This window comes from Coregonus clupeaformis, unplaced genomic scaffold, assembly GCF_020615455.1.
Source record: "Coregonus clupeaformis isolate EN_2021a unplaced genomic scaffold, ASM2061545v1 scaf0448, whole genome shotgun sequence".
In the NCBI taxonomy this organism is placed as follows: domain Eukaryota; kingdom Metazoa; phylum Chordata; class Actinopteri; order Salmoniformes; family Salmonidae; genus Coregonus; species Coregonus clupeaformis.
In genome coordinates, this window is record NW_025533903.1 from 13,852 (window position 1) to 85,940 (window position 72,089).

General features: G+C 46.0%; 1 protein-coding gene and 1 pseudogene across 1 annotated transcript; both read right to left on the minus strand.

The window, feature by feature from the left end:
• Window positions 1-21,511: 21,511 nt before the first annotated feature.
• On the minus strand, window positions 21,512-25,252 carry LOC121582538 (G2/mitotic-specific cyclin-B1-like). Its single transcript, XM_041898411.2, has 9 exons — window positions 25,142-25,252; window positions 24,744-24,878; window positions 24,534-24,653; window positions 24,189-24,371; window positions 23,923-24,081; window positions 22,483-22,719; window positions 22,262-22,402; window positions 21,971-22,081; window positions 21,512-21,841 (listed from the first exon to the last, which is right to left on the minus strand). The coding sequence occupies exons 1-9, from the start codon at window positions 25,160-25,162 to the stop codon at window positions 21,737-21,739; spliced, it is 1,212 nt and encodes a 403-aa protein (XP_041754345.2). The 5' UTR covers window positions 25,163-25,252; the 3' UTR covers window positions 21,512-21,736.
• A 13,083-nt stretch (window positions 25,253-38,335) lies between these two features.
• Window positions 38,336-51,733, minus strand: LOC121583485 (annotated as a pseudogene).
• Window positions 51,734-72,089: the final 20,356 nt, after the last annotated feature.

Below are 72,089 nucleotides of genomic sequence, written 5' to 3' on the forward strand. Positions count from 1 at the left end.
GCACGGCTGAAACACGGTCAATCTCCATCTCCACCCCTGACGCGGACAACCGGTGTCCCAGGAAGGAGATGGACTCCTGGAAGAACAGACATTTCTCCGCCTTTGCATACAGGTCATGCTCCAACAGTCTACCAAGCACCCGACGAACCAGGGACAAATGCTCTGCGCGGGTAGCGGAGTATATTAGAATGTCATCAATATACACCACTACACCCTGTCCATGTAAGTCCTGGAAAATCTCATCCACAAACGATTGGAAGACTGAAGGAGCATTCATTAACCCGTATGGCATGACGAGGTACTCATAGTGGCCCGAGGTGGTACTGAATGCTGTCTTCCACTCATCTCCCTCCCTAATGTGCACCAGGTTGTACGCGCTCCTGAGATCCAATTTTGTGAAGAATCGCGCCCCGTGTAATGACTCCGTCATACTAGCAATCAGAGGGAGAGGATAGCTATATTTGATGGTGATCTGATTGAGACCACGGTAGTCAATACACGGGCGTAAACCCCCATCTTTCTTCTTCACAAAAAATAAATTCGAGGACGGAGGGGAAGTGGACGGCCGTATGTATCCCTGTCTCAGCGATTCGGCGACATATGTTTCCATAGCCGCCGTCTCCGCCTGAGACAGAGGATACACATGGCTACGTGGAAGCGCAGCGCCTACTTGGAGGTTTATCGCACAATCCCCCTGTCGATGGGGTGGTAATTGAGTCGCCGTCATTTTACAGAAGGCGAGAGCCAAATCGGCATATTCAGGTGGAATGTGCATGGTGGGAACTTGGTTCGGACTTTCCACCGTCGTGGCCCCTACGGAAACACCCACACACCTCCCGACACACTGATCAGACTATCCCTTGAGAGCCCTCTGTTGCCATGAAATGTTGGGGTCATGAGACGTCAACCAGGGAAGCCCCAACACCACGGGAAACGCAGGAGAGTCAATCAAATACAACCAAATGATCTCCTCATGGCCCTCCTGCGTTTTCATCCTGAGCGGCGCCGTGACCTCCCTAATCAACCCAGACCCCAAAGGGCGACTATCTAGGGCATGGATAGGGAAGGGCACATCCACTGGAACTATAGGAATCCCTAACTTATGGGTGAAATGGCGATCGATAAAATTCCCAGCTGCGCCTGAATCGACTAGCGCCTTATGCTGGGAATGAGGAGAAACCTCGGGAAACACAACTTTAATACACATATGCGCAACAGGGAGCTCTGGGTGAGTTGGGCGCCTACTCACCTGGAATGACTCATCAGTGCGCGGCCTACTGCCTCGATTCCGAGGAGACCCTCCCCAGCACCGACCAGCAGTGTGTCCTCTGCGGCCACAGTTGGTACATCCATCGGGGTCGGCTCGGAAGTGCTGGGGGATGGAATGGACGGCCCCGAGTCCGGACGTCCGCGGGCAGCCAACAGGGTGTCCAGGCGAATCGACATGTCCACCAGTTGATCGAAGTTTAGGTTGGTATCCCTGCAGGCCAATTCCCGACGCACGTCCTCCCTCAAGCTACATCTGTAGTGGTCGATGAGGACCCTCTCATTCCATCCCGCGTTGGCAGCCAGTGTCCGGAAGTCCAGTGCGAACTCCTGCGCGCTCCTCCTCCCCTGTCGAAGGTGGAATAGATGTTCACCCGCCGCCTTACCCTCTGGTGGATGATCGAATACTGCCCTGAAGCGGCGGGTGAACTCTGCATAGTTGACTGTAGCGGCGTCTATTCCCCCCCACTCGGCGTTGGCCCACTCCAGCGCCTTGCCGTACAGACAGGAGATGAGGGCGGACACGCTCTCGTATCCCGAGGGCGCCGGGTGGATGGTTGCCAAGTAGAGTTCCACCTGGAGCAGGAAACCCTGACACCCGGCAGCTGTGCCATCATAAGCCTACGGGAGTGAGAGCCGAATCCCACTGGACCCCGGAGATGAAGCGATGGGCATAGATGATGGTGGTGGTATCGTCGGAGGAGGTGTAGACCAACTTCTTCTTTCCCATCGCTCCACGGTTTTCACCACCTGTTCCATGGCGGTGCCGAGAGCCTGGATCATAGCCGCTTGTTGTTCTACGCGCTCTTCTATTGATCCAGCTGGCACCGCCGCTTCTGCTGACTCCATGTCTAAAGGTGCGTAATTCTGTCACAGCGACGTGTATGCGGTAGGCGAAGTCAAGAGCAGGACACCGAGCTACTGGCAGAAACTTTACTGGATGCAGTGCAAAATACAAAGTACACAGGCAACCTCAAACAGCGAGGAAATAATAAGACCCGCACACATGGGCAACTGCCACAAAGACCAAAACAATTATGCACAATACACAATGAGAAACAGAGGGTATTAAAGGGAACACAATAAAACATAATGGGAAACAGGTGTAAACAATAAAGACCAAACAAGACAAACAGCGAAACATCGATCGGCAGCAGCTAGTACTCCGGGGACGACGAACGCCGAAGCCTGCCCGAGCAAGGAGGAGGAGCAGCCTCGGCTGAATCCGTGACACTATAATTTTAATGGTAGGTTTATTTGAACAGTGAGAGACAGAATAACAACAAAAAAATCCAGAAAAATGCATGTAAAAAATGTTATTAAATTGATTTGCATTTTAATGCATGACTTAGTACTTGGTGGCAAAACCGTTTTTGCAATCACAGAGGTCAGACGTTTCTTGTAGTTGGCCACCAGGTTTGCACACATCTCAGGAGGGATTTTGTCCCACTCCTCTTTGCAGATCTTCTCCAAGTCATTAAGGTTTCGAGGCTGACGTTTGGCAACTCGAACCTTCAGTTCCCTCCACAGATTTTCTATGGGATTAAGGTCTGGAGACTGGCTAGGCCACTCCAGGACCTTAATGTGCTTCTTCTTGAGTCACTCCTTTGTTGCCTTGGCCGTGTGTTTTGGGTCATTGTCATGCTGGAATACCCATCCATTACCCATTTTCAATGCCCTGGCTGAGGGAAGGAGGTTCTCACCCAAGATTTGACGGTACATGGCCCCGTCCATCGTCCCTTTGATGCGGTGAAGTTGTCCTGTCCCATTAGCAGAAAAACATCCCCAAAGCATAATGTTTTCACCTCCATGTTTGACGGTGGGGATGGTGTTCTTGGGGTCATAGGCAGCATTCCTCCTCCTCCAAACACGGCGAGTTGAGTTGATGCCAAAGAGCTCCATTTTGGTCTCATCTGACCACAACACTTTCACCCAGTTCTCCTCTGAATCATTCAGATGTTCATTGGCAAACTTCAGACAGGCATGTATATGTGCTTTCTTGAGCAGGGGGACCTTGCGGGCGCTGCAGGATTTCAGTCCTTCACGGCATAGTGTGTTACTATGGTCCCAGCTGCCTTGAGATCATTGACAAGATCCTCCCGTGTAGTTCTGGGCTGATTCCTCACCGTTCTCATGATCATTGCCACTCCACGAGGTGAGATCTTGCATGGGGCCCCAGGCCGAGGGAGATTGACAGTTATTTTGTGTTTCTTCCATTTGCGAATAATCGCACCAACTGTTGTCACCTTCTCACCAAGCTGCTTGCCGATGGTCTTGTAGCCCATTCCAGCCTTGTGTAGGTCTACAATCTTGTCCCTGACATCCTTGGAGAGCTCTTTGGTCTTGGCCATGGTGGAGAGTTTGGAATCTGATTGATTGATTGCTTCTGTGGACAGGTGTCTTTAATACAGGTAACAAGCTGAGATTAGGAGCACTCCCTTTAAGATTGTGTTCCTAATCTCAGCTCGTTACCTGTATAAAAGACACCTGGCAGCCAGAAATCTTTCTGATTGATGGGGGGTCAAATACTTATTATCCTCATTAAAATGCGAATCAATTTATAACATTTTTGACATGCGTTTTTCTGGATTTTTTTGTTGTTATTCTGTCTCTCACTGTTCAAATAAACCTACCATTAAAATTATAGACTGATCATTTCTTTGTCAGTGGGCAACCGTACAAAATCAGCAGGGGATCAAATTCTTTTTTCCCTCTATATATATATATATATATATATATACAGTGGGGAGAACAAGTATTTGATACACTGCCAATTTTGCAGGTTTTCCTACTTACAAAGCATGTAGAGGTCTGTAATTTTTATCATATGTACACTTCAACTGTGAGAGACGGAATCTAAAACAAAAATCCAGAAAATCACATTGTATGATTTTTAAGTAATTAAGTTGCATTTTATTGCATGACACAAGTATTTGATCACCTACCAACCAGTAAGAATTCGGCTCTCACAGACCTGTTAGTTTTTCTTTAAGAAGCCCTCCTGTTCTCCACTCATTACCTGTATTAACTGCACCTGTTTGAACTCGTTACCTGTATAAAAGACACCTGTCCACACACTCAATCAAACAGACTCCAACCTCTCCACAATGGCCAAGACCAGAGAGCTGTGTAAGGACATCAGGGATACAATTGTAGACCTGCACAAGGCTGGGATGGGCTACAGGACAATAGGCAAGCAGCTTGGTGAGAAGGCAACAACTGTTGGCTAATTATTAGAAAATGGAAGAAGTTCAAGATGACGGTCAATCACCCTTGGTCTGGGGCTCCATGCAAGATCTCACCTCGTGGGGCATCAATGATCATGAGGAAGGTGAGGGATCAGCCCAGAACTACACGGCAGGACCTGGTCAATGACATGAAGAGAGCTGGGACCACAGTCTCAAAGAAAACCATTAGTAACACACTATGCCGTCATGGATTAAAATCCTGCAGCGCACGCAAGGTCTCCCCTGCTCAAGCCAGCGCATGTCCAGGCCCGTCTGAAGTTTGCCAATGACCATCTGGATGATCCAGAGGAGGAATGGGAGAAGGTCATGTCGTCTGATGAGACAAAAATAGAGCTTTTTGGTCTAAACTCCACTCGCCGTGTTTGGAGGAAGAAGAAGGATGAGTACAACCCCAAGAACACCATCCCAACCGTGAAGCATGGAGGTGGAAACATCATTCTTTGGGGATGCTTTTCTGCAAAGGGGGACAGGACGACTGCACCGTATTGAGGGGAGGATGGATGGGGCCATGTATTGCGAGATCTTGGCCAACAACCTCCTTCCTCAGTAAGAGCATTGAAGATGGGTCGTGGCTGGAGTCTTCCAGCATGACAACGACCCGAAACACACAGCCAGGGCAACTAAGGAGTGGCTCCGTAAGAAGCATCTCAAGGTCCTGGAGTGGCCTAGCCAGTCTCCAGACCTGAACCCAATAGAAAATATTTGGAGGGAGCTGAAAGTCCGTATTGCCCAGCGACAGCCCCGAAACCTGAAGGATCTGGAGAAGGTCTGTATGGAGGAGTGGGCCAAAAATCCCTGCTGCAGTGTGTGCAAACCTGGTCAAGACCTACAGGAAACGTATGATCTCTGTAATTGCAAACAAAGGTTTCTGTACCAAATATTAAGTTCTGCTTTTCTGATGTATCAAATACTTATGTCATGCAATAAAATGCAAATTATTTACTTAAAAATCATACAATGTGATTTTCTGGATTTTTGTTTTAGATTCCGTCTCTCACAGTTGAAGTGTACATATGATAAAAATTACAGACCTCTACATGCTTTGTAAGTAGGAAAACCTGCAAAATCGGCAGTGTATCAAATACTTGTTCTCCCCACTGTATATACAGTACCAGTCAAAAGGTTGGACACACCTACTCATTCAAGGGTTTTTCTTTATTTTTACTATTTTCTACATTGTAGAATAATAGTGAAGACATCAAAACTATGAAATAACACATATGGAATCATGTAGTAACCAAAAAAGTGTTAAACTAATCAAAATATATTTTATATTTGAGATTCTTCAAAGTAGCCACTCTTTGCCTTGATGACAGCTTTGCACACTCTTGGCATTCTCTCAATCAGCTTCATGAGGTAGTCACCTGGAATGCATTTCAATTAACAGGTGTGCCTTGTTAAAAGTTAATTTGTGGAATTCCTTTCCTTCTTAATGCGTTTGAGACAATCAGTTGTGTTGTGATAAGAAACCACCTGTTCTGAACTTTGGGGGGGACATGTCCCCCCATCCCCCGTGGCAATTCCACCTATGGGTGAATTAGTTTCCCATATTCTGTTGTATTCCAATGAGCAAAACAAACAGCTAATAAATGATTTGTGTTGATTCACTCAGAGTCATATACCATTCATGTCCTGGTCAGAGCGAAGAGCCATCTGTGACAATATTCACACACAACTTCCTCATGGAAAGGGGATGAGCTATTCCTACAAGGTTAAGTACCTTTATATTATACTGAACGACTCAAACTGAAAGAGTCTTTGAGAGAATTGTTTATTAATGAAGGAGATCATATTGGCATATAAACTCAAGGTAATTTCTGAGAGAATGATGACAGATGAAGAATGTAGAAAATCTCAAGAGCTTAATCATGTTGATAGTAATGGATTATCTTTTGTAGGGAATTACCTACTTTTCTTGTAAGGTGAAAGAAAAAGAAAAATGAGGGTCCCTCCCATTCCAATTTGTGGAAGTGCTTACTCAGCAGTGTGTCTACACAGCGTTTTGGTGAGCTTTGGGGTAGAAATTAACTACACAAACACACTGGTTGTAGGTTAGGAGCTTTTGTGAAAGAGCACAGTTAGAAAGATATGGCATATAGAAGCAAACCAGATGGACATCATGAAAATGATCGGAGAGGTTGAGAGTAGAAGAAGTTCAGGAGAAAATACAAACAAAATATAATTATTGTAAAATTGACTGTGTCCATAAAATGTATATAGTAAGTATAAGCTGGAAGTAGAGGCCTAAGCATTGTTGTTCACTAGTTTACTCAAATTAGGGAAAGGGTGGTGGGGTTGGAAAGTAATAAAGGGGATACAAAATTAAATAAAAAAACAAAAAAAACACACTGCTCTTATAACAATGTAATCCCAGATGATGCTAGTAAACTTTCACTGAAATAATTTTACGAGGACATATTCATCAATTTAATTCTCCAACATGTAATGTAAGGAAACGGGTAATGGATTGTGTTGTCTCATTCGGGTCAATTCAAAGTCATGATAAAATTATGATGATGCATGGACAGCTGTTCTCTTAAGAATGGATTTTGGTTGGTGAGCAAACTCACAGAAACATTGTCCAGGTGCAATGGCCTTCTCAGCGAATCCACTGCCACACACATTCACAACAACATCAGAGATGGTCAAGTGACCCCAGAAGTAGATTTACATTGTGTCAGCATCAGCCTCCCCCTCCTCCCGACATGCCCTAAAGATTTATAACATGACTGGAGAAGTGTTAGCTTGGCTGACTGATTCACCAAGGTCAAATTACAGCATCTTGCAGCCTGCTCTCGCAACATGATGAAAGAGCAATCATGCAGAATCTTTACATCACTCCCCATAGACTTCCGGCTACATCTGGGGCCTTTTAAACCATGGTTTCAATATGTGGTAGAATTGAAATCCTACGAAGTCAGAGCCAACAGCTCATTCACATTGTGGTGTATGTGTCAAAGCCAGTCTGGAATATAGATATTCAGATGAGAAAATTCATAAATCATGTATAGGGATTGGGGTGGAAATATGGTTTTGGGAATGAAGAGTGGATCTATCTTGAGCATAGATTATATGGTGGTGATAGACTGATAGTATAGAAAGATATGTTTTGGAATCTGCCATTTCCCGTCAGATTCTGCACTTGATTTAAACCTTCTGCTTGATAAGAGGGTTCATTCCAGGTTCAAGGCCAGTTTGCAGAAAACCCCCAGCTGGAATTGTCATGAAGTGATCAATATTGTACAAGCGTAAGACATACACAAACAATAGCTATAGTCCCGGCTGATAAAAATCTTGTTGTAAACTGTTTTCCATTAAAGGTTTCTTGATGTAGTCATATTGCAAAAGCCAGTGGTTCCAAGAATGAAGAAAAACATTTGTTGGTTTTAAAAGCACCAAGTAAAACAAGAGTTACAGGCAATCTTGGTCTCATTATTTAATATATAGTCAAATCAAAACATAAACAAAGTACATTGGCATTAATCCCCAAAAATTTGACAATTACTAAGTAACGGTATGATTCGACTCACAATAGTAAGGGAGTGATAGTGTCAGAGCCGGCTGATGTGGATGTGGTGGAGGAGTCACACACAGGACACAGAAGCTCAGACTAACCAACTTTACTGATCACAAAATAAACAGATCCTGGCCTCAACAACATAGGAGGCGGACTATGCGCAACAGTGCGCAAAACACAGGATATCCAAGGCGCACGAAAACAAATACAGTGCGACGACCGGAATATAACAAAATACAAAATGACGAGCCGCACCAGTAGACAGGCGAACAATAACACACAACACATGACTAACAAAGCGAGAACTTATAGGAGACATAATCAACCAAAAAAGGAAACAGGTGTACACAATCAGACAAAACCAAACAAACATCGAAAACATCAAACAGTGATAGCTAGTACTCCGGGGACGACGACCGCCGAAGCCTGCCCGAGCAAGGAGGACGCGCGGTACCAGCCGTGCGCCGACCCCGGCCTCAGGGACGACCAGGAGGATGCGGAGCAGGGCGCGTAGGTTGTCCACGGTGGAACTCCGTCAGGAGGGACGGGTCTAGGATGTCTCTCCTCGGCACCCAGCACCGTTCCTCCGGACTGCACCCCTCCCACTCCACGAGATATTGGAGACCCCCATCCGACGTCTCGAATCCAAGATGGACCGAACTGTGTACGCCGGAGCCCCCTCGATGTCCAGTGGGGGCGGAGGAGTCTCTCTTATCTCATCGTCCTGGAGTGGACCAACTACCACCGGCCTGAGAAGAGACACATGGAACGAGGGGTTAATACGATAATCATCAGGCAGTTGTAACCTGTAAGACACCTCGTTTCGTTCAATCTTCTCAGGACTTTAAAAGGCCCCACAAACCGCCCGACCCAGTTTCCGTGCAGGGCAGGTGGAGGGGCAGGTTTCTGGTAGAGAGCCAGACTCGATCACCAGGTGCGTACACCGCCCTCACTGTGGTGGAGATCGGCGCTCACTTTCTGACGACGGATGGCCCGCTGCAAGTGGACGTGTGCAGTGTTCCACGTCTCCTCCGAGCGCCGCACCCACTCATCCACCGCAGGAGCCTCGATCTGTCTCTGCTGCCACGGTGCCAGAACCGGCTGGTAACCTAACACACATTGGAAAGGGGTTAGATTGGTTGAGGAGTGGCGGGAGAGAGTTCTGGGCCATCTCGGCCCAGGGGACATACCTCGCCCACTCTCCGGCCGGCCCTGGCAATACGATCTAAGAAACCTACCCACATCCTGGTTCACACGTTCCACCTGCCCATTACTCTCCGGGTGGTAACCCGAGGTCAGGCTCACCGAGACCCCCAAACGCTCCATAAACGCCCTCCAGACTCTGGAGGTAAACTGGGGACCTCGATCAGACACTATATCCTCGGGTACCCCGTAGTGCCGGAAAACGTGGGTGAATAGTGCTTCGCGGTCTGTAGGGCAGTAGGAAGACCCGGCATTGGGAGCAGACGGCAGGCCTTAGAGAACCGATCCACAACGACCAGTATAGTAGTATTCCCCTGCGAGGGGGGAAGGTCTGTGACGAAATCCACCGAGTGGTGAGACCATGGTCGTTGTGGAACGGGCAGGGGTTGTAACTTTCCCCTGGGCAGGTGTCTAGGCGCCTTACACTGGGCGCACACCGAGCAGGAGGAGATATAAACCCTCACATCCCTGGCTAACGTTGGCCACCAGTACTTAGCGCTAAGGCAGTGCACAGTCCGGCCAATACCAGGATGTCCAGAGGAGGGTGACGTGTGAGCCCAATATATCAGTCGATCCCGAACCTCGAGCGGAACGACGTCCGACCCACCGGGCACTGTGGAGGACTAGGGTCGGTACGCAACGCCCCCTCGATTTCAGCATCGACCTCCCACACTACCGGTGCCACCAGACAAGACTCCGGCAGTATGGGAGTGGGCTCAACGGACCTCTCCTCTGTGTCATACCGCCGAGACAGTGCGTCTGCCTTACCGTTCTGGGACCCAGGGATGTACGTGATCTGCAATACGAACCGGGCTAAAAACATGTTCCACCGCGCCTGGCAAGGGGTTCAATCTCCTAGCTGCCCGGATGTACTCCAGGTTACGGTGGTCAGTCAAAATGAGAAAAGGGTGTTGAGCCCCCTCAAGCCAATGCCTCCACACCTTTAGGGCCTGTACCACGGCTAACAGCTCCCTGTCCCCTACGTCATAATTTCGCTCCCACGGGCTGAGCTTTTGGAGTAAAAGCACAGGGGCGGAGTTTAGGTGGCGTGCTGGACCGTTGCAAAGTACGGCCCCAATACCGGCCTCTGACGCGTCAACCTCTACCTGAAATGGTAAAGCGGGATCCGGATGCGCCAGCACCGGAGCCGAAGTAAACAGGTCCTTCAGTCTCCCCAAAAGCCCTGTCCGCCTCGGCTGACCACTGCAAACGCACCAGACCCCCTTCAACAGAGACGTTATGGGAGCTGCCACCTGTCCAAAACCCCGGATAAACCTCCGGTAGTAATTTGCAAACCCCCAAAAACTGCTGCACCTCTTTAACAGTGGTTGGAGTTTGCCAATTATGCACGGCTGACACTCGGTCAACCTCCATCTTCACCCCTGACGCAGACAACTGATAACCCAAAAAGGAGATCGACTCCTGGAAAAACAGACATTTCTCTGCCTTGACATACAGGTCGTGCTCCAACAGCCTCCTCAACACTCGGCGCACCAGGGCTACATGCTCGGCTCGGGTAGATGAGTACACAAGAATGTCATCTATGTACACGACCACACCCTGCCCCTGCATCTCCCTGAAGATCTCATCCACGAAGGATTGGAAGACTGAAGGAGCGTTCATCAACCCGTATGGCATGACGAGATACTCGTAATGACCTGAGGTGGTACTAAATGCTGTCTTCCATTCATCGCCCCCTCTAATGCGCACCAAGTTGTATGCGCTCCTGAGATCTAGTTTTGTGAAGAAACGCGCCCGTGCAATGACTCCGTCATAGTCGCAATCAGAGGGAGTGGATAACTGTATTTCACCGTGATCTGATTGAGACTACGGTAATCAATGCACGGGTGCAAACCTCCATCCTTCTTCTTCACAAAAAGAAGCTTGGAGGACGCAGGGGGAAGTGGATGGCCGTATGTATCCTTGTCTCAGAGATTCGGCTATGTAAGTCTCCATAGCTCTCTTCTCCTCTTGAGACAGAGGATACACATGGCTCCGTGGAAGCGCTGCTCCTGCCTGGAGATCTATCGCACAATCCCCCTGCCTAGGAGGAGGCAACTGCGTCGCCCTCGATTTACTGAACACGATTGCCAAATCCTCATACTCAGGGGGAATGCGCAGTGCGGGCACCTGGTTTGGACTCTCCACCGAGGTCGCCCCCACGGAAACACCTAGACATCGCCCCACACACTGGGCAGACCACTCCTTAAGAGCCCTCTGTTGCCACGAAATAGAAGGATTATGGGTAATCAACCAGGGAAGCCCCAACACCACCGGATACGCAGGAGAGTCAATCAGATATAGCTGAATAGTTTCCTCATGACCCCCCGCGCCCTCATCCTAAGTGGCGCGGTGACTTCCCTAATCAACCCCGATCCCAATGGACGGCTGTCTAAAGCATGGACAGGAAATGGGGCGTCGACAGGAAGAAGGGGAATTCCTAGTTTTAAACAAAATGTTGATCAACAAAATTCCCAGCTGCGCCTGAATCTACTAGCGCCTTATGCTGGGAATGAGGTGCAACCTGTGGAAAATGTACAGGTAAACAGACGTGCACAACAGAGAGCTAGGGTAAGTGGGACGCCTACCACCTGGAATGACTCAGTCGTTGCCTGTGTCCTCTCCCCTAGGAGACCCTCCCAGCACCTAGCCACAGTGTGCCCTCCACGGCCACAGTTGGTGCAGGGGACAGCCCCCTCGGGCTCCTCCTCCTCCTCTCTCTAGCGCCAGCACCTCCGAGCTCCATAGGGCTCGGCTCGGAGGTGCTGGAGGGTGGAATGGACGACCCCCACTCGGAACGTCCCGCTGGTTGCCAGCAGGGTGTCAAGCCGGATGGACATGTCCACCAGCTGGTCGAAGGTGAGGTGGGCATCCCTGCAGGCCAACTCCTCGACGGACGTCCTCCCGTAGACAACATCGATAGTGGTCGATGAGGGCCCGCTCATTCCACCCTGCATCCGCCGCTAGAGTCTGGAACTCCAGGGCGAACTCCTGTGCGCTCCTCTTCCCCCGTCGGAGGTAGAATAGACGCTCCCCCGCCGCTTTCCCCTCAGGTGGATGGTCGAACACGGCCCTGAAGCGGCGGGAGAACTCTGCGTAGGTGATGGTAGCAGCGTCTATCCTCCTCCATTCGGGCGTTGGCCCACTCCAACGCCTTGCCGGTGAGACAGGAGATGAGGGCGGAGATGCTCGTGTCCCGAGGGCACCGGCAGGAGGAACCCCTGACACCCGGCAGCAGTGCCATCATACGCCCTCGGGAGCGAGAGCCGAATCCCACTGGGTTCCGAACACCGATGGGAGGACTGACCGATGGTGATGGTAGGGTAGGCGGAGGCGTGGGTACCCCTCTGATCTCCCATCGGTGCAGAGTGTTAATTACGTCCTGCAGGGCAGTCCCGAGTTGATGGATCCGATCGTCCTGCCCGCGGACGCGCTCCTCCAAAGACTTGGGTGCTGCTGCTGCTCCTGCTGACTCCATATGGTGTGTTATTCTATCAGAGCCGGCTGATGTGGATGTGGTGGAGGAGTCACACGCAGGACACAGAAGCTCAGACTAACCAACTTTACTGATCACAAAATAAACAGATCCTGGCCTCAACAACATAGGAGGCGGACTATGCGCAACAGTGCGCAAAACACAGGATATCCAAGGCGCACGAAAACAAATACAGTGCGACGACCGGAATATAACAAAATACAAAATGACGAGCCGCACCAGTAGACAGGCGAACAATAACACACAACACATGACTAACAAAGCGAGAACTTATAGGAGACATAATCAACCAAAAAAGGAAACAGGTGTACACAATCAGACAAAACCAAACAAACATCGAAAACATCAAACAGTGATAGCTAGTACTCCGGGGACGACGACCGCCGAAGCCTGCCCGAGCAAGGAGGACGCGCGGTACCAGCCGTGCGCCGACCCCGGCCTCAGGGACGACCAGGAGGATGCGGAGCAGGGCGCGTAGGTTGTCCACGGTGGAACTCCGTCAGGAGGGACGGGTCTAGGATATCTCTCCTCGGCACCCAGCACCGTTCCTCCGGACCGTACCCCTCCCACTCCACGAGATATTGGAGACCCCCCATCCGACGTCTCGAATCCAAGATGGACCGAACTGTGTACGCCGGAGCCCCCTCGATGTCCAGTGGGGGCGGAGGAGTCTCTCTTATCTCATCGTCCTGGAGTGGACCAACTACCACCGGCCTGAGAAGAGACACATGGAACGAGGGGTTAATACGATAATCATCAGGCAGTTGTAACCTGTAAGACACCTCGTTTCGTTCAATCTTCTCAGGACTTTAAAAGGCCCCACAAACCGCCGACCCAGTTTCCGGCAGGGCAGGTGGAGGGGCAGGTTTCTGGTAGAGAGCCAGACTCGATCACCAGGTGCGTACACCGGCCCCTCACTGTGGTGGAGATCGGCGCTCACTTTCTGACGACGGATGGCCCGCTGCAAGTGGACGTGTGCAGTGTTCCACGTCTCCTCCGAGCGCCGCACCCACTCATCCACCGCAGGAGCCTCGATCTGTCTCTGCTGCCACGGTGCCAGAACCGGCTGGTAACCTAACACACATTGGAAAGGGGTTAGATTGGTTGAGGAGTGGCGGAGAGAGTTCTGGGCCATCTCGGCCCAGGGGACATACCTCGCCCACTCCTCCGGCCGGCCCTGGCAATACGATCTAAGAAACCTACCCACATCCTGGTTCACACGTTCCACCTGCCCATTACTCTCCGGGTGGTAACCCGAGGTCAGGCTCACCGAGACCCCCAAACGCTCCATAAACGCCCTCCAGACTCTGGAGGTAAACTGGGGACCTCGATCAGACACTATATCCTCGGGTACCCCGTAGTGCCGGAAAACGTGGGTGAATAGTGCTTCGGCGGTCTGTAGGGCAGTAGGAAGACCCGGCATTGGGAGCAGACGGCAGGCCTTAGAGAACCGATCCACAACGACCAGTATAGTAGTATTCCCCTGCGAGGGGGGAAGGTCTGTGACGAAATCCACCGAGTGGTGAGACCATGGTCGTTGTGGAACGGGCAGGGGTTGTAACTTTCCCCTGGGCAGGTGTCTAGGCGCCTTACACTGGGCGCACACCGAGCAGGAGGAGATATAAACCCTCACATCCCTGGCTAACGTTGGCCACCAGTACTTAGCGCTAAGGCAGTGCACAGTCCGGCCAATACCAGGATGTCCAGAGGAGGGTGACGTGTGAGCCCAATATATCAGTCGATCCCGAACCTCGAGCGGAACGTGACGTCCGACCCACCGGGCACTGTGGAGGACTAGGGTCGGTGCACGCAACGCCCCCTCGATTTCAGCATCGACCTCCCACACTACCGGTGCCACCAGACAAGACTCCGGCAGTATGGGAGTGGGCTCAACGGACCTCTCCCTCTGTGTCATACCGCCGAGACAGTGCGTCTGCCTTACCGTTCTGGGACCCAGGGATGTACGTGATCTTAAATACGAACCCGGGCTAAAAAACATGTTCCACCGCGCCTGGCAAGGGTTCAATCTCCTAGCTGCCCGGATGTACTCCAGGTTACGGTGGTCAGTCAAAATGAGAAAAAGGGTGTTGAGCCCCCTCAAGCCAATGCCTCCACACCTTTAGGGCCTGTACCACGGCTAACAGCTCCCTGTCCCCTACGTCATAATTTCGCTCCGCCGGGCTGAGCTTTTTGGAGTAAAAAGCACAGGGGCGGAGTTTAGGTGGCGTGCTGGACCGTTGCGAAAGTACGGCCCCAATACCGGCCTCTGACGCGTCAACCTCTACCTGAAATGGTAAAGCGGGATCCGGATGCGCCAGCACCGGAGCCGAAGTAAACAGGTCCTTCAGTCTCCCAAAAGCCCTGTCCGCCTCGGCTGACCACTGCAAACGCACCAGACCCCCCTTCAACAGAGACGTTATGGGAGCTGCCACCTGTCCAAAACCCCGGATAAACCTCCGGTAGTAATTTGCAAACCCCAAAAACTGCTGCACCTCTTTAACAGTGGTTGGAGTTTGCCAATTATGCACGGCTGACACTCGGTCAACCTCCATCTTCACCCCTGACGCAGACAACTGATAACCCAAAAAGGAGATCGACTCCTGGAAAAACAGACATTTCTCTGCCTTGACATACAGGTCGTGCTCCAACAGCCTCCTCAACACTCGGCGCACCAGGGCTACATGCTCGGCTCGGGTAGATGAGTACACAAGAATGTCATCTATGTACACGACCACACCCTGCCCCTGCATCTCCCTGAAGATCTCATCCACGAAGGATTGGAAGACTGAAGGAGCGTTCATCAACCCGTATGGCATGACGAGATACTCGTAATGACCTGAGGTGGTACTAAATGCTGTCTTCCATTCATCGCCCCCTCTAATGCGCACCAAGTTGTATGCGCTCCTGAGATCTAGTTTTGTGAAGAAACGCGCCCCGTGCAATGACTCCGTCATAGTCGCAATCAGAGGGAGTGGATAACTGTATTTCACCGTGATCTGATTGAGACTACGGTAATCAATGCACGGGTGCAAACCTCCATCCTTCTTCTTCACAAAAAAGAAGCTTGAGGACGCAGGGGAAGTGGATGGCCGTATGTATCCTTGTCTCAGAGATTCGGCTATGTAAGTCTCCATAGCTCTCTTCTCCTCTTGAGACAGAGGATACACATGGCTCCGTGGAAGCGCTGCTCCTGCCTGGAGATCTATCGCACAATCCCCCTGCCTAGGAGGAGGCAACTGCGTCGCCCTCGATTTACTGAACACGATTGCCAAATCCTCATACTCAGGGGGAATGCGCAGTGCGGGCACCTGGTTTGGACTCTCCACCGAGGTCGCCCCCACGGAAACACCTAGACATCGCCCCACACACTGGGCAGACCACTCCTTAAGAGCCCTCTGTTGCCACGAAATAGAAGGATTATGGGTAATCAACCAGGGAAGCCCCAACACCACCGGATACGCAGGAGAGTCAATCAGATATAGCTGAATAGTTTCCTCATGACCCCCCTGCGTCCTCATCCTAAGTGGCGCGGTGACTTCCCTAATCAACCCCGATCCCAATGGACGGCTGTCTAAAGCATGGACAGGAAATGGGGCGTCGACAGGAAGAAGGGGAATTCCTAGTTTTAAACAAAAATGTTGATCAACAAAATTCCCAGCTGCGCCTGAATCTACTAGCGCCTTATGCTGGGAATGAGGTGCAACCTGTGGAAAATGTACAGGTAAACAGACGTGCACAACAGAGAGCTAGGGTAAGTGGGACGCCTACTCACCTGGAATGACTCCCCAGTGCGTTGCCTGTTGTCCTCTCCCCTAGGAGACCCTCCCCAGCACCTAGCCACAGTGTGCCCTCCACGGCCACAGTTGGTGCAGGGGACAGCCCCCCTCGGGCTCCTCCTCCTCCTCTCTCTAGCGCCAGCACCTCCGAGCTCCATAGGGCTCGGCTCGGAGGTGCTGGAGGGTGGAATGGACGACCCCCACTCGGAACGTCCGCTGGTTGCCAGCAGGGTGTCAAGCCGGATGGACATGTCCACCAGCTGGTCGAAGGTGAGGTGGGCATCCCTGCAGGCCAACTCTCGACGGACGTCCTCCCGTAGACAACATCGATAGTGGTCGATGAGGGCCCGCTCATTCCACCCTGCATCCGCCGCTAGAGTCTGGAACTCCAGGGCGAACTCCTGTGCGCTCCTCTTCCCCCGTCGGAGGTAGAATAGACGCTCCCCCGCCGCTTTCCCCTCAGGTGGATGGTCGAACACGGCCCTGAAGCGGCGGGAGAACTCTGCGTAGGTGATGGTAGCAGCGTCTATCCTCCTCCATTCGGCGTTGGCCCACTCCAACGCCTTGCCGGTGAGACAGGAGATGAGGGCGGAGATGCTCTCGTGTCCCGAGGGCACCGGCAGGAGGAACCCCTGACACCCGGCAGCAGTGCCATCATACGCCCTCGGGAGCGAGAGCCGAATCCCACTGGGTTCCGGAACACCGATGGGAGGACTGACCGATGGTGATGGTAGGGTAGGCGGAGGCGTGGGTACCCCTCTGATCTCCCATCGGTGCAGAGTGTTAATTACGTCCTGCAGGGCAGTCCCGAGTTGATGGATCCGATCGTCCTGCCCGCGGACGCGCTCCTCCAAAGACTTGGGTGCTGCTGCTGCTCCTGCTGACTCCATATGGTGTGTTATTCTATCAGAGCCGGCTGATGTGGATGTGGTGGAGGAGTCACACGCAGGACACAGAAGGTCAGACTAACCAACTTTACTGATCACAAAATAAACAGATCCTGGCCTCAACAACATAGGAGGCGGACTATGCGCAACAGTGCGCAAAACACAGGATATCCAAGGCGCACGAAAACAAATACAGTGCGACGACCGGAATATAACAAAATACAAAATGACGAGCCGCACCAGTAGACAGGCGAACAATAACACACAACACATGACTAACAAAGCGAGAACTTATAGGAGACATAATCAACCAAAAAAGGAAACAGGTGTACACAATCAGACAAAACCAATCAAACATCGAAAACATCAAACGGTGATAGCTAGTACTCCGGGGACGACGACCGCCGAAGCCTGCCCGAGCAAGGAGGAGGAGCAGCCTCGGCCGAAACCGTGACAGATAGGCTGCATCTACACAGGCAGCCAGCCCAATTCTGATATTTTTTCCATTAATTGGTCTTTTGACCAATCACATCAGATCTTTTCACAGCAGATCTTTTTCAGAGCTGATCTGATTGGTAAAAATACCAATTAGTGAAAAAATTGCCTTTGTAAACGCAGCCATGTTAACTTGCAAAACAGGCATTAGCACAATTGCAACACAGTGCCAATGTATCACATTTTTATGGATAGAAATTGAGAAACAAAGCATATTACAATTGATCTGATTTGACTGATCAATTATAAAGTTCATGGCACTATCATCAACTTTATACAATGATAACAGCGTAGCCATTTTTCACAAGATAATAACTATGTAAATACTTTGTTACCAATTTATCTGTTGTGTTACAAAGTCAGATGAGTTGGGAAGTTCTCAGTTCTTAGAGCAAATGCAACAAACAAACAGTGGGTTTGGTTTAGTCAGAAAATGTGCAGTATAAGGATAAATGTTGTACAATTTATTCAACAAATGTGACGGTATGAACATGGTTGGGTAAAGAGGGTGAAAGAGCTGTTGCCGTTCAATTCTAACACAGAGAGGTTACGTGGTCAGAGGAAAGTTCTGCTCAGTAAATTGGAATGAACCAAGGACTGATGCCTTTTCACACCTGGTTGAAACAGACCAATGTTCAGGCCACAATAGGAGCCTTTCTTTCCTTCACATGCCATTGAGCAGCAAAGGTCGGTAAAGTTCAGGAAGTACACAGATTTTTTTTTAAATCTATAAATTGTGAAAATGAATGTATTTATTTGTGCTTCACTTTCAGGCCCAGAAACTTCAGTCCGGTTGCCAGCTGCGTACCTATTAGCACCCCACAGAAACGCTAACATCACCTCTGTGGGGCTGTGTTTGTTTGACTTTGTCATTATTGAATTGAGACACATGCACAGTGGATGTGAATTGAGAATGTATATTGACTCATTTTGAAGGGTGCACTGACCATCCCGGATAATGTTTAGACTGAGAAACACTTCCAAACTTTCGACTCTGGTCTTGGACAATTCAACTTTGGGGGAGTTTATCTCAGAAATCTGAAAGGGGTTTCTGAGGCCAAGTTTTCCATTCTTTCTGGACCTCAATCCTGACTCTTGAATTCATTTATTGAGGAGGGCTTGAATAAAAATAGAATATGACATTAGTTTTTGTGCCTTAGTGTTGATTGAATATGTTTGAAAAAGGATTATCCCAAAAGTGTCTTTAAGATCTCATCAGAGTGTGTAATTTGATGTAATTCTGGGGCATTCCAAGTGTGAACTTCACAAATCATAAATCCAGTTTTGACATATGGTATATGGTTGTTATTCACTATTCAAACAATAATACACAGGTTAATGAGTGAGAGGTAATTCAACACTACAGTTGCGTGGTCACTCATCTCATTTCTGATCTTTTTCGATCTGCTATTCCACTATGTCATACGGGAGATTTGGGTAAATTTAGCAATTTTTTACATTCAGCATCACTCCGTCTAGGGAAATTCTTTCTAACAAAGATATCCACATATATTTCAGGATGTTGTGTATCCCTGGAAATAATCAGAATTCACGTTCATGCTAGGTTTAGGACCTCATATTGAAGCTTATAGAGACCCCAACTGATGTATAGAAAAATCTTTAAATTATCTACTTTGGTTTAGATAAAAGCATCATGAAACCTCTAACACAATAAATTCATTTGACTTGGTGAAAATCTGTTAGTTTTTTTACCGAACCTGCTTACCACTTTTTCCATGTGTTTTCTTCCTTCACAGACTCCATGAAATGATGACCTCTTCCTAAATTTGGTAAAATTATACATGTTGTATGGTTTCTTACCCCACTTACCCCACTTTCCCCTACAACTGCTTTTCATGAAATGTCCACAAAAGAGCTAAAGGCCAAATATCCAGGGGTCCAGGCTGCTTCAACCATATGGTTTCAAGCTCCACAGAAGGAATCCGTCTTGTAAACTGATCTTGCTGCCCAGTCATGACCTCAGCCTTCAAGCATGAGTTCTCAGCATGAGCCGGGTTTAAAAGCACAGCTTTCCAGGGTAACAGACTAATTATCATCTGTCCCTATGAAGAGCAGCAGAAGGTAGAGCAAAAAATATTAACCTATAGATGCTCTTTAACACATCCCCTCTGCATATGACAGCAGGTAGGCAAAATATATATATATATATAAGCGGAGGTCCTAATTGTCTTCTAAAGGGGATCATTAGAAATTGTTTTCCTCCACTTTGCATGTGTTCTAAATTCTCCAACAAATATATATTTCAGTGAGTGTTGCTTGGTATAAAAATGGTGTTAATTTGGACAGAGAAAATATCAGGATCTGGCAATGTGATCTGTACAGTAAACTAAGTTGAATGCCAAATAATAAAATGACTGAAATATTTCTCATTTGGTGACAGCTTATCACAGTATGTTGCCAAGCTGTTGTCCAACAAACGGTTTGAGAGCTGTCAGCAGATGTATTGATGGCCTATGATCATTATGGATACAGTGAGGGGCCTCTGTGGGATGACAGGTGGTCTTGAACAGCATAAGGTCTTCGAATCCCCTCGTGGGTCTCATTGCAGGCCGCAGCTGTGGATGGGCAGTGTCTATTAGCCTTGATGTTATCAATTGTAGTTGACGCCGCTTGCTTGCTCCAGGACGGGTTATGAGTCCTGTGCATCTGCCTCTTTTAATGGGATCCTCCTATTCCGAGAATAGTCACGTAGGTCTTAGTCTACAATGGAGCCCCTTAGTAAAAATATCCACGACAGCAAAAAGCAGTGCCAGAAATAAGACCGGTGACATTGTTCCTAAACTGGAATCTGTGGGTTCAAAGGGTAGGCTAAACTCATTAGAATGGCTGTTACAGTAACTGGGTGTGTAGGAAGTGTATTTTACTGTTAGAAAATGAATGGAATTAGACTGCTTAATCTACAGCCACTTGGAATTAGGATTTATGAACAGTTAAGACTACGGAATCAGATCATGCAGTTGACACCTTGTTTTCAAAGCCCATCCACTAAGAAAATGAGTCTGTTACAAAAGAAAATGACTGCACATTGACAAGTGATGGACCCATGTTCATTTAAAGACATGTCTACTTGGCTCAGGAGCCAGAATGGGGCACCACTAAGTACTTGTTGCCCCAGCATGAGCAGTGGAATGTATCTGACCTGAATAGCTGCAGAAGCTCCTTAAGACTGCAGTGGAGGCCTTGAAAAAGAGTAGCTTTTTCTGGGCCAGGACAGCCACATGTGAAGCCAGCAAAGAGCTTTCAACAGCTGGGGTATCTTAAATGCATGTGAACACCAGTAATGAACTCTGAATTGCAATTTCCCCGCTAAGCCCGTCAAGTGTCACAAGCAGTTGCATTCCTCAAAAGCAAACTAGCTAAATCTTGTGTGCCATGCATGCATCAATAAAGGAAATTAGCTGCATGTCACATGCAAGTTGTGGGCATGTCAGAACTACTCTAGAAGAGCACTAGACAGTCATTGACCAAGACAGGACAATAACCAAAGCACTACCTCCCTCTAGTGGAGGCTAGCAGTTACAAGACCAAGTAGTGCAATACAAATCCCTTCAAATGAATGATGAAGTGTCCATATAAAGAAAAGCACAATTCTAAACAAGGAATTTAAAATGTTAAAATGTTTATTGGCATTACTTGAATATACAGTCTTGATCATATACACATTACATTGATGGTAGACCGAAACTACTTTAAGACAAAGCATTTAATTACTAGAAAGGGCTAAACAAGCTGTACATTACCCAACACCAATGTTTCTCCCATAATTGTTAAAACCACATAAGTTACATACATTCTGTACAGAACAATCAGCAGTGCTGCCAGGCATCTCATAGGGTAAGTTGCTTTGCAAGGTCCTTGATCAGCGAAGACTTCAACTGTGAAATGGTGGCGATTCTCATCTGCTTCTGACTAGAGTACTTATTCTTAACTGCCTGCAAAAGAAAAGTTAGGGCGACAGGTCATTTTGTAGAAGATCTTGAAGTCTTAACATTGGGTGCATGTAAAGAGTTGTAAACTAAGTAAATGTCATTCACTAATTAGAAGGCAGTTCCTCTACGCACCATATGCTTAGTTTGTCCCTCGTTCACCTTCACAACATTTTTTGCTATGTGCTGCATGACCTGGACCAGGGCGTCTTCTGTGTAGTTCATGTAATGCTGCAGTGTGGAGCTCTGGGGAGAGGATACAAAGGCAGTACGTGAGAAGATAAAGTGATGCAGCAGTGACCTGGTATATACCTAGGGCTTCCTTTCCCCACAATCACTGATCAGAGACCAGATAAGCAAATTCAAAAATGGTGGATGCCACTCAGAAAAGAGAAATCTCAACAGCAATTATGAAGGACATCTTACCCATTCACCACAGTTGAAGACCTTCAGGGTGAGGGCGAAGGCTGCACTGGCCACCTGGGAGGGAGGGAAGTGCACCATCTCGTAGTCCACCATGGTGAGCTCCACCAAGTACTTCGCCAGGGTGTGGTGCTCAGCAGTCACCTGGAGAGAGATTAGTCATTTTGATTCTATAACTGGTGTGAATGTAGGAAATACAAATGTGTTGAAGGGGGTTGGTATACCTCTCCAATCTTTGAGGCCCTTCTGAGGAACTGGAGGGGGAGAGGGCGGCCAAAGCTGAACTTCAGCACCCTCAGGATCTTCATTTCCATGTCCCTGATTTGGGCAGTAGTGTAGGCCCGGTCAGTCACAAATGCAAAGTCTGCGATCTCTGGAGGGTACATCTCCTCGTATTTGGAGGCAATGAACATGGCAGTCACACCAACCAGCTGAAGCTGTTTTTTGGGCACTGGGTTATCCTGTTGGAGAGCGGGTCAGTCGGGACATTTTACAATATAGGTTAAATTATGTGATTGTCCAAGCCATTTCCTTGCCCTCCCCTGATCTGAAGTCTGCCCACCAATTTCCCGTTATTAGCCAGAATACTCAATTATTCAGTTTACACATAATCACACCCCGTTTACAATAACCCAAAAAAGCTTTTATCCCGGTTGTGAGAAAAACTGATAAGATGCCGCGGATATGCTGATCTTAGACAGGATACTGAGGCACGTAAAAATCTCATCCCGTTTACGGCAGTCTGTTTAGCACATCATGGGGGTTGTCATTGGATCATCAAAAATCCCCCTTTTATTTTTTAAGCTAGCTACCTGCTCAGATATGCCATTATTTATTTTGCTGATACTCCATACTGGACCGTATAGCCTACTGTCAGCCCTAATATAGACAATTTCTGCTTATAATTGCCATCATTTGGTAGGCCAGTTGTTTGTCAACTATAGTTAGATACATGCAGCTTCTCAGTCTTAATGTGTTGCCCTAGAAAACTAAATGAAGTAGTGCTCACCAAAATAATGTCTTACATCGATAGAATGCATTAGTAATCTAGTCAACATCGTTTACAGACGGGGAGAAATCGCAATAACGCCAAAACAGTGGGAAGATTTTGCACAGGACCAATCAGGTTGCCCAGCTAAGGACATTAAAAGCTGAGAACACATTTCTGATAACACTTCAGTTGTCTTGGGTGCATATTTTATGTGGTTGAAATACTGTATGCTTGCATAACAGTGTCAAAGATGACACGTCACATGTGCATTCTCAATAGCTGCTGAAAGAAAATCATATTTCTCCACTTGTGTGTGATACTTGGTGTATCATTTTACTGCAAGAAATGCATAATTCTGCAAGAGATATATTATGTGAGAGGTTATAGGCCAACAGTCAGTGTCCATATTACAGTTACCATTCCATTTAACCTATATGAATTTAAAATTAGGAATCTGTATTCATGGATACTTGTGAGCAGGATATCAAAAGGTGCACGTAAACAGCTTATCCCGAATAAGACCTTAAGCGGGATATGAGTTACTATCCAGAATATTGTGCACATGTAAACGTGGTCAGTGCGCAAGCTTACTGGTGGGTTAGGTGACGTTTCTGCTACATTGCAGTCACTTCCGATCAGGATGGCTAGGATAGTGGGTCAAGGAAATTATTACCTGAAGGAAGCGGTCAATGATTCCCACAGTCATATACATGGTCTCCTGCAGCAGGCGGAACTTGATTTGGACCTGGACGAGCCAATCAATGAGGATGGCACGCATGTTGCCTGTAATTTCCTGTCCCTCCAGATATTTGGGTTTTACAGCCTGATCAACCTGTGAGGGGAGACGACACAGAGGGACATGTAAGCAACAGGAACATGCAGGACAATAAAATACATTTGCTGGACGTGGCTTTCAGTTGAGAAACATAATACACCAACCTCAAGTTTTTGGAGGTATTTGTAGATGTCCTTCACATATTCACTGCAGAGCATGGGGTTGTCGTAGTCGTCAGCATCCACATCCTTAATATTAAGTAAGACATCAGAGAAGGCCTGGCACAGTTCATTGGGAGCACAGCCAGAAGTCTCCATTGGTGTGGGAGATAATGGCTCAGATAAAACCTGTCAGATAAAAAAAATAACATATTAACGTTAGTATTCAATATGGGGGTATGGTGGTGAACAAGGTCTAACGTTAATCATGAATGGAGTTGAGCAGATTGAAGGCGATTACAAATAAATCACAAGCAGCCAAATTCTTGCCCTTTGCCCCAGAAATCTCACCTGAACCTCCAGCTTAACAGGGACAACAGCAACTCTTTCTGGTTGTTGGACCTCAGGGGCCTTCTGCACCCGTGTGCTGGCCTTCCTCTCAACCACCTTTGTGGGTTCAGCCTTGGCATCCTGTAGAATAAAAATGAAGCGCAGTATTTTAGTACTAGAAGCAGGTTAGCCTGCAACCTATGCATTGTGAAGTTTAGTTTACCAAATCACCTTTTTCAGAGTCTGTCTGGGGATTCCTACATTTCCGATTTCGCCGAGCGCTGCTCGTGGTCTCAGTGTAGGCTTGGTTCCCAGAACTGCCTTGCCTGGCAGAGCAGTTTGGTTCTCTGAAGAAACCAGGCGATTCTACAGGAACACAAATAAAAAAGGAAGCCTTGTAGAGCGTGTTTTATTATTAAAAATAGAACACACGATATGGAATTCTGAACGAGTAAACAAGAATTTCAGAAAAGGCAGAAGACAAACATTTTGCAGAGGCACGAGGCGATTCACTCCTCCACATTTGAGCTCTAAACTAAAGCATATAACTAAATGCAAACGTAACCCAACAAGCTATTTTAAACCAAACATATCTTAATGCAAAACCAATTCTGAAAAATACAACTTACTCTGGTCATACGCTGAGCCATTTCGAAAGATCCGATGTTTCAGTGAAAGAGAATACACTGAAATACTGCACACAATATCTAAAGGTGAATCGCTGTGGTTTAAATCCTGGCTTACTCGAATTTCATTCGTTGCGTTCCAAATGCGCTGCCATCTGATTGGATGATACGCAGCTGCTTAGAATGCGTTCCTAGGACGACCAGTAATCACATGACAGGATTTAGCTAGTAGTTTTTTTAATGACTTCCGCTTCCTTATAAATAAGAAACAAGTTGTCCACTTCAAAACAAAATCACTTTATTGTACTTGTTTACAGTTCATGTACAATTTTGTTGAGGTTTTTGCTACTATATAGATGACATGCCCCAAAGATTCTTATAAACCTTTGCTTTTGCAGCTGCTTTTCTTTACTTTTCTGTGTGCCCACAAGTAACTCCATCAGTACTGGTGTATTTTATCTAATACAAGTGTACACTGTACTGTACTGTTATTTGAGTATTTATGGTCTTAATGCTGCGTTCACGTGCTAGTCGGAAGTTGGAACTAGGAAACTCCGAAATTGTTTTTTGCTATCAGGGATCAGACGTCTCTAACCTAAATCTTACCCTAACCCTGACCTAACCAGAAACCCTTACCTTAACCATTTAAAATGTAAACTTTAATTGAGTAGTAACGTCCCACAGATCCTGGAAATCATGGACCCTCTGAAATGTCCGACTTGCTAACTGGTTGAACGTGGCACGTGTATGTGTAATGGTGCTTTCGAGACAACTAGGAACTTGGGGAAAAAACTAGGTTGAATCATGACGTCAGTGATATTCAGGTTGGAATATCAGAGCTCTAGAAAGAGGTATGAGTTCCCGACCTGGAATTCAGAGTTGGATGACCGTTCAAAACGAATTTTCGAGAGTTCCCAGTTGTCTTGAATGCATTGAAGTTGGAAGTCAGAGATTTCCCAGTTCCGAGGTCCCAGTTGTTGTTAACGCTGCATTACGACGACAACAAACAAGTCTCTTAGTTCCGACTAGCACGTGAACGCCATATTACCAAAGACAGTATGGTTAATGCCGTGTTCATGTGCTAGTCGGAACTAGGACATTTAGAAATTTCCGACTTGCTAAGTGGTTGTAGTTATACACGTGCCAGCGGAGGGTGCAGAGCTGGTGGCCGGGGTAGGGGTAGCCAGGTGGAAAGCATGGCCAGCCGTAGCAAAATGCTTATTGAAATTCTCGATTATCGTAGATTTATCGGTGGTGACAGTGTTTCCTAGCCTCAGTGCAGTGGGTAGCTGGGAGGAGGTGCTCTTATTCTCCATGGACTTTACAGTGTCCCAAAACTTTTTGGAGTTAGTGCTACAGGATGCACATTTCTGTTTGAAAAAAAGATGGGTCCAGGGTGAGGGATCCTAAGGATCCCTGTGAGTAGGACGAGTTTAATAAAGAGAGATAGGAATAACGTGCTTCAATAAGGTTGTTTTTTTGGTGTTCATGGCCATTGTTGTCAACTGTACCGCAGGAATGGAATGAAAATCACAGAGGATAGATTTTGTTGTGGCAGCTGCAGAGAAGTACTTGGGTGTACGAGATTTTACTGCAGAAGCGTTACAAGGTGTTTTGAACAATAGTGTCCTGTCCTCCCAGGCTGCTGGCCTGGTGCAGGATCAGATAGGGCAAAAGTAGTGGAATAATGATTGAGGTTTTAATGGGTGTAGGGTTATTTTCACAAAGTATCATGAATTCATATTACAGAATAGTAGGCTGATACACAGCCAATAAGGTAGGTGACGGCATGCACCTATAACATTTGTTTATGGACCGCCATAATACCAAAGAAGAAGAAGAAGTATGAGTCATAATACCCATAAAACCAAGTGGTCAAACACAGAAATGGTTCTAACCGTTTGCCAACCATTCATTTGATCCATTGTGGATTTTATAAACACTTCAAATAAGGACTGTGTTTTGTGTAGGCTTACCCTGGCGTGACATTTTGATAACCGTGTAAATCTCTCTCGGACAAGGTGACTTTTGTCAATATATTAGACTGTATTTACCCCCCCCAACATGAAATGCTAATTAGCTGCTAATGTAGCTATCATTCAGAACTATAAATGCCTGTCTCAAGCGTCACGTCACTCACCAGGGCCATGATGATCTGGACGAGACTGTCGAATCGAGGCAAAGGTAAGAATCTGGATTAACTTTCTAATGCTAGCAACATTTTGTAATTAATAAATTGGCTGAAGTTGTTTAAATTGACAATTCTGTGAACTGTCTTGGGCAAGTTTTAAATGTACACTTATCTAGCTAGCTCATGGTTAGCTAGTTAGCAACATTAGCCTAGCTAGATGGCTACTTTAGCCATCTATTTGTCTAGCCATTTAAATGTATGAGCAATTAATAAAAACAAGTTTAGTTTTCTTTTATCTTTTATAAGCCAACAGCCTAGCTTGCTAGTTAACTTAGATGGTGACGCTAGGGCTAGGCGTTCTTGATAATGTTTGTTTGGAGTCCTGGTGAAATTAAGGTGAAGAAGAGAACTGAAAGGCACTCCCCTCCCTTCAATTGGCAAATGTCCAGTCACTCGAGAATAAAATGGATGAGCTTAGTTCAAGAGTCTCCTATCATAGAGACTTGAAAAGCTGCAATATTATATGTTTTCCTGAAACGTGGCTGGATGATGACGCTATGCACGTAGTTATCGGTGGATTCTCCATGCAGCAGCAGGATCAGACGGCAGCTTCGGGGAAATCGAAAGGAGGTGGAATGTGTTTTTTCATAAATAACAACTGGTGTGCTGCTTCAAGTGTGGAAATCTCTAACTTTTGCTCACCTGATATAGAAAATACCTCATGGTAAGCTGCAGACCTTTTTATCTACCAAGAGAGTTCTCATTGGTAAGGATCACTGCTGTCTACATTCCTCCACAAGCCAACATCACTCTGGCACTCAACGAACTGTATGGGCCATACACAAACAAGAAACTGCTTACCCAGAGGCAACATTTCTGGTGAGCGGAGACTTTAAAGCAGGTTAACGTAAAACCATCCTACCTCACTTCTACCAACACATCTCCTGCGCCACTAGGCACGCTAAAACTCTAGACCACTTTTATTTTACCCACAGAAACACATACAAGGCCCTCCCTCATCCTCCTTTTGACAAATCTGACCATGACTCCATCCTCCTGCTTCCTGTTTACAAACAAAAGCTCAAACAGGAAGTACCAGTGATGTTTTGCTAATACAGACTGGGATATGTTCCGGGATTCATCCGATAGCGTTCAGCAATGTACCATAACAATCACGGGCTTCATCAATAAGTGCATAGACGATGTCGTCCCCACAGTGACTATAGGAACATATCCAAACCAAAAACCATGGTATACAGGCAATATCCGCGCTGGGCTAAAGGCTAGAGCTACCGCTTAGAATGAACGGGACATGGAAATCGAGCTACGACCTCCAAGACATCAAACATGCAAAAGGACAATATAGGAGAAAGGTGGATTCCTATTACACCGGCTACAACGTTCGTCGTATGTGGCAGGGCTTGCAGATGATTACAGATTACAAAGGAAAACCCAGCCATGAGTTGCCCAGTGATGCAGAACTCCCAAACGAGCTAAATGCCATTTTAAACCAGAGCGCTTTCTCAAAGCATGCACAGACCAGTTGGCAGGTGTCTTCACAGACATTTCCAATCTTTCCTTGTACCAGTCTGTAATCCCAACATGTTTCAAGCTGACCACCATTGTCCCTGTTCCCAAGAGCTCCAAGGTAACCTGCATAAATAACTCGCCCTGTAGCACTCACATCTGTAATTATGAAGTGCTTTGAAATGGTGGTCATGACACACATCAACACAATCATCCCAGACACAATAGATCAGTTGTCACCAACCAGTCGATCGCGACTGGCCAATAAAAATTACATTTTACATTTACATTTTAGTCATTTAGCAGACGCTCTTATCCAGAGCGACTTACAGGAGCAATTAGGGTTAAGTGCCTTGCTCAAGGGCACATTTACGTCATTTAGCAGACGCTCTTATCCAGAGCGACTCACAAATTGGTGCGTTCACCCTATAGCCAGTGGGATAACCACTTTACAATTTTGGGGGGGGTAGAAGGATTACTTTATCCTATCCCAGGTATTCCTTAAAGAGGTGGGGTTTCAAATGTCTCCGGAAGGTGGTGAGTGACTCCGCTGTCCTGGCGTCGTGAGGGAGCTTGTTCCACCATTGGGGTGCCAGAGCAGCGAACAGTTTTGACTGGGCTGAGCGGGAACTATGCTTCCGCAGAGGAAGGGAGCCAGCAGGCCAGAGGTGGATGAACGCAATGCCCTCGTTTGGGTGTAGGGACTGATCAGAGCCCGAAGGTACAGAGGTGCCGTTCCCCTCACTGCTCCATAGGCAAGCACCATGGTCTTGTAGCGGATGCGAGCTTCAACTGGAAGCCAGTGGAGTGTGCGGAGGAGGGGGTGACGTGAGAGAACTTGGGAAGGTTGAACACCAGACGGGCTGCGGCATTCTGGATGAGTTGTAGGGGTTTAATGGCACAGGCAGGGAGGCCAGCCAACAGCGAGTTGCAGTAGTCCAGACGGGAGATGACAAGTGCCTGGATTAGGACCTGTGCCGCTTCCTGTGTAAGGCAGGGTCGTACTCTCCGAATGTTGTAGAGCATGAACCTGCAGGAGCGGGTCACCGCCTTGATGTTGGCGGAGAACGACAGGGTGTTGTCCAGGGTCACGCCTAGGCTCTTCGCACTCTGGGAGGAGGACACAGCGGAGTTGTCAACCGTGATGGCGAGATCATGGAGCAGGGCAGTCCTTCCCCGGGAGGAAGAGCAGCTCCGTCTTGCCAGGGTTCAGCTTGAGGTGGTGATCCGTCATCCATACTGATATGTCTGCCAGACATGCAGAGATGCGATTCGCCACCTGGTTATCAGAAGGGGGAAAGGAGAAGATTAGTTGTGTATCGTCAGCGTAGCAATGATAGGAGAGGCCATGTGAGGATATGACAGAGCCAAGTGACTTGGTGTATAGGGAGAAAAGGAGAGGGCCTAGAACTGAGCCCTGGGGGACACCAGTGGTGAGAGCACGTGGTGCGGAGACAGCACGACGCCACTTGGTAGGAGCGACCGGTCAGGTAGGACGCAATCCAGGAGTGAGCCGCGCCGGAGATGCCCAGTTCGGAGAGGGTGGAGAGGAGGATCTGATGGTTCACAGTATCAAAGGCAGCAGACAGGTATAGAAGGACAAGAGCAGAGGAGAGAGAGTTAGCTTTAGCAGTGCGGAGAGACTCCGTGACACAGAGAAGAGCAGTCTCAGTTGAATGACCAGTCCTGAAACCTGACTGGTTTGGATCAAGAAGGTCATTCTGAGAGAGATAGCAAGAGAGTTGGCTAAAGACGGCACGCTCAATAGTTTTGGAAAGAAAAGAAAGAAGGGATACTGGTCTGTAGTTGTTGACATCAGTGGGATCGAGTGTTGGTTTTTTGAGAAGGGGAGCAACTCTCGCTCTCTTGAAGACGGAAGGGACATGGCCAGCGGTCAAGGATGAGTTGATCAGCGAGGTGAGGTAGGGGAGAAGGTCACCGGAGATGGTCTGGAGAAGAGAGGAGGGGATGGGGTCAAGCGGGCAGGTTGTTGGGCGGCCTGCAGTCACAAGCCGCGAGGATTTTATCTGGAGAGAGAGGGAGAAAGAAGTCAAAGCATAGGGTAGGGCAGTGTGAGTAGGACCAGCAGTGTCATTAGACTTAACAAACGAGGATCGAATGTCATCAACCTTCTTTTCAAAGTGGTTGACGAAGTCATCCACAGAGAGAGAGGGAGGGGGGAGGATTCAGCAGGGGAGGAAAATGTGGCAAAGAGCTTCCTAGGGTTAGAGGCAGATGCTTGGAATTTAGAGTGGTAGAAAGTGGCCTTAGCAGCAGAAACAGATGAAGAAAATGTAGAGAGGAGGGAGTGAAAAGATGCCAGGTCGGCAGGGAGTTTAGTTTTCTTCCATTTCCGCTCCGCTGCCCGGAGCTCTGTTCTGTGAGCTCGCAATGAGTCATCAAGCCACGGAGCTGGAGGGGAGGACCGAGACGGCCGGGAGGATAGGGGACACAGAGAGTCAAAGGATGCAGAAAGGGAGGAGAGGAGGGTTGAGGAGGCAGAATCAGGAGATTGGAGGGAGAAGGATTGAGCAGAGGGAAGAGATGATAGGATGGAAGAGGAGAGAATAAATAAAACATTAAGATGGGAAGTCTGAGATATGAATTTTTCTTTGCAACTCTGCCTAGAAGGTCAGCATCCCGGAGTCGCCTCTTCACTGTTGACGTTGAGACTGGTGTTTTGCGGGTACTATTTAATGAAGCTGCCAGTTGAGGACCTGTGAGGTGTCTGTTTCTCAAACTAGACACTCTAATGTATTTGTCCTCTTGCTCAGTTGTGCACCGGGGCCTCCCACTCCTCTTTCTATTCTGGTTAGAACCAGTTTGCGCTGTTCTGTGAAGGGAGTAGTACACAGCGTTGTACGAGATCTTCAGTTTCTTGGCAATTTCTCGCATGGAATAGCCTTAATTTCTCAGAACAAGAATAGACTGATGAGTTTCAGAAGAAAGTTATTTGTTTCTGGCCATTTTGAGCCTGTAATCAAACCCACAATTGCTGATGCTCCAGATACTCAACTAGTCTCAAGAAGGCCAGTTGTATTGCTTCTTTAATCAGCACAACCGTTTCAACTGTGCTAACATAATTGCAAAAGGGTTTTCTAATGATCAATTAGCCTTTTAAAAGTATAAACTTGGATTAGCAAAGACAACATGCCTCACAGTTCTGGATGACTTTAACCTCCCTACGTCTGCCTTTGACTCATTTCTCTCTGCCTCCTTCTTTCCACTCCTTTCCTCTTTTGACCTCACCCTCTCACCGTCCCCCCCTACTCAAAAGGCAGGCAATACGCTTGACCTCATCTTTACTAGATGCTGTTCTTCTACTAATCTCACTGCAACTCCCCTCCAAGTCTCCGACCACTACTTTGTATCCTTTTCTCTCTCGCTCTTCTCCAACACTACTCACTCTGCCCCTACTCCGATGGTAATGTGCCGTCGCAACCTTCGCTCTCTCTCTCCCGCTACTCTCTCCTCTTCCATCCTATCATCTCTTCCCTCTGCTAAATCCTTCTCCCTCCGATCTCCTGATTCTGCCTCCTCAACCCTCCTCTCCTCCCTTTCTGCATCTTTTGACTCTCTATGTCCCCTATCCTCCCTGCCGGCTCGGTCCTCCCCTCCTGCTCCGTGGCTTGACGACTCATTGCGAGCTCACAGAAGACGACTCCGGGCAGCCGAGCGGAAATGGAGGAAAACTAGACTCCCTGCGGACCTGTCATCTTTTCACTCCCTCCTCTCTACATTCTCTTCCTCTGTTTCCGCTGCTAAAGCCACTTTCTACCACTCTAAATTTCAAGCCTCAGCCTCTAACCTTAGGAAGCTCTTTGCCACCTTCTCCTCCCTGCTGAATCCCCTTCCTCCTCCCCCTCCCTCATCCCTCTCTGTGGATGACTTCGTCAACCATTTTGAAAAGAAGGTTGACGACATCCGATCCTCATTTATTAAGTCAAATGACACCGCTGGTCCTGCTCACACTTCCTACCCTATGCTTTGACTTCTTTCTCCCCTCTCTCTCCAGATGAAATCTTGCGACTTGTGACGGCCGGCCGCCCAACAACCTGCCCGCTTGACCCTATCCCCTCCTCTCTTCTCCAGACCATTTCCGGAGACCTTCTCCCTTACCTCACCTCGCTCATCAACTCATCCTTGACCGCTGGCCATATCCCTTCCGTCTTCAAGAGAGCGAGAGTTGCACCCCTCCTCCAAAAACCTACACTCACTCCCTCCGATGTCAACAACTACAGACCAGTATACCTTCTTTCTTTTCTCTCCAAAACTCTTGAGCGTGCCGTCTCTAGCCAACTCTCCTGCTATCTCTCTCAGAATGACCTTCTTGATCCAAACCAGTCAGGTTTCAAGACTGGTCATTCAACTGAGACTGCTCTTCTCTGTACACGGCTGAGATGCGGTCATTTTCCATCTCTACCCCTGACGCGGACAGGCGGTAGCCTAAGAAGGAGACGGACTGTTGAAAGAACAGACATTTCTCAGCCTTGACGTACAGGTCATGTTCCAACAGTCGACCAAGCACCTTGCGCACCAGGGACACATGCTCGGCTCGTGTAGCGGAGTATATGAGAATATAATCTATATACACCACTACACCCTGTCCGTGCAGGTCCCTGAAAATCTAATCGACAAAGGATTGGAATACTGAGGGAGCATTCATCAACCCGTACGGCATGACGAGGTACTCATAGTGCCCAGAGGTGGTACTAAATGCCATCTTCCACTCATCCCCTTCCCGGATACACACCAGGTTGTACGCGCTCCTGAGATCCAATTTGGTGAAGAAGTGCACCCCGTGCAATGACTCCGTCATACTAGCAATGAGAGGTAGTGGATAACTGTACTTCACCGTTATCTGATTGAGACCTCGATAGTCAATGCACGGGCGTAAACCACGGGTGGCCAACAGGTTATCCAGTCGTATCGATAAACACCAGCTGGTCCAGGTTTAGGGTGGTGTCCCTGCAGGCCAGCTCCCGACGAATGTCCTCCCGTAGGCTGCATCAGTAATGGTCGATCAGGGCCCTCTCATTCCATCCCGCGCTGGCTGCCAAGGTCCTGAAGTCCAGTGCAAAGTCCTGTGCGCTCCTCTTCCCCTGTCTGAGGTGGAACAACCGTTCCCCTGCCGCTCTCCCCTCCGGTGGATTTTTTTTTTTTGGAATAGTAGTTTTTGAATGATCAAATACCGCCCGGAAACGGCAGGTGAAATCTTCATAGCGCACCGATGCCGCGTCTATTCCTCCCCACTCAGCATTGGCCCACTCAAGCGCTTTCCCCGACAGACAGAAGATGAGGGCGGACACGCTCTCGTATCCCGAGGGAGCCGGGTGGATAGTTGCCAGGTAGAGGTCCACCTGGAGCAGAAACCCCTGGCACCCGGCAGCTGTTCCATCATATGCCCTCGGGAGCAAGAGCCGAATCCCACTGGATCCAGGTGGTGAAGGGTGGACAGCGGTGTGGAGTGAATAGTAGTGGAAGGAGGTGTAGAAAAAAATTAACTCTCCCATCCCTCCATAGTCTGTACCACTCCATCCATGGCGGTGCATGGTCGAGTGCTGCTGGATGCGTTCCTCCACTGATCCTGGAGGAATGGATGTACCTGCTGACTTCATAATGGTGCGTGATTCTGTCATGCGTCAGTGTGTAGCGGTAGGACAGAGTCAGGCGCAGGACACAGAACTTAGTCAACAACGTACTTTACTTGTCACAAGTAAATAAACATATCTTCCACGCAGGGAAGAAAATACTGACTCACATGTCAATGACAGGACCCAAACGTAACAGGTATCAGTATTGGTAATGAACTAAACTTATTTGCAGATGACCTCCTGATATACCTGACCAATATTGAAAAATCAATGCCCCCATTGCTAAAAGTATTTTCAGAATACTCTAAAATCTCAGGATATAAAATGAATGTGGAAAAAAACGAAATAATGGAAAAATAACTCATGATCTACAGCAATCCTTTAAGTGGACCACAATATAGGATGCTTAATAAGTGACAAACATAAGGATAACTTTATCCCATTACTCAACAATATGAAAGCAGATTAAATTAAATGGAACAATCTTCCCATACATCTTACAGGTAGAATAAACCTTTTCAGAATGAAATGGTTCCTAAAGTTATATTTATTCTCTGTAATACTAATTACCCCACCGAAGACATTCTTTAAAAAAGTATACTCTGTCATGGGCAAATAAAACTCAGAGTAAAAAGGAAAGTTCTACATTTTCCTAAGTCTGAGGGTGGTTTTAACCTTCCAGACTTCTTAACCATCAACTCAGCTTTTATATAGATAAATGCACTAAAGAGGAACAATGGGTACATATTGAAGATGCGCATGCTCATCCCCAGAATCTTTTCACATGTCTATTTTTAAAGGATACAGCTAAGAACATTAACAATTTCATAGTTAAGAACACTATAGCAATATGGAAGAAAAGGAAACATATTCTAGAAGAACCAATATCACTCCCTTAAAACACAACCCTTATCATGTTTCAGGAGAAGACCCAGATGCAGACAGTGTTGAAGTAACAAAAGTTATTTACAAAAACAGGGGGCAGGCAAATGACAGGTCAGGGGCAGGCAAATGACAGGTCAAGGGCAGGCAGAGGTCAGTATTCCAGATCAGAGTTCAAAAGTTACAGAACGGCAGGCAGTCTCAGGGTCAAGTAAGGCAGAAGTCAATAATCCAGGGTGGTGTGACAAGGTACAGAACAGCAGGCAGGCTCAGGGTCAGGGTCAAGTAAGGCAGAATGGTCAAAACAGGAACTTGAGAAAGACAGGAGCAAGGGGGAAACCGCTGGTAGGCTTGACGAAACAAAACAAACTGGCAACAGACAAACAGAGAACACAGGTATATATATTTGTTTTTATATTTTAGGTATAAATACAAAGGGGATAATGGGGAAGATGGGCGACACCTGGAGGGGTGTGGAGACAATCACAAAGACAGGTGACACAGATCAGGGTGTGACTACCCTATAGAACAATCCTTGGATAGCTTTTCAGAAATCACTGATAAATTGGCATAGAAACCGTAAATTACTTGGTAATAGGAAATTAATTTATTTCCATGACAGAATTTAAAAGCAATTTTGGACTGACCAATGTAGATACAGTGGGGGAAAAAAGTATTTAGTCAGCCACCAATTGTGCATGTTCTCCCACTTAAAAAGATGAGAGAGGCCTGTAATTTTCATCATAGGTACACGTCAACTATGACAGACAAAATGAGAATTTATTTCTCCAGAAAATCACATTGTAGAATTTTTAATGAATTTATTTGCAAATTATGGTGGAAAATAAGTATTTGGTCAATAACAAAAGTTTCTCAATACTTTGTTATATACCCTTTGTTGGCAATGACACAGGTCAAACGTTTTCTGTAAGTCTTCACAAGGTTTTCACACACTGTTGCTGGTATTTTGGCCCATTCCTCCGTGCAGATCTCCTCTAGAGCAGTGATGTTTTGGGGCTGTCGCTGGGCAACACGGACTTTCAACTCCCTCCAAAGATTTTCTATGGGGTTGAGATCTGGAGACTGGCTAGGCCACTCCAGGACCTTGAAATGCTTCTTATGAAGCCACTCCTTTGTTGCCCGGGCGGTGTGTTTGGGATCATTGTCATGCTGAAAGACCCAGCCAAGTTTCATCTTCAATGCCCTTGCTGATGGAAGGATGTTTTCACTCAAAATCTCACGATACATGGCCCCATCCATTCTTTCCTTTACACGGATCAGTCGTCCTGGTCCCTTTGCAGAAAAACAGCCCCAAAGCATGATGTTTCCACCCCCATGCTTCACAGTAGGTATGGTGTTCTTTGGATGCAACTCAACATTCTTTGTCCTCCAAACACGACGAGTTGAGTTTTTACCAAAAAGTTATATTTTGGTTTCATCTGACCATATGACATTCTCCCAATCCTCTTCTGGATCATCCAAATGCACTCTAGCAAACTTCAGACGGACCTGGACATGTACTGGCTTAAGCAGGGGGACACGTCTGGCACTGCAGGATTTGAGTCCCTGGCGGCGTAGTGTGTTACTGATGGTAGGCTTTGTTACTTTGTTTCCAGCTCTCTGCAGGTCATTCACTAGGTCCCCCCGTGTGGTTCTGGGATTTTTGCTCACCGTTCTTGTGATCATTTTGACCCCACGGGGTGAGATCTTGCGTGAAGCCCCAGATCGAGGGAGATTATCAGTGGTCTTGTATGTCTTCCATTTCCTAATAATTGCTCCCACAGTTGATTTCTTCAAACCAAGCTGCTTACCTATTGCAGATTCAGTCTTCCCAGCCTGGTGCAGGTCTACAATTTTGTTTCTGGTGTCCTTTGACAGCTCTTTGGTCTTGGCCATAGTGGAGTTTGGAGTGTGACTGTTTGAGGTTGTGGACAGGTGTCTTTTATACTGATAACAAGTTCAAACAGGTGCCATTAATACAGGTAAGAGCCAGAAATCTTGCTTGTTTGTAGGTGACCAAATACTTATTTTCCACCATAATTTGCAAATAAATTCATAAAAAATCCTACAATGTGATTTTCTGGATTTTTTTCCCTCAATTTGTCTGTCATAGTTGACGTGTACCTATGATGAAAATTACAGGCCTCTCTCATCTTTTTAAGTGGGAGAACTTGCACAATTGGTGGCTGACTAAATACTTTTTTTCCCCACTGTATTTTAAAATACATGCAACTTAAAAGTTTCATATCACAACATTTCTATTTGAAATCTTTTGAACATCAGAGCAATCTTGAGAGAATCCTAGTTGAGTCAGAAAAGGATATTCATATGACAGGTAAGACATACAAAACCTTGCAGAGAGCCTATCCAACTGACAATATCTTAGAAAAAAATATAAACTATTGGAACCAAGACTTAAAAAGAACTGGTATTGGCACAAGATGGAGGGAATGTTGGAACATAACTAACAAAATTACACTTAACAAAAATGTATGCTTAATAAACTAATGTACACAATTTTTATACAAGAGACAAAATTCACAATTTCTAAAGCAGAATGGCAGAGTCATGTCTTAAGTGTAAAACTAACAATGACTCAATAATCCATGCCTTCTTGGAATGCTATAAAGTCCAAAAGTTATGGCAGAGTTAGAAATGTGGCTGTTAGAAATATTACAATGTAACTTAACTTTTAATCCTTTATATGCATGTTTCAAGACATGGCATATGAGGGTGCAGTGAGATACCCGATGGGTATTTTGAAAAAACGTATACTTAAAAACTGGAAATCAACCAGTCCTCCGTTGTTAACACAATGGAAAGGTCAAATGCGTTATTATCTAAATATTGAAAGTGCGTGGGCGAAGAAGAGAAACAAAATAGTGCAGTTTGAGGCCATGTGGCGGAGGGTAATGCGGGCGCTGGAGATGGGGGTGTGAGCAGGTGGGTCTGGGCAGGTGTGATGTCGTTGATGTTTGTCTGCGTCTGTATTCTGTCGTTTTTATGTGGATGTTTTGTATTGTTTGAAGAAAAAAACAGTAACAGCCTGTGTGTGTGTTTGTGTTACCTGAATGGCCCACAGTCAAAGGAGGGTGGCAGGGTCATGATGGTGTAGACCACAGGCAGTAGACTGAGGAAGAGGATGAGGAGGAGGCTCATGTAGAAGTTGTTGGATTTCGAGGCCTTGAAGATCCTCTCATGGGGCACGTTAGTGGCCATCACGGCCCAGCACTGGTAGTACATGGAGGAGAGGAGACGCAGGACATTTATCCCTACCAGCCCTGGAGCATAGAACGCACCCATCCTGAATCACACACACACACACGGTGTCATTGAAGGGAATATGGAATATTCTGCATGAGTTCTATATTTCTGCAACCAGAATAGAAATATCTCTTACCAGATCATTCCTTGGTTGAAGACCAGACCAAGAACGCTGCCACTGATGTCAAACTCGCCAAACGATGGCTACAGAGGGAGATATAATTCATATCACAAACAGTGATTCAAACTTATGACCACTAGAATATCCCCACCAATAGACAAAATAAGACATTTATAACTATGTAATATACTGTAGCCCTTTGTAACAATGACCAGTGGAGGACCTACATATGTGGCTTCGAGGTCCCAGCCCCAGCAGTAGTTGAGGAATCTGACAATGACAGCCCGCGCAAAGTCACCAATCAGGATGGTCAGGTAGGTCACCTGGATGTCTGACACGGTCAGCTTCACAAACTCCTGTCACATGATGAACAACACACACATGGCTTTACAAAGGTACAGTACATACAACCCAAACAATTAACATACCAGAGATGAGGATGTCTGTAAGGTTCCGTTACTATGCTGACGGCGGTCTCCCAGCATGGCCCCCTGATGACATCAGAGGGGGCGATGGGGGGTGGGGTGGCGTCCGTGTCGTTGTAATCGTAGCATAGTATTCCTTCAGGGCCCAGATGGACGCATTCCTAATGGATACCTCCTCCTCAAGCTGAGTGGAAGGAAGGAAGGAAGCCATCAAATCACAGGTCATTATTACAATGCACTACCCTTTCATCCCAATGACAATGCATTACTATGAGGAACATCAGTCCTAAGTGTATGAAACCAATCCCTCACTACATGATGCATTGCGTTGTTTACTGTATGTGTAATTCAACCATCCCATTATGAAACCTTATCATTCTCTTTCACTCTTTCATATTATCCCCCAAAAAACATTCTGTAATCCAGCTCTCAATGTTAATTTAAGATAAACAAGAAAGAGCTAAGGTCTGGTAGTGGCCTGAAGCAGCCAGAGGCAGCCTTACAGGACCTTGTTGTTGACCTCATCTGTCACGCCCTGGCTCTGGGGACTCTTTAATGTTGAGCCAGGGTGTTAGTTTCTATGTTTAGTTTTCTAGGTTTATGTTCTAGATCGTGTGGATCTATGTTGGCCAGGGTGGTTCCCAATCAGAGGCAGCTGATTCTCGTTGTCTCTGATTGGGAACCATACTTAGGCAGCCTGTTTGGCACAGTTAATTGTGGGATCTTGATCTGTATAGGTTTGTGTTGGTGAACCTGTTAGACTTCACGTATCGTTTTGATCGTGTGTTAAGTACGTAATAAAGATGTACGCCTATCACGCTGCGCCTTGGTCCGGTTCTTACGACGATCGTGACATCATCAAATAGGGCGAATAGGAAGGTGTAGAGGTTTCCCAGAAAGAGGGCAAAGATGCGCCCCAGCTGCCATTTGAGGGCGATCCGGGGGTGGTACTCCTCCAGCTCAGCGATGGTCTCAAAAAGGGGAGGACACACCAGGCCCAACAGGGACAAGATGAGCTCCAACAACACAGAGGAACCATGGCAGGAATCATACCATCACCCCACTACACCACCACTTTACACAACACCATATAATAACAAATATTTCAGTGATGAAATAGAAAGGGAAGTTTGTTTAGTCAGTAATGAATGAGATAAAAAAAAGAAGGCTGCACTATTACAGATGTAGGATCTTAATTTGAGACAGTTTGCTACAGCAGGAAAATAATCCTGCAGCAACAGGAAATGTTAATTATTATGTGGATTATAATTCATGGACATTTTTGTAGGTGTTGATACATTTTTCGTATGGGAAAATCAAGTCAGAAATGTCAAAGTGGAAATTACAAACTTCCTTTTTAAACCTCCTGCAACAGGTGATCAAATTAAGATCCTACATCTATATAACATAATATCACTATACATTTATTCCAAATATAAACTGATTCTATTGGTTTGAAAGAATGGTGTTGATGTCAAGTACATTCTCCAAGCATTACCTTGTTTCTCTCGTACCAGCTCAGGTCGTCCCTGTTGGCAAACTCCTGGGATCACTTCACCACAAAGAAGATGAGGTAGCCACTTCCCCCCAGGCAGCAGATGATCATGACATTGGCCAGAACACGCAGGAACCTCCTCAGATGGATGTTCTCATCCTTCTGGTTCTCCTGCTCATCCAAAATGGACTCCTGCACTGAGACAGACAGACAGTTATCATATGGACCACTTACATGTTTCAGTGGTGCTGTGTCGTAAGTGGGAAATAATGTCAGTATATATTGGATTGAATACAGTAAATAATACTAAGAAGAACACAAATCAAAAGATCTGACATTATGATGGTTGGTTGGATCACTGTGCATCAGAAGCTGTGAAAATAGTAACCACGGGCCTCCATGGTTACCTTGAAGCTGGTGGTGATGGAATCATACTTGTTGTCAGCTGTCTCAGCTTTGCCAATGAGGTAATCCCAGCTGGTGAACATCTCCAAGGCAAAGGTAAACTCCCCCTCATCTCCGTCCCCTCCCCCTACGTCAGCATTCTTAGGCATTCTATCAAAACACATAGGAATGACAGTGGGGAAAGACCATCATCCATTTTCAGCCCAAACACCATGAACAAACTAAATGCTTTCTATTTTGATGTGTTGCGGTGTGTTTTGACATACCCACGTGAAAAAATACTATATTATACTATGGTGTAAATACTATAGTATTCACTGTAGTGTTTTTGCGGACTTTACTAAAATCTGCAAAAACACTTCAGTGAATATTGTAGTATTTACTGTAGTGTACTGTAGTATTTGCAATTAACTATAGTATAAATACAGTAGTAAAAGAAAACTGTAGTATATACTAAAGTAATTATTTTTGTGGATTGTAGTATAATGTAGTATTTACTGTAGTGTTTTTGCAAACTGTAGCATACTGTAGTATTTACTGTAGTGTTTTAGTTTTATCTTTGATATAAAAGTGGATGCTTTCTCCTTCAGGAAACCTACTGGTGAAATACTAAAAGTGCACATTTTCCATAACCTGTAGATAGGTAGGACTGGGGTCTGAACGGATAGTTTAGCACTTCTGCTCTTTTCTATAACCTGTAGGAACACAATATGGTCTATACTTGGCATGTAGGTTTCTCACTTATGGGTGGCACAAATTGCGAAATGGGGGAGGGAAATTGGCAGGGTACAGTGCCTTCAGAAAGTATTCATACCCTTTGACTTATTCCACATTGTGTTGTGTTACAGACTGAATTCAAAATGGATTACATTTTTTAAAAACGTATCTACACACAATACTCCATAATGACAAAGTGAAAATATGTTTTTAGAAATGTTGGCAAATGTATTTAAAATGAAATATCTCATTTACATAAGTATTCACACCCCTGAGTCATTACTTTGTAGAAGCTCTTTGGCAGCAATTAGAGCTGGGGCGTGCATATGTATTCACCCCCTTCGCTATGAAGATCCTAAATAAGATCTGGTGCAACCAATTACCTTCAGAAGTCACATAATTAGTTAAATGAAGTCCACCTCTGTGCAATCTAAGTGTCACATGATCTGTCACATGATCTCAGTATAAAAACACCTGTTCTGAAAGGCCCCAGAGTCTGCAACACCACTAAGCAAGAGGCACCACCAAGCAAGCGGCAGATGAAGACCAAGGAGCTCTCCAAACAGGTCAGGGACAAACTTGTGGAGAATAGATCAGGGTTGGGTTATAAAAGAAATCTCAGAAACTTTGAACATCCCACAGAGCACCATTAAATCCATTATTAAAAAAATTGAAAGAATATGGCACAACAACAAAACTGCCAAGAGAGGGCTGCCCACCAAAACTCACGGACCAGGCAAGGAGGGCATTAATCAGAGAGGCAACAAAGAGACCAAAGATAACATTTTACATTTTAGTCATTTAGCAGACGCTCTTATCCAGAGCGACTTACAGTTAGTGAGTGCATACATTTTCATACTGGCCCCCCGTGGGAAACAAACCCACAACCCTGGCGTTGCAAGCACCATTCTCTACCAACTGAGCTACAGGGGAGACCAACAAAGGCAACAAAGAGACCAAAGATAACCCTGAAGGAGTTGCAAAGCTCCACAGCAGTGTCACGCCCTGGCTCTGGGGACTCTTATATGTTGAGCCAGGGTGTGTAGGGTCTATGTTTTGTGTTCTATGTTCAGTTTCTAGTTCATGTGTTTTCTAGGTTGGCTGGGGTGGTTCTCAATCAGAGGCAACGAGAATCAGCTGTTGCTTGTTGTCTCTGATTGGGAACCATACTTAGGCAGCCTGTTGTGCACTTGTGTTTTGTGGGATCTTGTTCCGTGTAGGTTTGGGTTGGTTAACCGAGGACTTCACGTTTCGTTTTGTTGTTTTGTATTTTGTATCGTGTTGCCAGTACTCTATTATAGAAGATGTACGCATATCACGCTGCGCCTTGGTCCGTTACTTCTAACGAGCGTGACAAGCAGAGATTGGAGTAACTGTCCATAGGACCACTTTAAGCCGTACACTCCACAGAGCTGGCCTTTTTTTTTTTATTTTTTTTTTTTAACCTTTATTTAACCAGGTAAGCCAGTTGAGAACAAGTTCTCATTTACAACTGCGACCTGGCCAAGATAAAGCTAAGCAGTGCGATAAAAACAACAACACAGAGTTATATATGGGGTAAAACAAAACATAAAGTCAAAAATACAACAGAAAATATATATACAGTGTGTTCAAATGTAGCAAGTTATGGAGGTAAGGCAATAAATAGGCCATAGTGCAAAATAAGTACAATTAGTATTAACACTGGAATGATAGATGTGCAAGAGATGATGTGCAAATAGAGATACTGGGGTGCAAATGAGCAAAATAAATAACAATATGGAAGAGTGGCCAGAAAAAAAGCCATTGCTTGAAGAAAAAAATAAGCAAATGTCACGGATTCTGCCGAGGCTGCTCCCCCTCCTGGTACGAGCAGGCGTCGGCGGTCGCCGTCCCCGGAGTACTAGCTGCCACCGATCTATGTTTCTGTGTGTGATTGCTTTTGTCTGTCTGTCACACCTGTGTCCTATTGTGTATTCATCACCTGTCCTATAAGTTCCGTCTTTTTGCTTGGTAGGATTGTGTGTTGTTGTTCGCCTGTCGTTGTGCTGCGTGTTTTGCTTCTTGTTTGCATTTTTTGTGTTTTACGCATTTTGCGTAAATGCTCGCCTCTTGTTGTTTGAGGTCGTTTGTTTTCCGTTTCCTTTTGGAAATTTTGAGTAAACTCTGTTGGACTGAGCCTCGGTGTCCTGCGCCTGACTTCCACCACACATACACCTCACCGCATGACAGAACAACACACCATCTCCATGGAGTCAGCAGGAACAGCGGCGATACCCAATTCCCTGGAGGACCGGATTAATTACCAGGACGCCATGATCCGGCAACTCGGGGTCGCCATGGACGAGGTGTCCAACCGTCTGCGCCGGTTGATGAATCGGGAGGTGCCCACGCCTTCTCACACCATCCCAGCACCAACGGCCAGTCCTCCTCTCTCAGCACCGGAACCCAGTGGCATTCGGCTCTCGCTCCCGAGGGCATATGACGGTTCTGCAGCCGGGTGTCAGGGCTTTCTCCTACAGGTAGAACTTTACCTTGCCACCATACACCCGGCGCCCTCGGGATACGAGGCGTCTCCGCCCTCATCTCCTGTCTCTCCGGGAAGGCGTTGGAGTGGGCCAACGCCGAATGGAGGGAATAGACGCCGCCACCATCACCTACGCGGAGTTTTCCCGCCGCTTCAGGACTGTCTTCGATCATCCACCTGAGGGGAAAGCGGCGGGAGAGCGTCTATTCCACCTCCGACAGGGGGAAGAGGAGCGCACAGGAGTTCGCACTGGAGTTCGGACACTAGCAGCGGATGCGGGATGGAATGAGAGGGCCCTCATTGACCACTATCGGTGTAGCCTACGAGAGGACGTTCGGTCGTGAGATGGCCTGCAGGGACACCAACCTGTCGTTCGACCAGCTGGTGGACATCTCCATCAGTCTAGACACCCTGCTGGCTACCCGCGGACGTCCCAGTGGGGGTGCGTCCATTCCATCCTCCAGCACCTCCGAGCCTATTCCTATGGAGCTCGGGGGTGCTGGCGCTAGAGAGAGGAGGAGGGAGAACCCGAGGAGGGCCAACCCCTGCACCAACTGTGGCCGTGGAGGACACACCACGGCCAGGTGCTGGGGAGGGTCTTCTGAGAGAGGGGACAACAGGTCACGCACTGGGGAGTCATTTCAGGTGAGTAGAGCGCCCCCACTTACCCAGAGCTCTCTGTTGGTCACATGAGTATTCCTGTGCGTTTTCCACAGGTGGCACCTCATTCCCAGCATAAGGCGCTAGTAGATTCAGGCGCAGCTGGGAACTTTATTGATCGTAAATTTTGTGCTAGGTTAGGAATTCCCCTTCGGCCGGTAGAAGTTCCATTCCCTGTCCATGCATTAGACAGCCGGCCGTTGGGGTCGGGTCTGATCAGGGATGTCACAGCACCGCTGACTATGACTACGCAGGGGGGTCATGAGGAGATCATTCAGTTCTATCTGATTGACTCTCCTGCGTACCCAGTGGTGTTGGGGCTTCCCTGGTTAAGTACCCACGATCCTACCATAGCGTGGCAACAGAGGGCTCTTATGGAGTGGTCTGCCCAGTGTGTAGGGAGATGTCTAGGTGTTTCCATAGGGGCGACCTCGGTAGAGAGTCCGAACCAAGTGCCCGCACTGCGCATTCCCCCCGAGTATGAGGATTTAGCACTGGTCTTTAGTAAATCGAGGGCAGCAAGGCTACCTCCTCATAGACAGGGGGACTGTGCGATAAATATCCAGACTGGAGCAGCTCTTCCCAGGAGTCATGTGTATCCCCTGTCTCAAGAGGAGACAGCGGCTATGGAGACATACATAGCCGAGTCCTTGGCACAGGGATACATACGGCCCTCTACTTCCCCAGTCTCCTCGAGTTTCTTCTTTGTGAAGAAGAAGGACGGGGGATTGCGCCCGTGTATTGATTATCGTAGTCTCAATCAGATTACAGTTAAATACAGCTACCCACTGCCACTGATTGCGACGATGACGGAATCATTACGCGGAGCGCGATTCTTCACAAAGTTAGATCTCAGGAGCGCGTACAATCTGGTGCGCATTAAGGGGGGGGATGAATGGAAGACAGCATTTAGTACCACCTCGGGTCATTACGAGTATCTCGTCATGCCATACGGGTTAATGAATGCTCCTTCAGTCTTCCAATCCTTTGTTGACGAGATTTTCCGGGACATGCATGGGCAGGGTGTAGTAGTTTACATCGACGACATCCTGGTGTACTCTTCTACACGAGCCGAGCATGTAGCCCAGGTGCGCCGAGTATTGAGACGACTGTTGGAGCATGACTTGTATGTCAAGGCAGAGAAATGCCTGTTCTTCCAGGAGTCCGTCTCCTTTTTGGGTTGATCGGTTGTCCGCGTCTGGCGTGGAGATGGAGGTAGATCGGGTATCGGCTGTGCGTAATTGGCAAACTCCAACCACCGTAAAAGAGGTGCAGCGGTTCTTGGGTTTTGCTAATTACTACCGGAGGTTTATCCGGGGGCTTTGGACAGGTTGCAGTTCCCATTACGTCCCTGCTAAAGGGGGGTCCGGTGCGCTTGCAGTGGTCAGCTGAGGCGGACAGGGCATTTGTCAAGCTGAAGAACCTGTTAGCCTCGGCCCCGGTGCTGGCGCATCCGGATCCCTCTTTGCCTTTCCAAGTAGAGGTGGACGCGTCCGAGACCGGTATTGGGGCAGTCCTGTCACAACGGTCCGGCACGCCACCTAAGCTCCGCCCCCTGTGCATTCTACTCTAAGAAGCTCAGCTCGGCGGAGCGCAATTATGACGTTGGGGACAGGGAGCTGTTAGCTGTAGTCCAGGCCCTAAAGGTGTGGAGGCATTGGCTTGAGGGGGCTCAACACCCTTTCCTCATTCTGACTGATCACCGTAACCTGGAGTACATCCGGGCAGCTAGGAGATTGAACCCTCGTCAGGCTAGGTGGAACATGTTCCTGACCCGGTTTGTTTTTAAGATCACATACATCCCTGGGTCCCAGAACGGTAAGGCAGACGCCCTGTCCCGGCAGTATGACACAGAGGAGAGGTCCATTGAGCCTATTTCCATACTGCCGGAGTCTTGTCTGGTGGCTCCGGTAGTATGGGAGGTCGATACGGAAATCGAGCGGGCGCTGCGTACCGACCCTACTCCCCCGAGTGTCCTGTGGGGCGGACGTACGTTCCGCTCGAGGTTCGTGATCGGCTTATTTCTTGGGCTCATACATCACCCTCCTCTGGACATCCTGGTATTGGTCGGACGGTGCACTGCCTTAGCGTAAAATACTGGTGGCCAACGTTAGCCAGGGATGTGAGGGTTTATGTCTCCTCCTGCTCGGTATGTGCCCAGTGTAAGGCACCTAGACATTTGCCCAGAGGTAAGTTACATCCTCTGCCCGTTCCACAACGACCATGGTCCCACCTCTCGGTAGATTTTGTGACCGATCTACCCCCTTCCCAGGGTAATACCACCATTTTGGTCGTTGTGGATCGGTTTTCTAAGGCCTGTCGTCTCCTCCCACTGCCGGGTCTCCCTACTGCCCTACAGACCGCCGAGGCCCTCTTTACCCACGTGTTCCGGCACTATGGGGTCCCCGAGGATATTGTGTCCGACCGAGGTCCCCAGTTCACCTCCAGAGTCTGGGGGGCTTTCATGGAACGTCTGGGGGTCTCGGTTAGCCTTACCTCGGGGTACCACCCAGAGAGCAATGGGCAGGTTGAACGTGTGAACCAGGATGTGGGTAGGTTTTGAGGTCCTATTGCCGGGACCGGCCGGAGGAGTGGTCGAGGTATATCCCCTGGGCAGAGATGGCCCAGAACTCTCTCCGCCACTCCTCCACCGGATTAACACCTTTCCAGTGTATTTTAGGGTATCAGCCGGTCCTGGCACCGTGGCACGAGAGCCAGACCGAGGCCCCTGCGGTGGACGAGTGGATTCGGCGCTCGGAGGAGACGTGGGACGCTGCCCATGTCCATCTGCAGCGTGCCATCCGTCAACAAAAAGGCGAGCGCCGATCGCCACCGCAGTGAGGGCGGTGTACGCACCGGGAGATCGAGTCTGGCTCTCGACTCGAAACCTGCCCCTCCGCCTGCCCTGCCGGAAGCTGGGTCGGCGGTTTGTGGGGCCCTTTAAAGTCCTGAGAAGGTTGAACGAGGTGTGTTGCAGGTTACAACTGCCTATAGAGTACAAAAATATTAACCCCTCGTTCCATGTGTCTCTTCTCAGGCCGGTGGTAGCTGGTCCACTCCAGGATAATGAGATAGGAGAGACCCCTCCGCCCCCTTTGGACATCGAGGGGCCCCGGCGTACAGAGTCCGGACCATCTTGGACTCGAGGCGCCGGATGAGTGGTCTCCAGTATCTCGTGGAGTGGGAGGGGTACGGTCCGGAGGAACGGTGCTGGGTGCCCAGGAGGGACATCCTCGATCCATCCCTCCTGACTGATTTCCACCGTGGGCATCCCACGCGCCCGGGTCCGCGTCCTCTGGCCGTCCCGAGGCCGGGGTCGGCGCACGGCTGGAGCCGCGCGTCAAGGGGGGTACTGTCACGGATTCTGCCGAGGCTGCTCCCCCTCCTGGTACAGAAGCAGGCGTCGGCGGTCGCCGTCCCCGGAGTACTAGCTGCCACCGATCTATGTTTCTGTGTGTGATTGCTTTTGTCTGTCTGTCACACCTGTGTCCTAGTGTGTATTCATCACCTGTCCTATAAGTTCCGTCTTTTTGCTTGGTAGGATTGTGTGTTGTTGTTCGCCTGTCGTTGTGCTGCGTGTTTTGCTTCTTGTTTGCATTTTTTGTGTTTTACGCATTTTGCGTAAATGCTCGCCTCTTGTTGTTTGAGGTCGTTTGTTTTCCGTTTCCTTTTGGAAATTTTGAGTAAACTCTGTTGGACTGAGCCTCGGTGTCCTGCGCCTGACTTCCACCACACATACACCTCACCGCATGACAGCAAACACGTTTGGTGTTCGCCAAAAGGCATGTGGGAGACTCCCCAAACATATGTAAGAAGGTACTCTGGTCAGATGAGACTAAAATTGAGCTTTTTGGCCATCAAGGAAAACGCTATGTCTGGCGCAAACCCAACAACTCTCATCACCCCGAGAACACCATCCCCCAATGTTTTTCATCGGCAGGGACTGGGAAACTGGTCAGAATTGAAGGAATGATGGATGGCGCTAAATACAGGGAAATTCTTGAGGGAAACCTGTTTCAGTCTTCAAGAGATTTGAGACTGGGACGGAGGTTCACCTTCCAGCAGGACAATGACCCTAAGCATAGTGCTAAAGCAACACTCGAGTGGTTTAAGGGGAAACATTTAAATGTCTTGGAATGGCCTAGTCAAAACCCAGACCTCAATCCAATTGAGAATCTGTGGTATGACTTAAAGTTTGCTGTACATCAGCGGAACCTATCCAACTTGAAGAAGATGGAGCAGTTTTGCCTTGAAGAATGGGCAAAAACCCCAGTGGCTAGATGTGCCAAGCTTATAGAGACATACCCCAAGAGACTTGCAGCTGTAATTGCTGCAAAAAGGTGGCTCTACAAAGTACTGACTTTGGGGGGGTGAATAGTTATGCACGCTCAAGTTTTCTGTTTTGTTGTCTTATTTCTTGTTTGTTTCACAACAAAATAGGAAAATGCCAAGGGGGTGAATACTTTCGCAAACCACTGTAGTTAAAAACGTGTAGTGTTTTTGTGGACTGTAGTGTTTTTGCGGACATTACTGTAGTATTTACTACAGTGTTTTTTTGTGGATAATACTGTAGTATTTACTGTAGTATTCTACAGTATACTACATAATTCTATAGTAAGTACTACACATGATCGAGGGATACTACAGTGTGTAGTGTAGTATTCTACAGTATACAAAAAATTACTATATAATTCTATAGTAAGTACTGTAGTATTACATAGTAAACTGTAGTATTTTTTTATGTGGGTATGTGTGACACCTGATCATATTTTATAGGTGGGGGATTTGGTGGCGACTCACGTTCGTATCACCACCATCAGGCTGTAGCCAAAAGTCCCCACTCCTACCATGAGGTAAGACAGCGGGAGAAGGAACTTCAGCAGCCCAATTGTCCTCTGGTTGTTGTAGTAACCATAGAAGAGGACTGAGTATTTGCAATACCCCTGAGAGAGAAAGAAGTGATTGCAAATGATGAATGGTGCTGTTATAGTGTACTGATTAACTTGTGTCTTCTGATCTTCACGGGTGTCTCAAGACCCATGCTGATCATTTAAATAGCACAATATGAAATATCATCATAATATCATCACATGAGCCTGAACTCTTTGATATGGTCATATTTGACAGGCTTTCATGCAGAGTAAATAGAGGGTATCTCGACTGCATGTTTTAACCCACGTTGAAGTCCATGAGGACAGAGTAGTCTTGAGCAGTGGGCTGCTCAGCTCTGGGCACTGTCTTCCTGGGAATGGATCCATAGGGAAGTCTCATCAGAACCTGGAGCCATAACACATTTAAATCATTACTAGAGTATACATCAGAGTTTTATCTATGCGTTAAAACTGTTTGTGAGACGGTTTTACCTCTGAGATCACATCCAGTCTGAAGGTTAAGTCAAAGAGGACCATGTTCATGCCATACATCCAGTGCAGGAAGATGAAGTAGGAAGCAACAGAAGACCCAAAGTGACCTGAGGGTTGAGAAGTGGATGTATAGGGTTTCTCCACTAGATGGTAGTGCTCAGCTGTCATTCAACTGGCCTTTGTCAATAAGGTCAGTATATTAGTGTATATTGTGTTGTGAGGTGTTCAGGAATATTTTCAGTATATTGGTGTTTCTAAAGTGTTGAGTATCAGGTAACTCACCTTCAACCTCTTTTATATTTCGTTCCCATGGTATGCAAGTAGTTTTGAAATTGTCAAAATCTCTTTGGAATTTGATCAATTTCTGGCAAAAATAAAGATAATCAATATTATATTCTCATATTTCGACAACCACAAAAAGGTAAGTTGTATGAAAGAATACATTGTGCTCAGGGATCCATACCTTCATTATCATGACTTTATAGGCATAAAACCTATTGCCTTTTCCTTTGCCCAGAGCCCCTTCAAGTTTATCCACAAATTCTTGACATTCTCTGAGAACAGATTATAGGGTTAGCAACAGAACAGCCACAGTCAAACAGAAATAAATTGATAAAATAAATGGTTGAGATGATTGAAAGAAAGTTAAAAAGGATATCCCTTTATTTCTCTTGATGCAAGCGTACACTCTTAGAAAAAACGGTGTTATCTAGAACCTAAAAGGGTTCTTCGGCTGTCCCCATAGGAGAACCCTTTGAATAATCATTTTTGGTTCCAGTTAGATCCCTTTAGAGTTCCATGTAGAACCCTTTACATAGAGGGTTCTACATGGAACCCAAAATAGTTATACCTGGAACCAAAAGGGGTTCTATCTGGAACCAAAAAGGGTTATCCTATGGGGACAGCCGAAGAACCCTTTTGGAACCATTTTTTCTAAGAGTGTAGCAAAAACTGTATAATACACTTAAATCATGTATTTGACCCATTATTTTGATTCCTGTCCTGTGTAGTATTATGTTTAGAATCTTCTCTAAGGCCATCACACTCTATCGCTTGGGTCCTGATTTCCATCCAAGATACCTTCTCTCTTTCCTCTTTTCCTTATTCTTGTCCTTCTCATCTTCCTTCTCATTTCCTTTGCCCTTCCCCTTTGCGTCTCCTTTCTTAACTTTGGTCTCCTCTTCTTTCCCCTTCTTTCCCTTCTTCTTTCTCTTGTTCCCCTTCTCCTCCTCACTGTCCTCCTCACTGTCCTCCTCACTGTCCTCCTTACTGTCCTCCTCACTGTCCTCATCACTGTCCTCCTCACTGTCCTCCTCACTGTCCTCCTTACTGTCCTCCTTTCTTTTTGTTTGCTGCTCCTTTATTTGCTGCTCCTCCTCGTCTCCTCTTGGGGGCGTCATCCTCACTTTCATCGTCGCTGTCACGTGACTTGGCAGCCTTCTTCTCATTGGCTCCTCTGCGGTTTCTGGGAGCCTCTTCTTCCTCTTCATCTTCATCATCATCATCCTCGCTGGCTGGCCTTTTGCCCCTGCCGCGGGCTCCTCCTCTGCCAGCCGCCATTCTTCTGTTCCCTCTCCTTTGACTGGTGTCGTCTGTATATACACACACACAAACACACACACAATGAATGTGCTCAACCACACACACAACAGCTCAAACACACATGCAAAAATATACACTTTCAGCATGTAAAAACCCCCACTAATAGAGTTAAATAATAAATAATATGCCATTTAGCAGACGCTTTTATCCAAAGCGACTTACAGTCATGTGTGCATACATTTTTACGTATGGGTGGTCCCGGGGATCGAACCCACTACCCTGGCATTACAAGCGCCATGCTCTACCAATTGAGCTACAGAGGACCACAAATCATCACCCAACCATCTGTCAGCTTCCCAGTGAGGGTGATCGAACCACACTAGAAAGTCAGCACAGAGGTCATAGGTCAGTCAAACCCTTCAAATAAGTATTTATTTCTATATTATACTAATTATTTAAAACAGTCAAACATTTCATACATTTCGTATCCAAGCGTTACAGTAAGTTTCTTCAGTACGTTTCTTATCAAAAGAATGCACGTGTTCAATTAAAACTCCGAAAATAAAACTTCAGAAAATTCCATGTGTGTGCCCCTTTAAGGTGCAGTCTGTCTAACCCGTGAAAAACCCACTAAAACCAAATATTAATAAGAAGTGTGTTTGTGGGTATTTGCAAACCATATGCCAAAAACAAACAAAAATGGCCATGCCTTGTTTAATTTGGTAACTCCCTTAACGGCCGTATCCGGATACCTTTCACTTAATTTCACTAACCGCTCTCCCAAGACAATAGTCCCAGGAAACATTTCAAAGAGAGAGAAAATGCCTACCCCCATTCTCCTGGAAGAGAAAGTGTACATTTTATTAGTTTCCATTTTGCTAACTCTTAATCAGTCCAAACAATTCAAATTTGAAATTCTTACTTTCCAATGAACTTACATTCCTTTGTTACCTTCACTAGTCTACATCTCTGTTTCCTTGAACTCAGAAAGCCCTCAGCAAAATTACTCGTGACCCCTCCTCCCTTTTGTCAATTCTATAATCTAGTTTAGAATAAAACTGAATAAAGTGTCTCACGAGATTAAAACCCCTAGGGTTTTCCTGAGTCGCATTGTTCCAACTCGATCACGTGTAATGTGTTTCGTGACTTCCGAAATCGAAACCCCCAAATATGTTATCTCTTGTTACGCTGGTTGTACTTTCCCACATGATGCCTTGTGACCCCTCTCTACCAAATAGTTTACTAATGTGGTGATGTCTGGCCTATCAGTTTCTTTGTCTTTTGACGCCAATAACAAATTCACTACATATTGTATCAATACAAAACCCTCAAATGTACACCCTTGTTTAATACAAAGTTTGACTATTTACACCTCCTCAGGTGCACAGAGCCAGAGCTATACCTGGACCTGTACCCCACTCGAGTAACTAACCCCCCGTCACTATGACAACTACAGCATGTGACCTGCCTTCATAGGTATTATAACCGAGACAAATTAGTTTCTGGAAACAAAAACACGATGAGCATCAATGTCTATCCTTGCTGGATGATATCAGGGAGTGTAAAACTTTATCACAACTTTAAAAAAGGTTATAGAATGGTCTGGTGGTGTTTTTCTTAAATACACCCATGAGAATCCCTAGAGATAACCAGGAACCATTTCAAAGGACAGCCTCTGTGTCAGATAGAAGGTTAAGGGAGTGGACCCTTCTCTACGGTCCACATAGCAGCAGAAGTTTCCCAAAAGCATCTTAAGGCTAAGTTAATCGTTAGAACCATCCCACTGGGCACACACTGGTTGAATCAATGTTGTTTACATGTCATTTCAATGAAATTACGTTGAACCAACATCGAATAGACATTGAAGTGACATCTGTGCCCAGTGGGATCCTATGAGCATGGTTAAACCTCTGAGCTGTTTCCCAAAACCATTGTTACAAAAATAAAAACACTTGAAAATCTTGAGTCCCATGGTATCGCTGTGTGTTTGAGCTACAGTCCGCTGATACCAACAATTAGTCTGTGTGATTATCAAGGGCGGATCCCGAAAACGGTTCTTCTCACAAAAACGGTTATTCTCACAAAAACATCTGTAAAATCTGAACAGTTGAATATACGGGTTAGCTGACAATGTCACGAAAATGATGCACACGCTTCAATGGAGCAAAAGTCCATATTGTTATGATTCTGGATGGCCAAATAGCTAGCAACAATGGCAAGAAGCTGCCCTGTGGGGAATCGTAGGTGGCTCGTTTCAGCTAGTTTTACAGTGCCTTCAGAAAGTATTCACACCCCTTGACTTCTTCCACATTTTGTTGTGTTACAGCCTGAATTTTGAGATTTTTCTGTCGCTGGCATACACACAATACCACATAATATCAAAGTGGACTAATTGATTACAAATGAAAAGCTGAAATATCTTGAGTCAATAAGTATTCAACCTCTTTGTTATAGCAAACCTAAATAAGTTCAGGAGTAAAACTTTACTTAACAAATCACATAATAACATGATTTTTGAATGACTACTCCATCTCTGTACCCCTTCCTAATATTGAGTTGCACCCCCTTTTGCCCTCAGAACAGCCTCAATTCGTCAGCCCAGCTCGGTCCGCTCCTGCTCCCCGCACCAAGTCAGTGGTGCGCTTCGTCAGCCCGGGTCGGCCCGCTCCTGCTCCCCGCACCAAGTCAGTGGTGCGTTTCGTCAGCCCAGCTCGGCCCGCTCCTGCTCCCCGCACCAAGTCAGTGGTGCGCTTCGTCAGCCCGGCTCGGCCCGTTCCTGCTCCCCGCACCAAGTCAGTGGTGCGCTTCGTCAGCCCGGCTCGGCCTGTACCTGCTCCCCGCACCAAGTCAGTGGTGCGCTTCGTCAGCCCGGTCCGGCCCGCTCCTGCTCCCCGCACCAAGTCAGTGGTGCGCTTCGTCAGCCCGGCTCGGCCCGTTCCTGCTCCCCGCACCAAGTCAGTGATGCGCTTCGTCAGCCCGGTCCGGCCCGCTCCTGCTCCCCGCACCAAGTCAGGGGTGCGTTTCGTCAGCCCGGCTCGGCCCGTTACTGCTCCCCACACCAAGCCAGTGGTGTGCGTCGTCAGTCCGGCACAGCCCGTGCCTGTTCCACTGGTGCCTGGTTCAGCACGGGTCAGCTGCTTCACGCCGGAGCTAGAGCAATCCGCTCCACCAGTGTGCAGTCCAGCTCCGGTCAGCAGGGCCAGACCGGACCAGGGGTACTTTGGGGGGTTAGAGAGCGAGTGGGGATCATGCCCGAGCCGGATCCGCCGCCAAGGCGGAGTGCCCACCCGGTCCCTCCCCTGTGGTATTTGGTTGGCGCGGTCGGAGTCCGCGCCTTTAGGGGGGGGTACTGTCACGCCCTGGCTCTGGGGACTCTGGTATGTTGAGCCAGGGTGTGAGTTTTCATTTATGTTTGTTCTAGTTGTTGTATATCTATGTTGGCCAGGGTGGCTCCCAATCAGAGACGGCTGTAGCTCGTTGTCTCTGATTGGGAGTCATACTTAGGTAGCCGTTAGGCATTCATTCAGTGTGGTTTCTTGTTCCGTGTTGGTTTGTGTATGTAACCAGGGACGTCACGTTTTCGTTTTGTTCGTGTGATCTTTATATAAATAAATATGTTCGCATTCAACGCTGCGCCTTGGTCCTCCTCTCTTCCCGACGAGCGTGACATTTTGTCTTGCCCATTCACCCTCTGAATGACACACATACACATTATATGTCTCAATTGTATCAAGGCTTAAAAATATATACTTTTTTTATGGATTTAACAAGTGACATCAATAAGGCATCATAGCTTTCACCTGGATTCACCTGGTCAGTCTATCTAGGTGTTCCTAATGTTTTGTATCAGTGTACAATTATCTGTAAGGTTCAGGAATAAAAATGTGCTTAACAAGTCACATAAGCTTGTGTGCAATAATAGTGTTTACCATGATTTCTGAATGACTACCTCATCTCTGTACCTCAAACACACAATTATCTGTAAGGTCCCTCCGTCGAGCAGTGAATTTCAAACACAGATTCAACCACAAAGACCAGGAAGGTTTTCCAATGCGTCGCAAGGAAGGGCACCTATTGGTAGATGGGTAAAAAAAAAGCAGACATTGAATATCCCTTTGAGCATGGTGAAGTTATTAATAACACTTCGGATGGTGTATAAATACACCCAGACACTACAAAGATACAGGCGTCCTTCCTAACTTTGTTGCCGAAGAGGAAGGAAACCACTCAGGGATTTCACTATGAGGCCAATGGTGACTTTAAAACAGTTACAGAGTTTAAAATACTTAACAGTCTATTGACCCGTGCGTCAAACATATTAACATACTGAAAACATCTAAATCGGTCTGTTAAACCTTTTACAGCAGTGGGCTAAATCAGAGTCACACAGAGTGATTCTTGGTAGTCCAAAACAAATCTACTTTGAAACAAAAGTATACACCTCACACACATGGTTATGGGCTTAATCTTTTTTTTAGTTTTCATCCCAATATTACACTTTCTATACATCACAGAAGACTGAACTATAACAAAACTGTTTCACCTAGAAACACCATATTTTCGTTGTTGATTTAAAACAAATCTTTATTAATTATGAAATTATGAAAGATATTCATAACATTCCACCCATGAGGCCAAAGAGTGCGCTTTTGGTCACTCACTGCCGGAAAGGGCTACCCTAGAGATATCTGTCTCAATCCACTGCATCCACCTATGTCGGCCTTCTGCATCTGCGGTGTAAAGTGGCAGAGCTAAAGCACTGTTTGTCAGACCAGGAGACATCCCGGATATCGGTCTTCTCACAAAAACGTATGTAGCGTCTGAACGGTTTGGCCTACAAAACTAATATGACCACTCTATGGAAAGGGGAGACGAACACAATGCTTTCTCCGTATTGCTCTACGACCCCCACAACCGCCACGGGCCTCGTCTGAAGGTAACCTGGTACCGGTTTAAAAAATGAAGTAATGTTTTGTGCCAACAAAAAAAAGGGGTTAAATACAGTGGGGAGAACAAGTATTTGATACACTGCCGATTTTGCAGGTTTTCCTACTTACAAAGCATGTAGAGGTCTCACATTTTTATCATAGGTACACTTCAACTGTGAGAGACGGAATCTAAAACAAAAATCCAGAAAATCACATTGTATGATTTTTAAGTAATTAATTTGCATTTTTTATTGCATGACATAAGTATTTGATACATCAGAAAAGCAGAACTTAATATTTGGTACAGAAACCTTTGTTTGCAATTACAGTAGGTCTTAACCAGGTTTACACACACTGCAGCAGGGATTTTGGCCCACTCATCCATACAGACCTTCTCCAGATCCTTCAGGTTTCGGGGCTGTCGCTGGGCAATACGGACTTTCAGCTCCCTCCAAAGATGTTCTATTGGGTTCAGGTCTGGAGACTGGCTAGGCCACTCCAGGTCCTTGAGATGCTTCTTACGGAGCCACTCCTTAGTTGCCCTGGCTGTGTGTTTTGGGTCGTTGTCATGCTGGAAGACCCAGCCACGACCCATCTTCAATGCTCTTACTGAGGGAAGGAGGTTGTTGGCCAAGATCTCGCGATACATGGCCCCATCCTCCCCTCAATACGGTGCAGTCGTCCTGTCCCCTTTGCAGAAAAGCATCCCCAAAGAATGATGTTTCCACCTCCATGCTTGATGGTTGGGATGGTGTTCTTGGGGTTGTACTCATCCTTCTTCTTCCTCCAAACACGGCGAGTGGAGTTTAGACCAAAAAGCTATATTTTTGTCTCATCTGACCACATGACCTTCTCCCATTCCTCCTCTGGATCATCCAGATGGTAATTGGCAAACTTCAGATGGGCCTGGACATGCGCTGGCTTGAGCAGGGGGACCTTGCGTGCGCTGCAGGATTTTAATCCATGACGGTGTAGTGTGTCTTTGAGACTGTGGTCCCAGCTCTCTTCAGGTCATTGACCAGGTCCTGTCGTGTAGTTCTGGGCTGATCCCTCACCTTCCTCATGATCATTGATGCCCCACGAGGTGAGATCTTGCATGGAGCCCCAGACCGAGGGTGATTGACCGTCATCTTGAACTTCTTCCATTTTCTAATAATTGCGCCAACAGTTGTTGCCTTCTCACCAAGCTGCTTGCCTATTGTCCTGTAGCCCATCCCAGCCTTGTGCAGGTCTACAATTTTATCCCTGATGTCCTTACACAGCTCTCTGGTCTTGGCCATTGTGGAGAGGTTGGAGTCTGTTTGATTGAGTGTGTGGACAGGTGTCTTTTATACAGGTAACGAGTTCAAACAGGTGCAGTTAATACAGGTAATGAGTGGAGAACAGGAGGGCTTCTTAAAGACAAACTAACAGGTCTGTGAGAGCCAGAATTCTTACTGGTTGGTAGGTGATCAAATACTTATGTCATGCAAATTAATTACTTAAAAATCATACAATGTGATTTTCTGGATTTTTGTTTTAGATTCCGTCTCTCACAGTTGAAGTGTACCTATGATAAAAATGACAGACCTCTACATGCTTTGTAAGTAGGAAAACCTGCTAAATCGGCAGTGTATCAAATACTTGTTCTCCCCACTGTATGTGTCCAAAAAACAAAAATATTTCCTGAGTTTTCTTATATCTCCTAGATATAGGAGAGACATTTCAAAACCTTATTCCTTATGATTTTTTGGGACTGTCTTTTTTTCCATTTATGAATGTGTTTTATAAAATAAAATAAATTGATATTTTTTTTATACCTACAGGGGTCATAAAATTCCTAATTAAATAGCTAAATGATCCATGGTATGACCATCTTTTAAAAATTCCATATGTTAGTTTAGTAGAACCCCCCCCCCCATTTCTTTGTCCATTATAATAACATCAAATGTATAAAAAATACAGTGTAGACATTGTTAATGTGGTAAATGGCTATTGTAGCTGGAAACGGCTGATTTCTTTATGGAATATCTACATAGGCGTACAGAGGCCCATTTTCAGCAACCATCAGTCCTGTGTTCCAATGGCACGTTGTGTTTGCTAATACAAGTTTATCATTTTAAAAGGCTAATGGATCATTAGAAAACCCTTTTGCAATTATGTTAGCACAGCTGAAAACTGTTGTGCTGATTAAAGAAGCAAGAAAACTGTCCTTCTTGAGACTAGTTGAGTATCTGGAGCATCAGCAATTGTGGGTTTGATTACAGGCTCAAAATGGCCAGAAACAAAGAACTTTCTTCTGAAACTCATCAGTCTATTCTTGTTCTGAGAAATTAAGGCTATTCCATGCGAGAAATTGCCAAGAAACTGAAGAGCTCGTACAACGCTGTGTACTACTCCCTTCACAGAACAGCGCAAACTGGCTCTAACCAGAATAGAAAGAGGAGTGGGAGGCCCCGGTGCACAACTGAGCAAGAGGACAAATACATTTGAGTGTCTAGTTTGAGAAACAGATGCCTCACAGGTCCTCAACTGGCAGCTTCATTAAATAGTACCCGCAAAACACCAGTCTCAACATCAACAGTGAAAAAGCAACACATCGGGATGCTGACCTTCTAGGCAGAGTTGCAAAGAAAAGGCCATATCTCAGACTGGCCAATAAAAAAATATTAAGATGGGCAAAAGAACACAGACACTGGACTTTTTCTTTGCAACTCTGCCTAGAAGGTCAGCATCCCAGAGTCGCCTCTTCACTGTTGACGTTGAGACTGGTGTTTTGCGGGTACTATTTAATGAAGCTGCCAGTTGAGGTGTTATTGTTTTCTCTTACGTTCATTATGCTTCTCATGTTTGTTCATCTGTATCGGTTCTTTATTAAACTCACTTTCTGCACCTGTTTCCTGACTCCCGGCGTATACGTTACACATTGAATTTTAGGTAAGGGGTTAATTGTGACAAATGTTACAATATACCCCCATTACAAATCTGAGTCTTGTGAGAAAATACCACAATTATTGTCATCAATTATACCAATCAAAAGACCGCTTCTTACTGATACAAATTATATATGATTAGATAAAGGGGGAATGTTCCACAGGTCAATCATCAAAAAAGAGAGGCGGCAAGAATATTTAGAATTCACCCAGATTTTTGTTGTTGTTGTCAATAAACGCAAAACTTCATAGGCATATAGATACACTAACCAAGAATTAGCACATTGAATAACAGCTTTTCTATTTCTCAGTCTCCCGAGTGGCGCAGTGGTCTAAGGCACTGCATCGCAGTGCTAGCTGTGCCACTAGAGATCCTGGTTCGAATCCAGGCTCTGTCGTAGCTGGCCACGACCGGGAGACCCATGGGGCGGCGCACAATTGGCCCAGCGTCGTCCAGGGTAGGGGAGGGAATGGCCGGCAGGGATGTAGAGCATGGTGTTTGCAACGCCAGGGTTGTGGGTTCAATTACCACGGGGGGCCAGTATGAAAAAATAGATAATGTAAGTCGCTCTGGATAAGAGCATCTGCTAAATGACTAAAATGTAAATGTATGTGGTTTCTAATTTGAGTTACTTAGTTGTTACTTTGTGCCCTGGTCTCCCCTACTGATATTGTCTGCAATCATTAGTCACTGTTTACTACTGTCACATCTCCTCCCGTTGCTCCGATTCGCCGGTCTACTGAGCCACCGGTCTGAGCACCCCACCTCGGCAACACCGGAAATGGAAACCTAATCACCTCCAACGCACTTGCACCTCATCTCATCACCACCCCTATATAGCCCTGGACTGTTCAGTGTTGTGTTGTGTACTCACTCTTTGTTGTTCTCTTGCTCAGTGTTAAGTAAACCTTTACATTGTTGATTCCTGCGTCTGCGTCCTGCCTCTTCGTATCCTTCATATCCTCAGTACTCGTCACAACTACACTATATATACAAAGGTATGTGGACACCCCTTCAAATTAGTGAATTCAACTATTTCAGCCACACACGTTGCTGACAGCTGTATAAAATCGAGCACACAGCCATGCAATCTCCATAGACAAGCATTGGCAGTGGAATGGCATAACTAAAGAGCTCAGGGACTTTCAACGTTTCACCGTCATAGGATGCTACCTCTCCAACAAGTCAGTTCGTCAAATTTCTGCCCTGCTATAGCTGCCATGGTCAACTGTAAGTGATGTTATTGTGAAGTGGAAACGTCTAGGAGCAACAACAACTCATCCTCGAAGTGGTAGGCCACACAAGCTCACAGAACGGTATCTGCGAGTGCTAAAGCGCGTAGCATGTAAAGATTGTCTTTCCTCGTTGCAACACTCACTACCGAGTTCCAAACTGCCTCTGGAAGCAACGTCAGCACAAGAACTGTTAGTCGGGAGCATCATGAAATAGGTTTCCATGGACAAGCAGCCGCACACAAGCCTAAGATCACCATGCGCAAATCCAAGCGTCGGCTGGAGTGGTGTAAAGCTCGCCTCCATTGGACTCTGGAGCAGTGGAAACGCATTCTCTGGAGTGATGAATCACGCTTCAACATCTGGCCATCTGACGGCTGAATATGGGTTTTGCGGATGCCAGGAGAACGCTACCTGCCCCAATGCATAGTGCCAACTGTAAAATTTGGTGGAGGAGGAATAATGGTCTGGGGCTGTTTTTCATGGTTCGGGCTAGGCATCTTAGTTCCAGTGAAGAGAAATCATAACGCTACAGCATACAATGACATTCTAGATGATTCTGTGCTTCCAGCTTTGTGGCAACAGTTTGGGGAAGGCCCTTTCCTGTTTCAGCATGACAATGCCCCCTTGCACAAAGCGAGGTCCATACAGAATTGGTTTGTCGAGATCTGTGTGGAAGAACTTGACTGGCCTGCACAGAGCCCTGACCTCAACCCCATCGAACACCTTTGGGATGAAATGGAACGCCGACTGCGAGCCAGGCCTAATCACCCAGCATCAGTGCCCAACCTCACTAATGCTCTTGTGGCTGAATAGAAGCATGTCCCCGCAGAAATGTTCCAACATCTAGTGGAAAGCCTTCCCAGAAGAGTGGAGGCTGTTATAGCAGCAAAGGGGGGACCAACTCCATATTAATGCCCATGATTTTGGAATGAGATGTTCGACGAGTAGGTGTCCACATACTTTTGGTAATTTAGTGTACTTCCTATTTCTTATATATTTATAAATACAGACCTTGCTCTTGTGTGTTTTTTGCAATAGCCTACTATCTCTATAATATACAGTTCTCTGCTCTGGTTGCTACAGTTGCTTGCTATCTTCCCTGTTACATGTAATAAGGCAGCATTTATATATACAGGCCTTGCCATTATACTTCCTGTGCTATTGCCATGCTAGTCATTAATCTGGGGTTACTATGTAATACATGGTTACTAGATACAGTCCTTTCCTGTTATGCTATTGATGTTGTTTATCATGCTATTACACTGTTCTATCCATTGTAGCATGTACAGTGAGGGAAAAAAGTATTTGATCCCCTGCTGATTTTGTACGTTTGCCCACTGACAAAGAAATGGTCAGTCTATCATTTTAATGGTAGGTTTATTTGAACAGTGAGAGACAGAATAACAACAACAAAATCCAGAAAAACAAATGTCAAAAATGTTATAAATTGATTTGCATTTTAATGAGGGAAATAAGTATTTGACCCCCTCTCAATCAGAAAGATTTCTGGCTCCCAGGTGTCTTTTATACAGGTAACGAGCTGAGATTAGGAGCACACTCTTAAAGGGAGTGCTCCTAATCTCAGATTGTTACCTGTATAAAAGACACCTGTCCACAGAAGCAATCAATCAATCAGATTCCAAACTTTCCACCATGGCCAAGACCAAAGAGCTCTCCAAGGATGTCAGGGACAAGATTGTAGACCTACACAAGGCTGGAATAGGCTACAAGACCATCGCCAAGCAGCTTGGTGAGAAGGTGACAACAGTTGGTGCAATTATTCGCAAATGGAAGAAACACAAAATAACTGTCAATCTCCCTCGGCCTGGGGCTCCATGCAAGATCTCACCTCGTGGAGTTGCAATGACCATGAGAACGGTGAGGAATCAGCCTAGAACTACACGGGAGGATCTTGTCAATGATCTCAAGGCAGCTGGGACCAAAGTCACCAAGAAAACAATTGGCAACACACTATACCGTGAAGGACTGAAATCCTGCAGCGCCCGCAAGGTCCTCCTGCTCAAGAAATCACATATACAGGGCCGTCTGAAGTTTGCCAATAAACATTGTGGTCAGATGAGACCAAAATCGAGCTCTTTGGCATCAACTCAACTCGCCGTGTTTGGAGGAGGAGGAATGCTGCCTATGACCCCAAGAATACCATCCCCACCGTCAAACATGGAGGTGGAAACATTACGCTTTGGGGGTGTTTTTCTGCTAAGGGGACAGGACAACTTCACCACATCAAAGGGACGATGGACGGGGCCATGTACCATCAAATCTTGGGTGGGAACCTCCTTCCCTCAGCCAGGGCATTGAAAATGGGTCGTGGATGGGTATTCCAGCATGACAATGACCCAAAACACACGGCCAAGGCAACAAAGGAGTGGCTCAAGAAGAAGCACATTAAGGTCCTGGAGTGGCCTAGCCAGTCTCCAGACCTTAATTCCATAGAAAATCTGTGAAGGGAGCTGAAGGTTCGAGTTGCCAAACGTCAGCCTCAAAACCTTGATGACTTGGAGAAGATCTGCAAAGAGGAGTGGGACAAAATCCCTCCTGAGATGTGTGCAAACCTGGTGGCCAACTACAAGAAACATCTGACCTCTGTGATTGCCAACAAGGGTTTTGCCTCCAAGTACTAAGTCATGTTTTGCAGAGGGGTCAAATACTTATTTCCCTCATTAAAATGCAAATCAATTTATAGCATTTTTTACATGTGTTTTTCTGGATTTTGTTGTTGTTATTCTGTCTCTCACTGTTCAAATAAACCTACCATTAAAATTATAGACTGATCATGTCTTTGTCAGTGGGCAAATGTACAAAATCAGCAGGGGATCAAATACTTTTTTCCCTCACTGTATGTGAATATTCATTATTCCTTTCTCCGTACCTTTCAGTACCACCCCCATGTACAGTTGAAGTCGGAGGTTTACATAGACTTAGGTTGGAGTCATTAAAACTCGTTTTTCAACCACTCCACACATTTCTTGTTAACAAACTATCGTTTTGGCAAGTCGGTTAGGACATCTACTTTGTGCATGACACAAGTAATTTTTCCAACAATTGTTTACAGACAGATAATTTCACTTATAATTCACTGTATCACAATTCCAGTGGGTCAGAAGTTTACATACGCTAAGTTGACTGTGCATTTAAACAGCTTGGAAAATTCCAGAAAATGATGTCATGGCTTTAGAAGCTTCTGATAGGCTAATTGACATAATTTGAGTCAATTGGAGGTGTACCTGTGGATGTATTTCAAGGCCTACCTTCAAACTCAGTGCCTCATTCCTTTACATCATGGGAAAATCAAAATGAAATCAGCCAAGACCTCAGAAAAAAATTTGTAGACCTCCACAAGTCTTTATTTAATTTTATTTAACCTTTATTTAACCAGGTAAGCCAGTTGAGAACAAGTTCTCATTTACAACTGCGACCCGGCCAAGATAAAGCAAAGTGGTGCGATAAAAACAACAACAACACAGAGTTACATATGGGATAAACAAAACGTACAGTCAATAACACAATAGAAAATCTATATACAGTGTGTGCAAATGTAGAAAGTTATGGAGGTAAGGCAATAAATAGGCTATAGTGCAAAATAATTACTATTTAGTATTAACACTGGAATGATAGATGTGCAGAAGATGATGTGCAAATAGAGATACTGGGGTGCAAATGAGCAAAATAAATAACAATATGGGGATGAGGTAGTTGGGTGGGCTAATTACAGATGGGCTGTGTACAGGTGCAGTGATTGGTAAGCTGCTCTGACAACTGATGCTTAAAGTTAGTGAGGGAAATAAGAGCTCTCCAGCTTCAGAGATTTTTGCAGTTCGTTCCAGTCATTGGCAGCAGAGAACTGGAAGGAATGTCGGCCAAAGGAGGTGTTGGCTTTGGGGATGGCCAGTGAGATATACCTGCTGGAGTGCATACTACGGGTGGGTGTTGCTATGGTGACCAATGAGCTAAGATAAGGCGGGGATTTGCCTAGCAGTGATTTATAGATGACCTGGAGCCAGTGAGTTTGGCGACGAATATGTAGTGGGGGCCAGCCAACGAGAGCGTACAGGTCACAGTGGTGGGTGGCATATGGGGCTTTGGTGACAAAACGGATGGCACTGTGATAGACTACATCCAATTTGCTGAGTAGAGTGTTGGAGGCTATTTTGTAAATGACATTGCCGAAGTCAAGGATTGGTAGGATAGTCCGTTTTACGAGGGCATGTTTGGCAGCATGAGTGAAGGAGGTTTTGTTACGAAATAGGAAGCCGATTCTAGATTTAACTTTGGATTGGAGATGCTTAATGTGAGTTTGGAAGGAGAGTTTACGGTCTAACCAGACACCTAGGTATTTGTAGTTGTCCACATATTCTAAGTCAGACCCGCCGAGAGTAGTGATTCTAGTCGGGCAGGCGGGTGCAAGCAGCGTTCGATTGAAGAGCATGCATTTAGTTTTACTAGCGTTTAAGAGCAGTTGGAGGTTACGGAAGGAGTGCTGTATGGCATTGAAGCTCGTTTGGAGGTTTGTTAAAACAGTGTCCAATGAAGGGCCAGATGTATACAAAATGGTGTCGTCTGCGTAGAGGTGGATCTGAGAGTCACCAGCAGCAAGAGCGACATCATTGATATACACAGAGAATAGAGTCGGCCCGAGAATTGAACCCTGTGGCACCCCCATAGAGACTGCCAGAGGTCCAGACAACAGGCCCTTCGATTTGACACATTGAACTCTATCTGAGAAGTAGTTGGTGATCCAGTCTGGTTCATCCTTGTGAGCAATTTCCAAGCGCCTGAAGGTACCACGTTCATCCGTACAAACAATAGTACGCAAGTATAAACACCATGGGACCACGCAGCCGTCATACCGCTCAGGAAGGAGGCGCGTTCTGTCTACTAGAGATTAACGTACTTTGGTGCGAAAAGTGCAAATCAATCCCAGAACAACAGCAAAGGACCTTGTGAAGATGCTGGAGGAAACAGGTACAAATGTATCTATATCCACAGTAAAACGAGTCCTGTATCGACATAACCTGAAAGGCAGCTCAGCAAGGAAGAAGCCACTGCTCCAAAACCGCCAGAAAAAAGCCAGACTCCGGTTTGCAACTGCACATGGGGACAAAGATCTTTCTTTTTGGAGAAATGTCCTCTGGTCTGATTAAACAAAAATATAACTGTTTGGCCATTATGACCATCGTTATGTTTGGAGTAAAAAGGGGAATGCTTGCAAGCCGAAGAACACCATCCCAACCGTGAAGCACGGGGTGGCAGCATCATGCTGTGGGGGTGCTTTGCTGCAAGAGGGACTGGTGCCAGGGACGGCCTGTTCAATAGGGCGATATGGGCGACGCACTGCCAAACGGGAAAAGGAAGGGATTTTTTTTCTAATCAATTATATCACGGCAACAGTAGTTATCAGTGTTGTAATCTATACGTCTGATCTGCCACAGTGCCACACTGCCACTAAATGTCGAATCAGGCTAAAGTCGTGCTTCAAATGGCTCCACCCCCTTTTGGGGCGATTTCAGTCAGATTGAAAATCGCCCAGAACTTCTGTCATAGACTCCCATGTAAAATCTATTTTTTTCAAATTTCAGAGCCTTCAATACAATCTCAATGGGTGTCTGTGGGCTTGCACTTACGCGCTTTCGTCATACGTTACGTAACCATGAACGTAACTGAGAAAAGAGTGGATTGTTTGAAAGAAGTTCCTTTTTGTCGGCGAACAAATGAAGATAAATTGGCAACGAAACAATTAGGACCTCCCAGACCAAATTTAATAATTCAACAGGTTTCTACTAAAGGCGGAAAGTCCTACACCCGAGGATTTTCCAAAAATTGGTACGAACGAAAAAAGACATTGCCACTCACTCAACTGGATGATGAGGGATACAGGCTAGCTGTCCGCCGCCACAACGATGAGGTTAGTGTTGATAATCACAAGTTTACTGGATGTGGATATGGTGTAATAAAGGCAGTTTATTCAGAGGTAAATATATCTGGAATCGCGTTCACGGACCCGTTCGTCAAACTCTTAGGGAGCTATAAATTAAGCCCCATTACTTACCATATCAGATAAGAGAAATTGCTGCAGCTACATATATTTTACATCCTGGCCCTACATAGTTCACTATTTGCATCACTTACCAAAATATTACATGTGGTCATATATGCTTGGAAAGTGGAGATGCCATAGAACGTCAAAAAAGTAAACATTGCTGGAGACACATTGCCGTTTTGGAGAAGACATCGCGTTTGCTAGCGAAGAGATTTGTTGTGGCAAATGAACTTGGGCTGGGAATTGCCAGGAACCTCACGATAAGATATATGCATCAGCATTGCGAGTCTCATGATTCTATACGTATTGCGATTCGATACTGTGATTTTATTGCGCACCATATGTCTGTTGCAGAGGGATCAGAAAGCCATGAGAACGAGTTTTGATCAGTCATGGAAATAAAAGTGCTGAAAACAAATTGGCTCCCAATGTGAAAAGATTGAGAACAAGCTATGAAGGAACAATAATGGTGTTTTGGTGCAGGTACAGCCAACTAGCGCTAAAATATTGCGATATTGTCAATACAGTATATCGTAAAGTATCACTATGTAACTCGATTTCTTTCACCCCAATCCCTCAAATTAACGGTAAATAACTGAATTGTTTGCCCCACATTTAGCTAAGATGATTAGCTAGCCAGCTAAAATGTTTTAGTTAGTTAGCAGTCGCATCTACAATAGTTTACTGTCAATAACATGTCTCCAAAAATGACGTGGTGTCTCCAATTGTGTTGACATTTTACAATTGCAATGCGCATCCATGAGTATCCACTTTCTGTAGCTCAGCTGGTAGAGCATGGTGCTTGTAACGCCAAGGTAGTGGGTTCGATCCCCGGGACCACCCATACACAAAAATGTATGCACGCATGACTGTAAGTCGCTTTGGATAAAAGCGTCTGCTAAATGGCATATTATTATTATTATTATTATTATTATTATCTGAAGAGAGCCCCGAAACATTGTGTGCAGACATTTTATGCAATAAATGAAGTAGGTTCAATCTAGTAGTTCTGATCTTCTGATTGGTCCTGATGAGTTGGGCGAGGTCCCCTGCAGGCTACTGTCACTGTTGCATTGGCTCTGAGTCGGGTTCTCTGTCTTCAAATGTTCAGCCTAAGAGAGGGATTTTTGTGTGTGTGTGTGTGTGTGTGTGTTTAACAGTGATGATGTGTGTGTGTGTGTGTGTGTGTGTGTTTAACAGTGATGATGTGTGTGTGTGTGTGTTTGTGTGTGTGTGTGTCCTCAGAGCAAGAACTCGTGAGTTGGAAGAACTGAGAGGCCTATGGCGTGGGTGTTGTCCTTGGCCACCTGCTGACAAGGCTGACAAGATAGGACCCTTTTGTCCATTGTTATTGGATAGGAACAGAACTTATAACCAGCTCCTGACCTAAATAGATCTTAGCACAACATTTTACTCAACATATCATATTCCATATTCACTATAACAAATATATTTACTACGACATTAGCAAGAACCGCCACATCCTCAGCCGGCTAATCCAGTGTGTGAAGTTTTGCGGAGTGTTTGAGTTAGCTTTGCGAGGCAAAGATGAAACTGAGGGCTCCACCAACCCTGGTAAGCCAACACTTTTGAGATCAGTCAATAAATGCTTCTGGTATTGACTTATATGCTGCCCCTGTCTTCATGTTGTTGCTGGACATATCTTTTTTTAAATGTGTGTAGGTCACCTAAATCATCAGAAAAATTGCCCCTCCTGAGAATTTTTTCAGGAGCCGCCACTGACTGGTGCACTTCACAAAATAGATGGTATCATGAGGAAGGAAAATTATGTGGATATATTGAAGCAACATCTCAAGACATCAGTCAGGAAGTTAAAGCTTGGTCGCAAATGGGTCTTCCAAATGGACAATGACCCCAAGCATACTTCCAAAGTTGTGGCAAAATGGCTTAAGGACAACAAAGTCAAGGTATTGGAGTGGCCATCACAAAGCCCTGACCTCAATCCTATAGAAAATGTGTGGGCAGAACTGAAAAAGCGTGTGCGAGCAAGGAGGCCTACAAACCTGACTCAGTTACACAAGCTCTGTCAGGAGGAATGGGCCAAAATTCACCCAACTTATTGTGGGAAGCTTGTGGAAGGCTACCCGAAACGTTTGACCCAAGTTAAACAATTTAAAGGCAATGCAACCAAATACTAATTGAGTGTATGTAAACTTCTGACCCACTGGGAATGTGATGAAAGAAATAAAAGCTGAAATAAATAATTCTCTCTACTATTATTCTGACATTTCACATTCTTAAAATAAAGTGGTGATCCTAAGACAGGGAATTTTTACTAGGATTAAATGTCAGGAATTGTGAAAAACTGAGTTTAAATGTATTTGGCTAAGGTATGTAAACTTCAGACTTCAACTGTACATCTCCGGTGTGTGTTAATAAAGTTCCTGTGTGTGTCAACTCTTTGGCTGCCTTATTCCCCTCTAACTGGGGGCGGTGTCAGTAGGTCACAGACCAGTAAACATGTAGAGCCAGGTCGCTCTTTTTCAATATTGAAATCAATTTCATGTTCATCAATTGAGTTCTATTTTGCTAATTGTAGGCTACTGTCTTTCTTTCTTTTTTAAACAGCATGTGCGCAATGATGTGCCAAATCTGTGATTTAGTGCATTATTATAGGGTAGGCGAAGCAATATTTGCAGCCATTTAGGTGATAATAGGAGCTGATCCGTCGTCAGTATAATTCTAATGTTATGGTAGGATTTGAATGGAGAAACCTGATCTGAGTTCAGCACTGCATTTCTTTCGATCCTATCATTATCGACACATGCTCCAACGACGAAGTTCTCCCTATATGGTATTTTGGGAAACGCATGTGAGTTCTTCGGCCGTTATAGGAACGATGCATCGTTAAAACACTTGTAAGCTTAAGTTCCATCGCTATCGGGAAACCGGGCCCAGGACATTTAAACAGTTAGAGACACTCTCACTCATCTGTTTAAACAGTTAGAGACACTTTCACTCGTCTGGGCACCAGACACCATGACCACACACGGACCAAGACAAACAGCCTTAAAGATTGAATGAAGGTTTAGGTTTCCTTTTCAAGACCCATTAGGCAAAACAAACGCATTATGCACATTTGACATTTTCAATGTGCTATTGATACACTACATGCAGAATATTGGAGGACTAATTGTCCACAAATAGTTTAATGACTGAGTGAGAATAGTGTAGTAACAGATACAGTACACACACAAAGATATAGAACACACACCTCTGAACCTGTTGGTCCCCATTAAATAATGGAGAGGAGCTCATCTTACACAGCATAAACTACAATCATCAGCCCTGTCAAGTAGAAAACACACAAGTACACATACACATGCATAAGACATTGCATCTATCACCAGTATAATACATTTAAAAAACGGTGCAATATTATTACAATCTCATTATTCCAACCAATAATATTCCTGAAATTATTCTGATGGGGAATATATTATCTATTATGCGCATTTTCTTACATTATTAAAAACTATGGAGGCCTTGACATCAGAAAGTCCTCAGAAACCTGCAACCACAATTGCCACATTGTTTTTAGACAATGGTTTATTGTCTGACACCTCACCCCCTGATACTGAGTTCGTGGGAAGACAGGAGTAGGAAGAATACTTTGTTGTTGCTAGGCCAAGTTCAGGGTCAGGGGTAAACATCATGCTATGGGAAGGGAGTGCTAGTATAAAAAGCAGAGATTGTTTTAGACACTTTGCAGAACTTATGAAGAGCTATACAAATCCTGTTGACTCTGTATTAACTTCTGCCTGCAATTGCATAACTAAATATATTTTACATATACTCAGAAGCCGTTTGTGTCATTTTCTAAAGTTAAAAGTTTGTTTAAGAATAAGAGAATATCAGCACTGTGCAAATCCAAGTATAAAGCCGATGGTTATGATTGAAGGCCTGTAATTGTGTACTAAGGAGTGATAGGACGGTAAACAAGATGTTTGTCCTAGTTGTGTGAGGGACGGTAAACGAGAGGTTTGATCCTGATTATTGATTGTTGTATGTTGTATAAATTGTATATATGATTATGAGTGACTGACTATCGGTGATGGTTAGGCATGTATTTGTTTGTTGATTAATCATTAATGGCTAGATGGTGGAGTTATAATTCTGGTTTATCTCAATACGTGTTTGAACAAAGGGCATTTGCCTTGGTTGAATGGACATTTACTAATAACAGGATATCAGGCAAGGTGTGCTGCATTAAACCTTGATTAATATGCTACAACTGTTATAAGGGAGCCTGCTTTTAGAAATAGGTTGTGCCTGGCATTACTTGGTTGAACCTCTTTTGAAACTGTTTTGAAGTTTAAAGCTTGTTTAAGAATAAGAGAATATCAGCACTGTGCAAAGAACCCTCTACAATTCCACCTTCAATGATAAAAGTAAACCCCAGATCATGATCAACAGCTTTCATGCAAATGTAGTCATCATACAATTCTGAACACATTCGTGTTTAAACATTTCTCAGATGATTGTAAATATATTTAATGCATTCTATCCATGATTTGTGCATGTGTATTTAAATGTGAAGTAATATCACTTAATGTACAATCTGGGCTGAAAAAACACTACAATCAAGTAGGCTGTAATAACTTAGTCTAACATTCATTTCAATGTGGGTGCAAGTAATTTTTGCAGGGGAATATAGCTACACGCTACCTTTGACTTGTGCACAAGTCCACATTGAACCTAGATCTTATAAGGGGGCAACAAAAACAAAGGATCCAGTCAAAGCAGTCTCCAGCTTGTCACCTACTGGACAATAGGGATATTAGTATTGGTCTTGTGAATAAAGGGGTGTTTTGCTTGAGCATAATCCATACAGTAGGGCCCAATGAGTGGTGAACATTTAGCATCAGATGGCTTTACAATCATAGGAAATAGTGTCCCATACAATGAAAGTGTGAGGAAATTCAATTGAACAATTTGTGTCAAAGATAAGTACCTCCCTGTATCTCATGCCTCCCTCTACAGCCTGTTATTCCTAGCCTTGACATGACTGTGTAGCATGACAAGCACTAACAGTGTCTCACCACTTAATGTTATATTAACCATACTACTTACTTAGGAACCATGCCTACAAGCCGATAGACAAATAAACCTATTATTGGACTAATATAAGTACATGTAGGTATGTGTTGACATCTGTCAGAGA

Excerpts from the sequence above, each read along its gene's own strand:
- LOC121582538 (XM_041898411.2), bottom strand. The coding sequence starts at position 25,162 with ATGGCTCAGCGTATGACCAGA. Across the intron at positions 24,082-24,188 it reads AATACCTCCAAAAACTTGAG|GTTGATCAGGCTGTAAAACC; the intron begins GTTGGTGTATTA and ends CTCCCCTCACAG. Across the intron at positions 21,842-21,970 it reads AGGGACAAACTAAGCATATG|GCAGTTAAGAATAAGTACTC; the intron begins GTGCGTAGAGGA and ends TTTCTTTTGCAG.